Source organism: Alnus glutinosa, chromosome 4 (genome assembly GCF_958979055.1).
Source record: "Alnus glutinosa chromosome 4, dhAlnGlut1.1, whole genome shotgun sequence".
NCBI lineage: Eukaryota > Viridiplantae > Streptophyta > Magnoliopsida > Fagales > Betulaceae > Alnus > Alnus glutinosa.
The window spans coordinates 14,342,949-14,415,037 of NC_084889.1; the positions used below are offsets into that span (position 1 = coordinate 14,342,949).

A 72,089-nucleotide genomic window follows, 5' to 3' on the forward strand; every position below is an offset into this window, starting at 1 on the left:
TTATTTTCTGTGATTTGGTTTAAAATCGCATTTTTTCTCTATGAAATCGCAATCCCAAACGCACCATAAATATTCTTTAATATGGTCTTCTGAAATTACGGTGTCCCTGATAAGACAATATTTTTATCTACAAAATACAACCAATAAAATAAACCAACATTAACGATTTTTTTTTTCTAACCACTTTCAAAAACGATCATGGGATTAATAACCGTTTGCTTATGCATCACTGACGCAAATGACATAAAGAAGAAGAGAAATGATCCCTACACTCATTTCTCACAACAGCCCCACAACAAGTTGACGTGGCTGGTAATATTTTATTATTTTTTTACAAAAAGAAAAGAAAAAAAAAAACAATAAAAATAATAAAATATTACTAGCCACGTCAGCTTGTTGTGAGGCTGTTATGAGAAATGAGTGTAGGGATCATTTCTCAAAGAAGAAAGAGGGACTCAACAATCACGAGCGCAGACGTGTCCAAGTGAAGCCTGAATGTGCGGTATCTGCCTTTAAGTAATAGAAAACGTCTCTTCTGTCCCCCTGAACTCGCCAAAAAAAATCACAAATAGAAAAAGGTTGTTCTTGCTAGGAGAGTGAGTAGGCTCGGAGGCACTTTTATCCAAGGGCGTACACTTTGAGAGCACGGCATTCACAGACAATCCATCACTACTTTCTCCCAAGTTTAAAATGTATATATGTTTCTTCTACCCTCTAGTAGCTCATTTTGGGGATTTGCCTACCAAATCAATTTTAAACTTTACACAAATCAAGTCCCAAAGGTCTTAACTCGGTGGTATCCTCGTCACATTTCATGTTCATTTTTTTGTTTATTTTTTATGCAAACAATTCTTTAAGATCATATCGGTCGACAAAGTCGAAGTTTTATTCGATTTGTGCGAAGGACTTGAAGTTTACCTATTAAAAAAATTGAGAACTTCACTTATAATTCCTGATCTTTCATCATTTGTTTTTAAAAAAAATGTATTCAAACTTTAAAAAATGTCAACTTAAGGTATCCATTTTTCAATTTTTTTCAATTACAACCCTCTATTAGAATTTTCCGTTAAATCCTGTCAAAATTTCCAAAATATCCATGTGTTTATTTTTCTTAAAAAAAATTATAAAATTTTTTCAAAATTGAGGCATGAGTATTTTTGTAAATTTCGTTAAATTCTTACCAATACCTAAATCCTAGCAATTATTATTTTTTTCTTAAAAAAAATAAAGGGTATTTTGGAAATTTTGACAAACGAAAAATTCTAATAGATGCTTGACATTGAAAAATATTGAAACAAGGATACTCTAAATTGACATTTTTTAAAGTTTGAGTACATTTTTTCAAAGGTGATAAAAGAGCATGGGTCATAAGTGAGGTTCTCTCTTAAAAAAAAAAAAAAAAAAAAAAAAAATGAAAAGAAAAGAAAAAAAGAATGCCCTCCTGATTATTTGTTAAAGAAGCTTATATATATATATATACACACAGTTGACTCTAATCTTAGACCGTAGTGGAGCACTAGTTTAAGAAAAGCAAGAGGAAGGTAATTTAATTGTAGAATATTCAATAAGAATTCTTTGAAGAATCTGGTCAATAACCTAACTCCTAGTTGAATGGAGATAGGACTCTTAGAATAAATCAAACTCCAGACACTCATAGTTCAAGTGGGAGTAGTAAACCCAATTTAGGTTTAACTCCACCTCTTTGTCTATAAATAGGCTCATACCTAAGTATAAACAACAGACTGAATATTTTATGCATAGAGCATATGTTTCTCTCAGAAGCTAATTTAAGCATCGGAGCGAGATCCTGGAAATGTCTCTATTTTAGTTATTTTGTAGTATTCTTGGTGAGTGTGAAGAGCATCGAAGAACGCGCAATTCACACCGTAACAGAAACTGCAATCTTCCCCAGCTGCTGTTGAAGTTGTGTGGTGGATGATAAGGCTGACAATTTTTGACACGATCCACGAACCCGACCAGCATCCGCCCCTGGACCCGGATACCCACGTTCTGAGTACCTCAGGAGCTAGGCCTTCCAATGCTCCCGGTACATTTGACTTCTTGGGCGCCCTGGATTCCGTCCTTCCTCCCGGGCTCTTCGAAGATATCGGAAGGTCTACACCTTTCAAATTTGCCCAAGATATCATTGAATCCTAGATTGCGGTATATTTTTTGAACTCTATTGATAATCGTTCTCTTCTCCTTTGGTTACTTCTCATCACTTTCTGTGTTCCAGGAATCTCTCTGATCTGTCGCTGCCTGGTGCAATTTTTTAGAGCATTCACGCGCCAACCCCGATATCGAAACCATTCTCCGTCCCCAGATCAGCCGGCTCGAGCACACCGTGGTGTCCTAAGACAGGGTCATCGCCAGTCTGACTCGAGAGCTGTCCGACTTAAAGGAGAGGTATAAGGTCCTTGAGACTAGGGTCAGGGTCCCCGAGGCTTCGCTCGGCCAAGTCCCAAATGTCGGAGGTGAGGGGGTACTCCCCAATGCCGAGCGGGCACGCTTACCCACTGATTCAGCCAGCGCCCGTCAGGAAGCAGAACGCCTTTCTAGGGAACTGGATTCCTTAAAAGACGAGAAATTGACCCTCGTCACGGATCTCAATTCAGCGATTTTAGCCAAAGAAGCGTTGGTCACCGAAAAAGGCCGTCTGATTTCTGAGAGGGACGCAGCTTTTACTGAGAGAGACAATGCTCTTGTTGCGAAGGACTCAGCTCTTGCCGAGAGGGTTGCAGCTCTTGCCGAGAGGTTTGCAGCTCTTGCCGCAAAGGACTCAGCTCTTTCCGAGAGGGACACTGCCTTTACTGAAAAGGAACGAGCCCTGAGTGACATGGGGCGGATATCGGTTGAAAAAGATGAAATATCGTTAGCACTAGGGAAGGCTGTGTCCGAGAAGGGTCTTGCCGAGGATGATAAGGATCAAGCCGCAACCGAAAGGGAGTCCGCTCTTGAGAAGTTGGAGGGGATAGAAGGTCGGTATCAGAGAATTCGAAAGAAATATCGTCATTGCAAGGCCAAAGTTAGGAGACTTTCCGAGCAACTATCCTTTGTTCCATGGCTTCGGACCAAAGTTTGGGCTTTCGGGTTCCATGTCAGGTTTGAGAACTTTCGAGCTTTAGTTCTTCGCTCGGATAGGCTGCCAGTATCTTTTGAAAACGTGAGTTCCAACTTCTTGCCGCTTCCGAGTTCATGTTACTCGGCCTTGTTGGATCTTGGGATCGAGTATTTCCCCGATATCTTCGACTAGAGTAACGACGCTCCCAATCCCGAGGATGTATCGGCCGGAGAATATAAAGAGATGATGAGCCCGAAGACGGCTAGCCTGGCGGCGAGTAGACTTCTTTCGGCTTGGCGTTGTATCATTTCCTTTTTCTTAAGCAGATTAAATTAAATATATTAATGGATTCAATCGCTGGCTTAGCATTGTTATTCTTTTGAGATTGCTGAGAACAAAGAAGATTATAAACATTGTCGGATTTTGAAATTGCTGTGTAACCCTATTATCTGAGTCTATCTGAGTCTTCCCCCCTAAACAACTAAGGTAATTGTTGCCGCATTACGTAAGTTGTTTTGTTTAACTGTCGCGGTAGTCCGCCTTTTTATTTTTTTATTTTTTTTTGCCGAGTTACCCCCCTATCCGAGTGAGGGTAACCGAAAATGCTTTAACTTACCCCCTTAGCTGAAGGAGGATAAGAAAAATTTATGTCGAGTTACCCCCTATCCGAGTGAGGGTAACCGAAAATGCTTTAACTTACCCCCCTTAGCCGAAGGAGGATAAGAAAAATTTATGCCGAGTTACCCCCTTATCCGAGTGAGGGTAACCGAGAAAAGCTTTTAACTTACCTTCCTATCCGAGGGAGGATAAGAAAATTTTTTTCCCGAGTTACCCCCTATCCAAGTGAGGGTAACCGAGAAAAGCTTTTAACTTACCCCTTATCCGAGGGAGGATAAGAATAATTTTATGCCGAGTTACCCTTTATCCAAGTGAGGGTAACCGAAAATGCTTTAACTTACCCCCTTAGCCAAATCAGGATAAGAAAAATTTATGCCGAGTTACCCCCCTATCCGAGTGAGGGTAACCGAGAAAAGCTTTTAACTTACCCCCCTATCCGAGGGAGGATAAGAAAAAAAATTTGCCGAGTTACCCCCCTATCCGAGTGAGGGTAACCGAGAAAAGCTTTTAACTTACCCCCTATCCGAGGGAGGATTAGAAAAAATTTTATGCCCAGTTATCCCCCTATCCGAGTGAGGGTAACCGAAAATGCTTTAACTTACCCCCTTAGCCGAAGGAGGATAAGAAAAATTTATGCCTAGTACCCCCTATCCGAGTGAGGGTAACCGAGAAAAGCTTTTAACTTACCCCCCTATCCGAGGGAGGGTAACCGAGAAAAGCTTTTAACTTACCCCCTATCCGAGGGAGGATAAGAAAAAAATTTATGCCGAGTTACCCCCCTATCCAAGTTAGGGTAATCGAGAAAAGCTTTTAACTTACCCCCCTATCCGAGGGAGGATAAGAAAAAATTTTATGCCGAGTTACTCCCTATCCGAGTGAGGGTAACCGAAAATGCTTTAACTTACCCCCATTAGCCGAAGGAGGATAAGAAAAATTTATGCCGAGTTACCCCCCTATCCGAGTGAGGGTAACCGAGAAAAACTTTTAACTTACCCCCCTATCCGAGGGAGGATAAGAAAAAAATTTTGCCGAGTTACCCCCCTATCCGAGTGAGGGTAACCGAGAAAAGCTTTTAACTTACCCCCTATCCGAGGGAGGATAAGAAAAAACTTTATGCCGAGTTACCCCCCTGTCCAAGTGAGGGTAACTGAAAATGCTTTAACTTACCCCCCTTAGCCGAAGGAGGATAAGAAAAATTTATATTTGCACTGATTTTTCCCGCAACTTCAGATATTCCATTCAAATCACACGGGCTTACAAAAAAAGGGAAACTTTTTTAGAATTACATGTACTATTTCTTAAGGTGTTCTGCATTCCACGCTCTTGGGACGGGCTTGCCTTCTCTGGACTCCAAGCGATAGGCTCATTTGCCGTGGCATTTGACCACTCGGTATGGTCGTTCCCATTTGGCATTGAACTTCCCTTCGGCTGGATCCCTTGTCATTACATTAAGCTTCCTTAGCACCCAATCTCCGACTCTAAATTTCCTGGGGTCAACCCTCTTGTTATAGTATCTAGCCACCCGAGCGCGGTAAGCTTCGTGCACTGCCTGCGCGTTGTTTCTCCGCTCCTGCAATAAATCCAGACACGTGCTGATTCCTTCATTGTTTTGGGCTGGATCGTAGTGCAAGACTCTGTGGCTTGGGGACCCAATTTCTACTGGTATCACTGCCTTGGTTCCATATGTCAACAAGAATGGGGTTTCTCCGGTCAGGGTTCTAGCTGTGGTCCGGTATGACCACAAAACTTCAGAGACATATTCGACCCATAGTCCCTTCTGTCGATCTAACTTCTTCTTCAATGTTGTCAGCAAGGTCTTGTTGGTCGCCTATTCCTGCCCATTTGACTTGGGGCACATCGGGGTCGAGTAATGGTTCCAGATGCCGAGTTCAGCACACCAGCTACGGAACGGTTTTCCGTCGAACTGGGCACCATTATCCGACACTAAGGCATAGGGAATTCCAAAGCAGCAAACGACCGACCTCCAGAGAAAATTTATGACGTTGTTGGCGGTGATGGTTGCTAGGGCTTCAGCTTCCGCCCACTTCGTGAGGTAGTCCACAGCTACCACCAAGAACCTCTTTTTTCCTTTCCCGAAAAGGCATCGGTCCGACCAAATCCACCCCCCATTTGGAGAATGGCCAGAGTGACAAAACCGACGTCAGTCTCTCGGGCGGGTTCTTCATAATTCGGGCAAACCGCTGACATTTATCGCAGCTCCGAACGAACTCCACCGAGTCTCGTGTCATCGTTGGCCAGTAATACCCGGCTCTCACCGCTTTGTGGGCTAGCATCCTTCCTCCCGAATGGTTGCCACAAACTCCTTCATGAATTTCCCTCAGGACATAGTGGGCTTCCGGAGCCGAGAGGCACTTTAACAGAGGATGTGAGTATCCCCTTTTGTATAACACGTCGTCAACCATCGTATAGCGTGCGGACTGTAGCCTTACCATATGCGATTGTTCTTTATGATCGGGTAACTCTCCGCTTCTCAGGTATTTAATCACATCTGAGGCCCATTCAGGTTCCGGCTCCTTCTCTCGGGCAACCTGCATCAAACCTTGAGCCCTGTCAATTGAGGGGTTGGGCTGAATCAGCACCTGCTGCTTCATTTTGGCAATTTCTTGTTCTGTGGCAGACCCTGCCCTAGCCAGCGCGTCAGCTTGGACATTCTTTTCGCGGGGGATTTTCGTGATAGCCATACTCCTGAAGCAAGACTGAAGGCCATGCACTTTCTCCAAGTACTTGGCCAGTCGGTCTCCTTGTGTTGCAAATTCGCCTGAGATCTGGCCTACAACAACTTGCGAGTCGCTCCAAATTTCGACATCGAAAGCTCTTACTTCCCGCGCAATTGCCAAACCCGCCAACACCGCTTCATATTCTACCTCATTATTTGTTGTGACGAAGTCCAATTTGATGGCGTACTGGAACTTCTGCTTTTGCAGACTTATCAGTACCACTCCAACACCGCTTCGCTGGCACTGAGAGGACCCGTCCACATAAAAAACCCACATTGGATGCTGGGTTAAGTCTCAGGACCCCGGGATATTGCAAAATTCCAGGACGAAGTCGACCAGAGCTTGACCCTTAGTCGCCGTTCGTGGGTGAAACTCTATGTCAAATTGCCCGAGTTCAACAGCCCAATTAACAAGCCTACCCGACAGGTCTGGTTTCTGGAGAACTTTCTTCAAGGGGTACTCGGTTAGCACCCGGATGGCATGCGCTTGGAAGTAAGGCCTTAGCTTCCGGGCCGATACTATTAGGGAAACACCAACTTCTCTATTCTCGGATACCGCTCTTCCACCTCGCGGAGCGCTCTGCTTGTGAAGTATACCGGCTTCTGAATGCCTTTGTCTTCCCGGATGAGAGCTGAGGAAATAGCCGAGGATGATACTGCCAAGTACATATAGAGAACCTCCCCCTCCACCGGTCGACTCAAAAGAGGAGGATTCACCAAATACTCTTTCTGCTTCCCGAAAGCCTCCTCACACTTCGAATCCCATACGAATGCTTTCTTCATAATTTTAAAGAAAGGGAGGCACTTGTCGGTGGACCTCGAAATGAATCGGTTCAAGGCCGCTATTCTTCCGGTCAGTTGCTGGAATTGTTTTGTGGTCCTCGGCGGTTGCATCTCTAGTACCACCCGAACCTTCTCGGGGTTCGCCTCTATGCCCTTCTGGGATACCAAGTAGCCCAAGAATTTCCCGGACGAGACCCCGTAGGTGCACTTAGCCGGGTTTAACCTCATCTGATAATGCCATATCGTATCGAACGTCTCCTTCAGATCGGAGACGTGATCTGGGGCCTCCGCACTTTTCACAAGCATGTCATCAACGTACACCTCCACATTCCGTCCCATTTGTTTTTCGAACATCCTATTCACCAATCTCTGATACGTAGCACCCGCGTTCTTCAGTCCGAACGGCATCACCTTGTAACAATATAGGCCCCGATCGGTAATGAACGAGGTCTTCTCCTGATCCACCTTCGCCATCCGTATTTGATTGTAACCTGAGAACGCGTCCATGAAACTTAGGAGTTGGTGTCCGGAAGTTGAATCGACAAGGAGATCTATGCGGGGCAATGGAAAGCTATCTTTTGGGTAGGCCTTGTTCAAGTCGGTAAAGTCCACGCACATTCTCCATTTATTATTGGACTTCTTCACCAATACGACATTGGCAAGCCATTCGGGATAGTCAACTTCTCAGATAAACCTTGCTACCAACAACTTTGAGACTTCTTCGGCCACCGCCTGGTTTCTTTCGGGCGCAAAAGTTCTTCTCTTCTGCCTGATTAGTCTAAAATCGGGGTCTACATTTAGCCTGTGCACGATTACCGAGGGGTCGATGCCGGGCATGTCCTCATGATTCCACGCAAATACGTCACTGTTACTCTTGAGGAACGAGACTATCTCCTGTTTTAGCTTCTCAGGAAGTTGGGAGCCAATCTTTATTCTTCTTCCTGGACCTCCAATTTCCAACTCTTCTAAGTCCTCGATTGGCTCCAGGGACTATAATTGCTATTTCTCTCCCTTCTCGACATCTTCTGCAGATCCGGCCTTCAAGGTAGTGATATAACACATGCTGGCAGCCTTCTGGTCCCCTCTGACTACTCCGACTCCAGAGCTAGTCGGGAATTTCATGCACAAATGCGGGGTTGAGGTTATGGCCCCCAAGTCATTCAGGGCTGGCCTCCCCAGGATGATGTTGTAAGCTGACCGCCCTTCCACAACTAAGAATTTTACCATAATCGTTTTTTCCTGAGGGCTGGTCCCCGCCATGACCGGAAGTTCAATAGACCCGATCGAGAGGACTTACTCTCCGGAAAAGCTGATCAGAGGACCCCTTGTCGGGACCAGCTTCCCTTGATCTATGCTCATCAACTCGAATGCCGACTTATATATTATGTCGGCGGAACTCCCAGTGTCAACAAGAACTCTGTGTATCTTATGATTGGCAATTGCTAAAGTCACCACTAAAGCATCCGAGTGGGGGAGTGAGACCCCAACAAAATCTTCATTTGAGAAGCCGATAAGTAAGTCCTCGTACTTCCTCATTTTCGGCGGTCTCTGGATCGAGTATATTTCAAACTCTTTTAGGTGCCTCGCATACGCTTTCCGAGCCGCATTCGAATCACCACCTCCCCCAAAACTGCCGGATATTGTATGAATTTCGAGAAGGTTTTCCCGACCAGGTAGTCGCGCTTGACTCCTGCTTCTCTCTCGTTTGTCCCGGTCGATTGGTCTGTTGTTAGGCTCCCTATCACGATCTCGAGGTCGCTCCATCCTTTCCCTAGGTTCTTCCCGATACCTCTGGGGTTGGTTCCTTCGCTCTTCAGGCTGGGGGTTTTGGTTAAAACCAGGTGGGCCCCACTGACTTGCCAGGAAACGGACTAGCTTCCCATTCCGGATGAATTTCTCGATTAAGGCTCGCAAGGATCTACAAGTCTCTGTGCTATGCCCCTTTGACTCATGGAAAGCGCAATAGCGTTCGGCGGATCTCGGATGGGGAGTTCCCACTATCTCCGCTGGCTTTTCATACATCTAATCCGTTTTGATCGCCGCTAGGACCTCCTCGATAGGCGCATTGAGGGGGGTCCAGTTGTAATCCTGGAACTTCTTTTTGATCCCTGGCTCCACTGCATCTTGTCTCTTGTGGAATTCCTTCTTCTTCTTCGAATTCTCTCCCTGATTAGAGGTTTGGGCAACTCCTTTCCCGAGCAATGCCCTAAGTGTTTCTTCTTGGTTGATAAACTCATCTGCCCTTTCCATGAATTCATGAAGGTAGCGTGTTGGCTTCCGGGCCAAGTTAGCCATCAGCGGTCCATCCTTTTTGATCCCTTGATAAAGGGCCGAATGAACAAACTCTTCAGTGGGGCTCTCTATAGTGAGTTTTGCTTGATTGAAACGCTGGAGGAATTCCTTAAGTGACTCGTCTCGCCTCTGTTGTACTGACATCAAAGTGCCTGCCGGCTTCCTCCTCACAATTCCTGTCATGAATTGGGTTATGAACATTTTTCCGAATTCATCGAAGTTTTGGATAGACTTCGGGGGAAGCCTTCTATACCAATCTCTAGCATTTCCCTACAAGGTCAGCGGGAAGGCGCGACACGCCACCTCATCCGGGGTTCCCTGCAATTCGAGGTGAGCGCAATAGTTGTACAAGTGCTCAACCGGGTCCTCCTGCCAGGTGTAGGTTTTGATGTCGGGGACTTTAAACTTCTCGGGAAGGCGAAACGAGGCTACTCGGTTAGCAAATGGAGAAGCTGACTTCTGGAGCAGGTCTCCGGCTCTAGACGTGCTCCCGTTATGCTGATGCTGTGCCGCTTCCGTCAACAGGTCACACCTCTGCTCCAGCTTCTCAATGATCTCCTTGAGCTTCTTATCCACCTTTTTCAACGTCCTGCGCCTTTGGGGCCTTTGATCCAATGCATCTTGGTTCTTCTTTCTTTCTCCCCGTCCTCCTTGGCTTTCCGGTTGTGCTTCTTCATCCTGCTCTTCTCCTTCATTAGGCTGCAGGGTCGCCATGTGCGAATCTTCTGCGCGGTGCGGCTGCAGTTCGACATTCTTCTTCTCCAACTCATACATTTCCTTTTCCATCTGAGCTATTCTCTCATTGAGGATTTCCAATGTGGCAGATGGTCTTGAGGAGGATTCTCCCTTCTCAGGGTGCTCCCTCGCCCGATCTCCCCACGGGCCCCTCAATGCTTCCGATCTCGTCGTCACCATACCGGTGTACAGATAAATTTCGCAAGAACAACGAGTAGTTCCCACAGACGGCGCCAAACTGTTGATGAAAATTCTGACCAGTGACGTGGAAGCTGATGTTGGGGGATACCTCCAAGTGGCCTACAAAATCAAAGAACACACTGTGGGCTTCCCCAGCGGTCCTCCTCCGACGCCCAAGTTAGACAAAATGTTTGTGAGAGAGAGAGAGAGAGAGAGAGAGAGAGAGAGAGAGAGAGAGAGAGAGAGAGAGAGAGAGAGAGAGAGAGAGAGAGAGAGAGAGAGAGAGAGAGAGAGAGAGAGTGTGTTTTTCCAATAAAGATAGATTGTCCTTTACCTAATGCCGGGGTCTTGCTATTTATAGGCCATTGTAATTATGGCTAAGTAGGACTATTCCTGTTTTTAAGGGACATCCCTTCTTCTGGCACGAACAGTGTTTAGGTACACTCATGACAGTGACTGACGGGCTGACTTATTGCAGGTAAGGTGTGGGCTTTCAATGAATCTCGGATTTCCTGGGGTTTGGTCACCTAACTGCACCTCTTTGTCAGTCCTATGACCATTGCCTAGTGTCGGTCAATAGGACATCCGACACTCGGCCTCACTCGGATTTTCCATGGTCGGTGAATATCCTTGCTCGGGAACAGTGGACTTCCCAACAAACCTGACACGAATTCAATACAAAATTAGTGAGTTAGGGTTGAGAAGTCTGACCGATTTAAATAAATAGATTAGGTTAAAGTTTACTTATATTATTATATACTCATATTTCAAAACAAGCCGAAGCCAAATGCAAACAGCAATAGCCACCACCGCTCCATGGTCCAACAGTTAATAATACTTGTTTAACTATGGGCTTCGGCTAAAGCACTGGATTAAGTAACCAATTGAATTAATTAAAGATTATTGCTAGTATTATATCCGCTTACAATTTACAATACACAGCGATAAGATTCTTCCAATGTTCGCCTCTGCTTCCTTCAACTCTAGACTGTCTAGTGCATGCATTCTCAAAGCAACGAGAAAAGAGTCCGGAACTCGGGATCTATCTATCTATTGGGTATTGCATAATTACGTGTCGATGTCAAACTCAGTCCCCTCCTTCCGCGCGTCGCAACACTCGCCTTCCCACCACGTCACCTTGGAAATGGCGGGGAACAACAGAAACTGCGTCCCCAATTTAAAATTCAGAAAATAAAATAAATAAACACAAACCTTTTAATTTGTTTCTGCCTCTGTCTCCATAGTTTGTGATTCCTTGAATCATTGTCCAGAGAGAGAGAGAGAGAGAGAGAGAGAGAGGCAGCTAAAAGCACTGAAAAAGGAACATAAATACTAGGATGATTTGTGGGAGGCTTTTGCAGAAGGAGCTCTGAATGTAACGTCAATAAACAAGCGGAGAGAAAGAGAGAGAGAGAATTAAAATAAAGTATCAAAGGAAGTCCAAGAATTGTCTAATATTTTTTACCTCCGATTTCACATGGCGTCTTGGGCTTCTCTTCTCTCCCACATTTTTTGGTGTTTCTTTTCCCTCACATTCTCTCTCCTCGGTAGTTAGCTCTCTTTCTTTTTCAATGCCATTGAAGGCTGTTGACTGAACAGTTAACGGAGATTCCTCAGATCTACAGTGAAAGCCTTTCGCTATTCTCACTCCCAATTCTTCTTCTTCTTCGGAGGGTGGCCTTTTATTCATCCACAAAAGGTTTGCCTCTTGATGGGCCTCTCTTTAAACTCAATTCTATATTTTGGTATGTTTTCTTTCTACAAATGCACGCTTCAATCCAGTTCGGCTTTTCTTTGTGTTTTGACTTGTTTCGTTAATGGATCTCGGCTTCATTTTCTCAAATTCAATTCCCATTTCACCGCTTCTCTGTAATGGATCCCAGAATCCATTTTGGTTAATCGTAATTTAATCTCAGTGCGAGATTTTATTTTCGTTTTGAAAATGACAGAATTAACTTATTTTTGCATGTAAAATGTTTGAGAATTTGTTAGTTAACGCCTTTTGCTAGTTCAATTTTCTGCTGAATGTTGTTTATGTATCACAACTTTTAACTTTTCTTTAAAAATAAAGAATGTAGAAAATTGTTGTTTCTGCTAATTTCTTTTTGCGTCACAACTTTCATTACACAATCAAGGCCTTTTCTCAGCGTTTTAGTTGGTTGATTTTACATGTAACCAATCTGTTATCTTCCGCTCCCCCTTTTCCCTTGTTGTTATCCAGAAAAAGAAAAAACCAATCTGTTATCTCTGTTTGTTTATAATCTTGGGTAATCTGCCAAAATTCGGCTTATACTCAATTGTGAAGTAGCACGGCCAGAGACGGGTTTAGAAGCTCTATGCTATCACCTTTGATATTGCCAATACTTTAAATATGCTTTCATTTTACTATTGCCTTTTCCATTTGTTTAGCTATTTGATTGTTGATGTGGGATGTGGGGTGGGTTCACTGACAATGGCTTTGTAAAGCTTGTGCTATTTATGATATCATGTTCCTCCTTCACAGTGGAAGAACTTGTTCAAGTTGGCCAAGAACGTGCTATTTTTCTTCTCAAATTTATTTTGCTGCGTTTCTTTGGGGGATTCAAAATTGTACGTTATTCATCAAAAGGCAAAAAAAAATAAAAAATTGTAGTCTGTACATCAAGGATTCTGGTCTTCACTTTGGAGAAGTAGGGGTCATAGGGGCTTGCATTTTAGCTAGGAAACTGGCATTCATCAAATTGAATATCTGAAACAAAAGAGTTGTTTAGCAAATGAGATTATAGATAATGTCAGACCTATCTTATATTTGCCAACGGCATCAGAAGAGAATAAATTTATAAATCTCAAAATCCATGTTTTACTTCTAATTTCTCGGTAAAGTCATCTTATCTTTAATTTACTCCTGAAATTAAGCCATTACTTGTTAGTTCTAGGCATCTTTGTTGCTTTCATAATATTATGACCAAATGTGCATGGCTCATCCAAAAGAAATCGCCTACTCATATACTTACTCAGGTTTAATTTGCTTTTGCTTTACCAACAAACAAAAATTCACTCCGAATTATATTGTTTCTTATGCAGTTGGTGACCTGATTGGGAACTTCTGGCCAAATAAAGCTGCAGCATACTTTCTGCATTGGATTTTCTCCGGTTCTATTAACTCTATCTCCTGGATTTGAAATGTTGCACAAGATATAATGCAGCATACTCATAATTTCTTGCATTTTGTACTTCAAAATGCCCCCGTTGTCATTGGCCATCAGGTAAATTTGGCATATATAATGTAAATGCTCTGTTTGCAACAACTTTTCAAGATTATCTTCCGTTGTGGTACTAGGATCTTCCATACTCAGTTATTGATTGCTTGCAGGGATTTTAAGCACTATAACATCTGAAATTGTAGATATATATTGTTGTGGCTCACAGTCACAGGCTTAGCCCAGCTGATTGCAAAAATCAAGAATCAATTTTTTACTTGAGTTGATAACTGAAGATAATTTTTTTCTGTAAACAATTTTTTTTTTTTCCAGGCTTTAGGAATTTATCGTTTTTCTAATAGCTTGGCATCATGTTCTTACAAGAATAAAAAGCAAGATGTACCTGTTGATATTTATTTTCTTTTACAACATCCTTTTTTGAACTCTTCCTTCAAGGAGGAACAAGAAGGAGGAACCCCATGAAACATTCAATAGTAATAGCTACACTAATGTATTGGTAATAGGTAACTGCTATGATACTACTCTAGTCATCATGGTAAGATCTTATTTGGGTTCAAAAAGATCTTTTGTAATCTTTCTGCTCATATGAGGCTGTGTCATTTGTTGTTCACAGCTATATTATTGTTTCTCACAGAACTTACCCACTTCCTTTTAGGTTCTCCTTCAATCTGAATTATGCTACTCTTGAAATTAGATTACAGGCATTCTTCTATATGCATAAATGCATTTATTAGAGATCTAGGGAGTGGATCTTCCTTTTCTTAATTTTTTGGGTAAACGGTGGAACTTCTATGAGAATGAGGGTAATTAATGAGCAGTTTGAATAAATTCCTTCTTTCACTCTTGTGATGCCGGTGACTGCCAGTGAAGGTGGAAATATTGCTTCAGGAACCTGTAGTTTTTGAATAATGAGCTTTCACTTGGCGATAAATGATAAGATAACTTTTCATGTTGTAACTTTGATCTACTGTATAACTTCTCCATAAATTTCTTTTATATATTTATTTAGATATATATACATATACATATAACATATAAAAGTATATATATATTGTATACACAAGTCCTTTATGCTTTTATTTCCACTACCATAGATTTCTTTCAATCTTTTAGCCATTATGGGAATGATTCTTTGATGACAATTTCTTTCAGGATACAGAGTTGCGCTATCGCTTTATCTATAATCACTTTCCAAGTTTGCATGAGGACGTAAGTAATTGGAACTGATGTTCTTATTCAAGGTTTGATGAGATTGCTTTATAGTTTTATTCCTTTTTACAAGTTACATCTTTTATTCGAGTTTCCACTTGAAACCTGAGCAGGTACTTCATCTTTTGATAGAGTTTTTCCTTTATATAATTTCTTTGTTTCTCTGTCAAATGCCACTAAAGTACCTGAAGTCTAAGTTTTTTTTTTTTTTTTTTTCTTCCCAGGACATTATTGGAAGAACAGATGTTGAAATTTTTACTGGAGCTGGTGTTAAAGAATCTCAAGATTTCAAGAGAGAAGTACTGGAAAAAGGATTACCAGCAAAGAGGGAAATTACATTTGAGACGGAATTATTTGGGTCAAAGACATTTCTGATATACGTGGAACCCGTCTTTAGCAAGGCAGGGGAGACAATTGGTATAAATTTTATGGGAATGGATGTAACTGATCAGGTAACTTTCTTCGTTTTTAGTTGTCACTCTTTAAGTCTCTCTAGTTAACATAACTAATGCTACTTATGTTCCTGATGCACAACAGGTAAGCAAACGAGAGAGGATGGCAAAACTTCGAGAGGAAATAGCAGTACAAAAGGCCAATGAAACAGAACTGAACAAAACAATTCATATAACAGGTTCAATTGCCTGGTGAAGTATATGTAGTTGTGAATTTCACTTCGGTGTGCTTCTGGAGAAGCAAAGTTTACTCTGAAATTTATTTATTTTTAATTCTCTTTCAGAGGAGACAATGCGAGCAAAACAAATGCTAGCTACAATGTCCCATGAGATAAGATCTCCTCTATCTGGAGTTGTTAGCATGGCTGAGATTCTTTCCACCACAAGAGTTGATCAGGAGCAACGGCAACTGTTGGATTGCATGCTATCTTCTGGAGATTTAGTTCTTCAACTTATAAATGACATCCTTGACCTTTCGAAAGTTGAGTCAGGTTTGAAGTCCGTCCCTTCTCATTTTCCAGTGCATGTTCGTATTGTATACACGTTATACGTTTTAAAATCTATACTCTTACTTCAGATTCTTTAACAATAACTTCATACTGATATATATCTCATTAGATAATCAGCCTTTGTGTGCTAGTCAGGTTGTCAATTTTATCTATTTAAAACATATAATTTTCAACTGCTTGTTTTGGTTTAAAGCTAGATTCTCTATGAAAGATATTCTGGTTTTTGGTATCATTCCAACAGAGATTGCGAAATGACTAGTTACAGATAATGAAAAAGATCTTAACCGTCTAGGACCAACTTGTGGGGTATATGTTTTATCACTAATAAAGGGGCTTAAAAATTCATTTCCTAAGCCTAAATTCATCAGTTAGCAAACACAACAAATGTATTTCAAGTGGAAATTGACTACCTTTAACTAATTAGGTTCTGTAAAAAGAGGATCTGTTCAAACTGCATTGGCGTGTGCACACACACACGCAAACACATATATAGGTTTAGATTTAAGGTATACCTAGTTTGACTTTTTGTTAGTTTTACACCACTCAATAACTTTTAGTCAACTTTCATGTCAATAAATGTAATTTAGTTTTAAATACATCAATTCATCTGTTTTTGCATATTTTTCAACCCTAGGGTGTGATGGGTCGACATTGACTTAAAATGAAAAAAATAAAATTGTGAACATTTTATAGTTGAAATAATTCTTAATCTCTAATTCTCTTAATATTTGGCAAGCAAAAATATTCTACGGAGAGCATCTAATCCAACACTAGGTATGTTAATAAAATACTCGTCCAATGGAAAGTTTTTGAATGGTGCAATATTGAAAACAAATAACATGTAACTTGAATTCGATCCATATATCTAAATTTATTGATATGTTTGTAATATGTGTTTGCGAAGATGTACATACATATTATGGGCACTGGATGGTGCCAAAACACATGCATATTTTTGCTTTCCATGCAGAGAAGTTCTTTCTCCTTGATGGATGCACTCCCCCAATATGCTGATTTTATTCCTATCTGTTTTCCTTTTTCTTTAGGAGTAATGAAGTTGGAAGCTACAAAATTTCGGCCTAGACAGGTAGTAAAGCATGTGCTTCAGACTGCTGCAGCATCATTGCAGAAAATTTTGACCTTGGAAGGACATGTAGCAGATGATGTTCCTATAGAGGTGAGAACTTAGATGAGCTTTCCTGCCGTATTGTCAAAGAGTTCCACATTTTCTATATTGTTCTTTTTTCAAAAAGCTACAAATTTACTGCAGGCAATCTTGTCAGTAACCTATATTACGTAATAAGGTGCACCTACATGTTTTTCCCCCCTCTATTTTTTGTAAAACTTTTAAAATAATTCACGTTATAGCAGTAAGTACTAAGTACCTTTGCGCGGACTGGACTTTACATGTCTTTGTCTGAACTTCAAGTGGGGCAACTTAATTATTCTGCAGGGGATACACAATTTGTTAGAACAGTTTCCGGTACAGCTTCACTTTGAGGACTTCCACGTTGCCTTCTCCACGAGATCTATCACTCGATAGGACATGATCCACACCAAACCAAAGAAACTAAAGATAGAGTTCCATAAGGCACTAGCTGTCTCACAATGAATTAAAATGTAGTCAACGATTTTCCCTCTCTTCTTGCACTTGCAATACCTATCTATCGCAATAACCTGCCACTTTCTCAAGTTGTTCAAAGTGAGGATTTTACCAAAAGCGGCCGACCTAGTAAAAAAAGTCACTCTCAAGGGGGCCTTACTCTGCCAATACTCCTCCAAGGGAAATGATTGTAAACAAGGGGAATTAAGACACTATAAAACGATCTAACATCAAACAACCTTTCTTGGAGGGGACCCAACAAAGCTTGTCCTCACCACCTTGTCTCAATTGATGTAATCCAACTGATTGAACAATGAAGTAAAGAGTTCCATCTCCCAATCATGTGTCTCTCTTATAAAAGTAACATTCCTCGGAGGAGAGCCATTGGATAACTGGAGATGAACCACGATGGAGGCATCTCTAGAGCAGGCAATGCTAAACTACTCCGGAAACGCTGCCTTAAGGGGCTGCTCCCCACACTAAACGTTATGCCAAAACCTAATCTTTGAACTGTCACCTACCTCAAATCTTGTATACTTCAAAAACTCTTCTCAACCCCTCCTAATGAATTTCCAAAGACAATCTTGTATCCTTGTCATTGGACAAAAAGCGACAACTTGATTTTTCTTCTCTTCTTTTGAGGCAAAAATGATGATAATGACAAGATCAATATTTTAAACAGTTAGTGTAGACAATATGGCCTTCTCTTGATGTGCAGTATAATTTAGGGAATGAGATTCATCTTTGTTCCTTATATTATTTAATTTCGCCTTTCATCTTTTTAACTCAATTTGTTCAAGTTCAAGTTCAACTGAATGCTACATCTGAAGTAGGACAGCAGCACAGATGTTTCTAGGCTTATTTGATAGCAAATGTTTGGCGAAAGATTAGGCTTTGAAGTTCTAAAGCATCTGGAAAGGAAGTAGAGAGCTTATGACTTAGATTGGGTTTGAAAAGGTTGAATTTTTAAGAGTTTTAAGGACTGGAAACAAAAACTTTTGTTTGCAGGATTTTCCTTGACAGCAGAATTTGAGGAGAAACTAGGGTTGTTTGGTTAGGGTTTTGTCATGGAAAAGGCTGGAAAAATATTAGGGATTAAGGGTTTCAATTAGTGTAAGGAAAGGGATTTAGTTTGAAGGCAAAATGAGGACGAGATCTCAATTTCTTGAGTTGCTGTTCTGGACAATGAACAATAACCCCAGAATGAAACTTTGATACTTCGGGATTTTTTGGGAGATATTTGACGGATGGATGGTTTATGGTTCTCTAGGATCGGATTTCAGGGAGCTAAAAGTTGCAAAATTAGATTTACTCTTAACTTAAATTTGATATAAAATTGCTGAAAAAGTTACAAAGGAAAATGGGAAGAAGAAAGAGAAGACACTTAGGCATTGCACATAAGGTTTCCTTGCCATTTCTTTTTTTTTTTTTTTTTTTTTTTGATGAATGAGCTTTTTCATTAACAAATACACACAAAACTGCTAAACAGCTGAAGCAAAGATACTACAACCAGTATCTAAACCACAAACAACTAAACCAACAATAAAGCAGACAAGAACAAAACCACAAACACCCAACATCTCAAGAAAAAGAACCAATACACTCAAAGACCAAGCTGCTAAACCATCAACATTATAAAATTCTACAGAATCTAACAAAACTGCAGAATCCTACTCAATCATTTTAAACCAAAAAACCTTCTTCTGTCTTCCAATTGAAGCACATCTACACATTCTCAGAACTCTTCGAAAATCTACCTTTCTCCAAAACTCTGGTCCTCACCTCCTAGAAAATATGCTGCAAGATTTGTTCCCCTGTTTTGGGGCGGCTGCCATGCTTAATCTCATTTCAGTTCCTCCTCAGATTATAAATCGTAGAACTTAGCGCCAACCGACAAATATTAGCAGCCATTGATTTCTTCCTCCATTCCTTCACACCAAATCTTCGCACATCATCCCAGACAACAGAAAAAGAAGTAATATTGCATCTACACATCACTTCTTTCCATATTCTTGAACTGAACCTGCAACTGAAGAAGAGATGCTCACGGCTTTCCATTCCATTCCGACAAAACACACAGCTAACCTCCCCCTTGCACCCCCAGTTCGCCAACCTATCCCCTGTAGTTAAAGCATTTTTCATTGTTAGCTAAAGAACAAAACACTGCCTTGGAATAGCAAGAGGAAACCAAACAAGTTGCCACCATTCATTGACTCAATTTTTCATTGTAATTGCCTCCCATGTATCAGAACTGGAGTATTTCTTCTTCTTAGATATGATCCATATCAGTTTATCACAAGCTCCAATACTAATCTCCAAAAGGCTTCCTTGAATCTCCGCCAAGTCCTCAGATCTAGTAGGCTTCCACACCCTATTTCCATTGATAAGAACAGTAGATAACCTTGCATCCAGATTACTTTGAGCAATGTATATGACTCTAAATCCATAGTTCTCATTCAGAATTCCAACAGGATGCCACCGGTCCATCCACAAGTGAATGTCTTTCCCATCCCCTACCTCAAATTTAATAAAATTTCGAGCACTTTCACGCAACTTGAGGATCTTTCTCTGACTCCATGTACTGCCTTGAGGAATTCCAATCCTCCACAAGCTTTCCCCTTTTAATCATCCACAAGGATTGCATCTCACAAACCTGAAGCATATTTGCTGCAAAGTTTTCATAATACTTGTTCTCCTCTAGTTGAAAGTTAGGACTTGGACTCTGTGGGGTTTGACTACTAAACCCACATTAAATAACTAATAGAGTCCATAATTAAAATTCCAAAAACATAATAAAACCAAAATTAGACCTAATAGACTAAAAGTACAACTCATGTCCAGAGGTATAAAATTACAAAAGTATCCTTCACTCCAAAAATTGAATAAATCTATAATAAAATAAATCCAGCTTCTTGCTGGTTGCTTCATGCACAATTCTTTTTTATTCTTTTATTCAATATTCCTTTTGCATCTTATTTAGTTTAAACAATATACTCAATTTTCAGGTCATTGGGGATGTTCTAAGGATTCGACAAATTCTCACCAACTTGATCAGGTACCAAACTTTGTAGGATTCATGTTTCTTCTTTTTGAGGATTCATTAAATGATCTATCCATATTCTAAAAAAATTAAAATTGTTTGCATCTAGCTTGCAATATATTTACCAGGACCCCATTTTATTTTATCAATTTTTATATCAGCATATCTAGTTGTGCCTCTAGATCCATTCACTTTGTTTGTTAATGCTTTTTATAGGGAGCCTTTTGTTTTGTTTAAAAAAGTGTTCTGATGTGACATGACATAGAGGTGAAAGTAGTTTTGAGTGTTTTGTGTTTTTGGTTGTTTGTTAATTTTTTTTGTTTTTCTTTTTGAAAAGATAAAACAAAAGGGAGAAAAAAAGAGTGTTTTGTGAGTATTTTCTTCTTTTTGCAGCAATGCTATCAAGTTTACTCATGAAGGAAAAGTTGGGATAAACCTTTATGTGGTACCAGATCCATCTTCTGTAAAGGGAGAAGGATGTCATCAGAAGTTGACTGCAGATGAGTCCACATTTTCAGAAAATGGGCGTAAAGAAGAGAAATGCCTATCAACATCTCAAACTACTGGTGATTGGAAAGGTACCCATGGTCAAAGACACATTGAAGGTCCTTGCCGAAATCAATCATCAAGTGATGAACCTAGAACCCCATATAAGAGTAAAGTCTCAGTAGATAGAGATAATGAGGAGCAACCTCATTCTCCTGAAACAAAAGTGTGGATACGCTGTGATGTGTATGCCACAGGAATTGGAATACCAGGTAATGCTCCTCTCTGTCTGGAATCAATAAGTTGAAACATAGAATTCACTAATTCAGTATCTTTTTTGCTTTTATCCTCTGGCTCTTCCCTACATCTAGTTGATTCCTGTCATTGTAAGCAGTAACAACATTTTTCTTATAACATGTGACAGAAAATGCTTTACCTACACTTTTCAAGAAGTACATGCAAGTTAGTGCGGATCATGCTAGAAAGTATGGTGGGACTGGACTAGGACTAGCAATATGCAAACAACTGGTAAACTTTTCTTGCCATCACTCCCCCCCCACCCCCCGCCCCCTCCAGTTTGTGGCCTCTGAGGCAGTATAGGCCTTGGAGGTCAGGAGCCTTTATGCTCCACTTGTGCTTATGCTTATAACGTACTTTTTATGTATACCTTTCTGTATGTCTCCTATCTTATGAGTAGATCTTTTTATTTGATTAGTTGTCAAGCACGTACAGCTCATCAAATTTTCTTATTAATTGTTATCCTGTGAATAACTGAAATCAATAGAATATATGAATACCGGTGTAGAGATTTTATACACGAGCTCTGCTAAATATTGCAGATCACTGAAACATGCAACCACGTTGTCATCGTAGCATGAAAGATAAGAAGTCAAGGGCAAGTTCTTTATTTTTCCTTTTCAATTTCTTTTGGGAAAAAACAAATTAATTGTGCAATATTGTGCAACTCATGCTTCTTAGGTTTTTGGTTCAACTGCATTGTACGAAGACCAAATATTGAGGTGAATTCGTCAGATTATTGCTTTAAAACACCAAAAATATGACTGCTTGAATGATGCTCTCAGAACTGCTGAGAGATCCGTTGGTGCAGAACCTCTTGATCAATAACGAAAGCTTTTTAAGTTGCAATTAGCAATGAATGGTTGACTGCATATCGTAAGAATAGCATGCTAATGGTTGTTAAACACTGAGTCCATGTTGGAGGCCCATTTTTTTGGATCTATATATATTGGTCCAACTCTTTATGAAGACTTCACAAACTCTGTGAACTCTATTCTGATTCATGTCAAATTAATTGGATTTTGGCATTCTAGTTTTGCAATTAATGTAGAAATTCTCTCATACTGGAAAAATAGGGGATGCTGTTAGTTCTATTTTCAGATTTTGCAGCCCTTCCAAGTTCATTTTCACTGCAAGGCTAGCGTAATTGTTTCAGCATTTCTAGTTTAGAGCACATTTATGTCGAGCCTTGAACAAGCAAATATTCCAAATTGGATCATTGTGTATGGTATTCATGTTCAATTCCTTTTTCTGTGGTAAACTTTAACTCATCATTTTACTGTAGTGAAATAATTTGATTTCTTGATGAAACCAAGTTTTCTAGCTTCCTCCTTCCTAAAAATTTCAAGTATTTGAAATAGGTTGAGCTGATGGGAGGTCATCTCACGGTGTCAAGCCAAGAACACTGTGGATCTACTTTTACGTTTGTACTACCTTACAAGGTTTCAACCACATCTGATAATTCTGATGAGCTCTCAGATATGGCTGATCATAATGCGGCAACTGAAGAAGCTACTGAGAGATTTTTTCAATTTCAGCCTCGCACTTTGGGTTCACTATTCTCTTCTAATGGGCCCAGCAGGACTAATATGGGGTATACTAGTAAACTCAATGGGTTCTCAGACAATTCTTATTCATTTCCTTCTAATAGTATCAGATCAAAGGAGACAGCTTCAGTTGAGGAGGCCTGTTCTGTGGTTGATGATGCAGAGACACTACGTCAACCAGAGAGTTCATCAAGCCATAGCCCAGACCCTGGTAACCAAGATACAGTTTGTAGAGGCAAACTATGTCAAGATGACACAAATTCTCAGTTCCAAAATCCTATTATAGATTCCACTCATTACAAAGAAGCAAACAGAGAAGTCATTGTAGCAGCAAAGACAAGAGAACCCCAAGGAACATGTCAGAGGCTGGAGAAATCTGACATAAGTTCCCAGTGCGTTTCTAGCAGCAGTACGGGAGTACCCAAATCAACAATAAAACCTAAGATCCTTCTCGTTGAAGATAACAAGACCATCGTAATGGTGACACAGTCAATGATGAAGCTGTTAGGCCATAGCATAGATGTTGTGAATAATGGAGTTGAAGCTGTGTGCGCAGTTCAGCATCATAATTATGATCTCATTTTCATGGTACTTTCTTGAGACCCAATTTTCTTGTTACAGTTGCATTCATTTGACTTGGTGTTAGTCATGTTTCAGGACACAAACAGACACACACACATCCATCCTTGCCACTCTCTATCTGTAGCCTTTGAAAAATATAAGTTGCCTACAAGTTGTTTGGTAACTGAAAGGTGCTTTGTTGATTTTGTAAAAGAACAGTTTTTTTAGGTAGCTTTGAGAAGAAGCCAAAGTTCGTTTCCAACATACTTGCAGCTTCTCAGCAAGGTCGTTGCTCTTAAAAAGGCTCAAGTCCTCCCAAACTGGCCCTATGAATCTCTTGCTTCCCCTCTTTATCCTGATTCTAGAAACTCAAATCTTTAGTATGGTATCAAAATAGAAACTAGCGAAATAGGTGTACAAATATGAGTATATTTCTTTCAAGGCTTTCCATTCTATAACTTTAAAAGATACAGTGAGAACTACACATTTGAATGGAAAACATGTGATGGGTCCAAACAATAGCCAAGTGTGCTGGCCACACGAAATGCCCTAGTTACTACCTATTATAGAACTACTGCCACTTCTTTGTGCCTAATTTTAACTTTTGCAGATATTTTAAAACATATGACATGGGACTCCAAAAATTTTCCTTAATCACACGGGGTTAGATTGGTAGATTCTCTATATATTTTGAGTGCCTCAAAGCAACTGTAAACATGGTTCTGACTATGCTAGAAGGGTGGGGCTTTTTCTAGAAGACATGCATCTTTGCTGTTATATACAATGGAATGACAACTAAGCACCATCATAAACATAGACGGTACAGCTCAACTGAAATACAGGAAACTGAAAATTAGTTGTAATGCTACAGGCCTTGTTGGTTTTGTATTGGGCACAAGAATTTTTAATTTTTGCAAATTGTGTAATATATGAATTTTTTCAGGATGTCTGCATGCCAGTTATGGATGGCCTTCAAGCTACAAGACTAATTCGTTCTTTTGAGGAAACTGGTAATTGGGATGCTGCAGTGAAGGCAGGAATCGAACAAGCTGTGTTTTCGGATTCATTACAAAATGGTCTGGGTTCTACACCATCTGCAAAGCGGATGCCAATCATAGCGGTGAGCACCTCAAATCTTATTTGCCCGGAAAATTGGTACTACAGTATTTTATCTTTTCTAGGTCTTCTAATCTTTGGTAATATATATATATATATATAACAAAAACTCACCTACATGGTTTGCGTACTAGCTGAGTTTTGCCGATACTGTCGATGTTATCCTCTTTGCATCTGCTTATATAGTGGCATTGATCGGCTTGAATTGATCAACTGTTGTTTACAAATTTGATGATTAAAATTTCTGCAGTGAGTGATCCTTTCTAAGCATAGTTCTACACCACACCAAATAATAAAGAAGTTATAATTTTTACATTTGCCAAACGGATTGACTTCTCAAAGGAATTATCTTTCTATTCAATGATCTTCACGATATAGATGTTAGATTTTTTAATAACCATCACCATCAGCGTTTTCATTGTTTAAATTACGTACATAGCATGCATATATATATATATATACACACGTGTGTGTGTGTGTGTGAAGCATCCACTAACTCATCAATTGGTAGAAATGCAGATGACAGCAAATGCATTGGCAGAGAGTGCAGATGAGTGTTTGGCAAATGGTATGGACTCATTCGTGTCAAAGCCTGTAACTTTGCAAAAATTGAAAGAGTGTCTTGCAGAATATCTACCATGATATCTCTTGTAAATTAATGCTTGTGTATAAAAATTAAAGCGTGTTAGGAAAGTTTTGTAACCAATATGCATCATCATGTTCTTCTCAACCGCTAGTATCTCCTCAGAAGCTGTACAGGTCTATGTCTTTCTTTTTTGCCTCTCTCCAAGAGCCTTTAACACTGTTCTTCTAAGGATGGGAGGCATCTGCGAACTTTAGTTAGGAAATAGGAAGTGAAAGCACAGGCAGAAAGTGTTTTATGAAAATATGCTGGCATGAAATATGATTGGATATGTTGACAGTAAAGTCTTCCTTTTATATTCTCATTGCTAATACCCAGGCCAGATAAGGTTCGTTCTAATCCGCCTATACAAGAAACAATAGAGTGATTTAATTTTTATGTGGTATTCAAATGTCCTTTTACAAAACCTTTGGGTAAGGATCGGTTTCATTATCTCATCAGCAAGCAAAACGTGAATGCTTACTTAAAGGGTAAATTGCTATATGATTTTCACTGCCACATCATCAAGTTGTATATCAGTCGTATGTCTACGAAATAGCATTATTCTTTGTAAAAATGTCACCGACTTGTTGAGTGGATTGAATGTAACAAGGAGAAATCAATTTGGAGTAAATTTTCTCGGGATTGAAATGACAATCAAGCTGAATGTGTTTTGTGTGCTCATGAAACATCGGATTCTCGGCATTGTGAATGGCCACTTGGTTATCACAGTCTGATTTGTTGAGTGGATTGAATGTAACAAGGAGAAATCAATTTGGAGTAAATTTTCTAGGGATTGAAATGACAATCAAGCTCAACGTGTTTTGTGTGCTCATAAAACATCGGATTCTTGGCATTGTGAATGGTGAAGAGATGTGTAGAAGGGGATTGAAGGTATAGAGGCTGCCATATGTAACGCCTCGAGAAATTAATTAACTGGTAATTAACCTTTCGGTTATCCTCCTAGACAAAATCTATAAGGAATAAGATCAAGTGATATTTACTTCTCAGAAAACAGAATACTAAGTAGCGAAAACATATGATTTTCTATCATTTTATTAACGTTAATTATTACAACCACAGCATCTATTAAGAATCACCACATTGACTGAAATTATACTACACATACCATCGTTATAAAAGATCCAAACTAAACCTTAATACACAAATTTGTCATAAACACCAAGTTTGAAACGTCACCCAAAATTACTAATTACCATGAGCAGCCTTCAATATTCTGCAATAAGTCATCAAGCATTGACAAGATCATTATCATTACTCCAAACGGCCATAACTACCTCAAGGTTCTTCTTGAATACGACATCTAAAAGTAGTCCAACAATAAATCAATACATGTTTTCCTGAGACCTTTGGGATTTCAACATCCGACGTCACCAACGGTCAGTTTTCCAAAGGATCCATCTATCAGATATTGTGTTGGGAACTGCAGGACGACATATTCCTGAAAAGATTTAAACAGAAATATTTCCAAAAATAACACCACAAAGAAATATTATATCTTGTTAGGCCCAAAAAGAAAGTGGTATTATGACAGCTGTCAATTGGATGCCCAAGTATTAGAAAAGCAAAGATCGCAATCCAAATAACGCAGATATATCAATATCAACCCAACACAGACAGAATAGGATTTTCATGCACACTATCTCAAGATAATATCTCAACAAATATTCCAATATTCTAAAAGCACAAAAACTTAAAAGAATAACGGAAGACACAATGAAGATCATGGGATGAGAAGAGATGTGCAAAGAATGCCAAAATCTCGGGAGAAATCCGTGAGAAAAACACACAACATGACATGATAAGTCAATAAAAATGCAAAGATGTGTGTATGCCAGAGAAAGGGACGCAAGTCTTAAACCTGTAGAGATCCTGTCCGGACAAGTCACTTAACCATCCGGATGGTAACTGCTAGAACAACGTATGGTAAGACCACGCTCGTCCAGACATAAGAATAGGTCCGTCCGGACTCTTCACACTGAAAATCTGAAGCTGGAGAAAAATTTGCGGAAAAATATTTTTCCCTAAAGTTAGCTTCAGAACACGCATGTATAATCAACTGATAAAATAGTCAAGTAGCATTGCAAAGATTTGCAAAGATATAAATGAGAGTTAAGTATTCAATAAGCACAAATTTCCCTACAGATAGAAATTTTAAATAGATTACTCAACTTATGCAATGCGTGTGTGTGTGTGTGAAGACTTTTCCAATAAGGTATGACTTTCACTGATATGACAAAAAGCAACCAGATTTTCTACACAAGAGAGAAAATCAGTGAAAGATTAGTCAAAAGTCAAACCTTATTCAGTACTTGGGCCTAGCCACCCTCATCTGATACACTTCCCCTAAGATGCAGCATCCAATTGTTTTACTTGTACCATGAAGGACAAGGTAAATATTTTACTTGTACCATGAAGGACAAGGCATATTTTAGCACATAAGCAGAAAATATACATATATCACGCAGAATTCATAAAAGTAACTGCTTGATTCTTTTGATGCTGCAACCTAGAGACAATGCCAGAATTTTTAGGTTTTAGGTTCAACTAGCATTTGGTCAATTTGGCCATCTTATCAAAAACCTCTTCTCTTATCTAGAATTTCTAGAAGCAAAAAGTCAGAGAAGGAAAATATGTACCTTAGGGGAGTCTTAGATAGTGCACATTTTCATTGCATGAGGAAAGTAACTATCTGTCATTAAGATGCAACAGGAAAACTTAGCAGATATCATGCATAAACTCTCAATCATATATAAGCATATTTAATCAATGCACAATGAACTGAGATGTCAGGCAAAATTACATGCAATATCTGAAAAGCTATCAAAAGAAAAAAAAATAAAATTCTGCATCTTCTTCCCCCATTTTTTTTTTTGTTGAAAAAAAAAACAACAAAGACATGCTTATGGAAAAGGAAATGACATCTATTCCCTAGCATGTAAGGTAAAACCAAACCTGTACTCATGGAGAGATGTTTAGAAATACCAAGACAGAAAAGCAGCTGCCCAACGTGCTTTAACTGTCATCCCCAAAAAAAATATCTGCAGATGTTTCTCAAGATAACAAGAGAAAATATAGGGGATAAAATAAACAGTTCCTCAAACAGAATGCAAGGCATGAATAAGATATGACAAGATAAACAATGCACTGCAAACATACCTGACATGCACTAGGATTTAAGAACCAAAATCCTAGGCATGGGAGACATCACTTACTAGGTGAGTCAACCCTCAAGGGGTGAATGGTCTCATCCTTTCTAACCCATACCTTCTTTACCTGTGAGGCAGGGGCTTTGATGTGGCTATACTTACCACAGTGATGGCATGAGGGAGAATCCCTTTGAGGGTAATACTGTTGTTGCCGAAAAGCATGATGAGACTTGGAAGGTTTAAAGCTACACTTACCTGTCTTTTGCTCTGTTTTCTTGATCCGAGGCTACTGATGTCGGATCTGAGGGTAGTGTGGCCTGATGTGTCCAAAGACACCACAATGATAGCAGGTAGGCTGACTTTGTTTGCTGAAATGCTTCTTGAATAGCTTTGCAACTTTAAGATTAGCATTTTTACAAACCACAAAGTCCTTACCTCTTTGAGATATATGCTTTCTATGGGGCGGGACATATTTTTCTGAAGAGGTTTTCTCAATAACGCCCTTTTTTGAAATCCTCCTGCTTCTTTCAAGGTATGCGGGATTTTAACAAATAACAATTTGGTCTAATATGACCAATTTTCCCACAATTATGACAAATAGGAACAAACTTACCTTGTGTTCCTGAATCCTTGGAGTTAGGCATCACACAGTTATCTAAGCAAGAATTTTCAGAACAAGCTGCATCTATTATCATAGGCTTAATATCAACAGAAGCTAATTCAGAATCAGAAGCATGTGAAGTAGAAGTACTTAAATCATCAACAGTTATATCAGGCTTGTTAGAAACATCTGAGTGAATACAAAGCATGCTCTTCAAATTATTACAAGAGAATTTTTTCAATTTATTCTCAAGTGCATCAATAATATTAAGCAGCATGGTATTCTCAGGTTTCAAAGAGTCAATCAAAGCATGTGATTCAGATAACTGAACAGTCAAAGACTTTTTTTCTTGCTTCACCTTTTTAAGCTCTTTATGAGAAACTTTAGAATGTTTAGTATTCTTCAATTTATTAAAAACCTTAAAGAACTTAATATCAGAATCCTCAATAGATAACTAAGAAGAATTCATGATAAAAGGTGTAATAAAAAAATAGAAGTCACAAGAGATGAGGATTGAACTCAGGAAATAAATCCTTAACAGAGTGTACCTGCTCTAATACCAATTGAAAAAAATGAAATTTAACTTCTAAAATAAAGCAAATGTGTGTGTGCACAATGTGTTAACAAAACAGTGCGAAAATTAAATAACACAAGAATTTTTGTTAACAAAGTGGAAAACTCAATATGAGAAAAACCACTACGGGGCAGCCAAACCCAGGATATCCACTATTCAGAAGACAAGACTAGTTACAAGATAGTAGCACTCACATACCTCTGATGCAGTGGTCGTACCTTGCATTCTAGCGTGTAGCCTAACATGAATGCCTCCCAACCAGGTCTCCTACCTGAAGGGGTCTTCAATGGAATCCTTTACCTTAGGGCCAACCCCTAAGATAGACTTCAAGTAAAGCGCAGCAATAGCACACACAACAACGGCTTTAGAGAGATCAACTCAGCTCAATATCCTCATAATATGGCTCTCTAAGCACTAATGGAATTCAATACCGAATTCTTACAGTTCTCAAGCACAGGGGCCTCTATTTATAGGCTCAAGGGCTCAAATGAGCGTTTGGCTTGATAAAGTTGGGCGCCATCCGGACGGTGGTCATAGGCCGTCCGGACGGACAACTGTGCGACTGAAATTCCAAAAATTTCGTTGAAGATCTTTCCTGTTTGAGAGCCGCGTCCGAACGGTGTTGCCTTGATGTCCGGACGGTCGTACGTCCGCTGCAAGTAATTTTCATATAGAGTCTTCACACGTTCGGACCAGGAGGATGGTCGTCCAGACGGTCGATCTGATGCACGCAATTTCCATATTTGATGTACGCGCGTCCGGACAATGCTGACTGGCGTTCGAATCAAAAACTAACATGTTTCTTGCTTTGATTTTATTTTTCATTTTGTTTTACTAAGGGACTAGCAAAATGTAAGTTTATGGATATTTGATGAGTGCCAAATATTGTATATTTGGACCCCTTAATTCACATTTTTTAAACCTTTAGCTTTGTTATTTTTTAATGTTTTTGGTTATTTTTTTTTGTATTTTGGTATTTTGCAGATCATGGAGAGAAAACAGTAGTTTTAAAGTGAAAAATGCAAAGTTTGGAAGTCAAAACAGGATTGGATTAAATTTCAGGTTTTGTACAAGTCATAGTATTTTGACCAAAACTTTTAGTTCAAGTATTGGATTAAGGTGAAATCAACGGTATTGGAAAGCTAATTCAAAATCCTACAAATCATTGTGAATTAAAATTTTTCTAATTCGAATGTATGTTATGTTATAAGTGCCCCATAATATAAGAACTGAAATTTCCTTGCTCCTAGCAGCTGTAGACACTCCAAACCCTAACATTCTTTTCTGTTTTTAAGGTTTTTGAGGGGTAGAGGTGCCATTTTGAAAATATGGCCTAAACCCTAACGTTCGTTTCTCCTATTAGGGTTTAGAGGGGTAGAGGTGTCATTTTGTAAAAGTTGGGTTTAACTTAACGTTCTGCTATAAATACCCCATGCTAAGTACCACTTAGAGTATCCTGTAAATTGTACATATCACTTTTTCTTCGATACACTTGTCTTAAATCTTGTATTTTCTTTTGTAAGTTGTTACTTCATTTATATTGCTTTTAATTTAAAGTTATTCAATTTTCCTTTCTTCTTTCTTTTCTTTGCTATTTTAATTCATTGCTTTAATATAAAGTTATTTAATTTTTCATTCTTCTTCTTTCTTTTCAATTTAATTTATTGCTTACTTTTTGTTTATTGTTATTTAGTTTCGTTCTTCCTTTCTTTCTCATTATTTTAATTTGTCGTTTTCTTTTTACTTTTATTAAATTTCTATTCTTCTTTCTCTTCTTCGCTTTTACCATTTTATGTTTTCATTTCTAGAGTTTTTGGTATTTTTAGTCATGAGAAGCTAAAATCCTCAACTAAGTTTGAGGATGAAACCTCATCAATGATAATACCTATACTCTTGTCATGATATTCATAGATTCAATGTTCTTATGTATATTCAAGTTCCATGTCAATTTATTAAATTATATTCTTTAGATTGATAATATTATTGGATGTTTGTTGTAATTTAATCGATGGATGCATCGATTGATTTCTTTGAGATTGGGGTATTTATTGTGATTACCAGATACAATAGATGATTTTGACTTGTTAGTTTTTGTGTTGGCTGCATTCTGTTGGACAAAATCACTTTTATGTAATGTTGCTGCTCTCACAGGGATGCTGCTTTATCCAGAGTCTACACTTCAACTATGTTCTTCGAGAAGATTTTGTGAAGTTTTCAAGGATTTATTTCGGTTCCCTGTCAGCCGTCCGGACGACGTGGTATTCTGTCCGGACGCTCATCAGTCAGCAACATCCGTCTGGACGACGAGAACTTTCCGTCCGGACTCCCATCAATGTCTAGAAGCTTCGAACAGTTCAAGATTGCATCCGTCCGGACGTAACGGCAAATCGTCCTGACGCTCTTCAAAGTTCGAGAAGATCCCTGTGTTCCAGCGCATCCTTCCGGACGACGTGGTTATACCGTCCGGACGCCATTCAGTGTTTGACAAGTATTAGGGTTTCGCCTCAAGACACAGTTATGGGAAGACAACTACTACTGTCCGGACGATGTGTGAACCCGTCCGGACGATGTTCTCTATAAGGCAAGAACGTGCATACAAATTTCAACTGTCCGGACGTCAGCCTTCATGGTCTGGACGATCAAGCTTCATATATGGAACTTGCGTGCACCAGTTCAACCGTCCGGACGCTCCAAAGCCTTATTATGGTAATTACGTGCAGCCAAAGTGCAACCGTCCGGACGTGGCCTTGTTATGGGAGCTTTTAGTACTATTTTGGAAAGGCAGTTGCAGTTGACCGTTTGGACGCTCGGTCAAGCCGTCTGGACGCCCTCCGGTATTTTGATCATAACTTCTTACTCAAATATCGGATTGGGACAAAATCGGCGTCGTTGGAAAGCTGACAAAAAATGATGTCAACTGACTATCCAGACGGCCACTATAAGAGTCCAGACAGAACCCATCCGGACGGACCTGCAGAAAATTCCATAATTACTTTCCGGACAAGAAAAACTTGGCCCGTCCGGATGGCCCTGGCTCCCGTCCGGACGCGCATGTTTCAGACTCCGTTTTGGACGTGTTTTTGGGTTTCCTAAGCCTATAAATAAGAGGCTTGAGGCATGCTTTCAACATAGAATTCGGTGGTGAATTCTCTACAGCTTAGAGAGGGTGTTTAGGGAGATATTGAAGATCTGCTAGGAGACCTGGTTGAGAGGCGTTCGTGTTGGGTTACACGTTAGAGAGCAGGTACGACCACTGCATCAGGGGTATGTGAGTATTACTGCTTTGTATCTAGCTTTGTCTTCTGAATAGTGGATATCCTTGGTTTGGCTGCTCCGGAGTGGTTTTTCTCTTAATTGAGTTTCTATTTTGTCAACAAAATATTTTTCTCCTTTAATTTCTGCATTTAATATTTTGTTGCACACTGTTCACACACACTTGTTAAAATTAGAAGTCCTTTTATTTTTCACGAACCTAAAGGGATAGTCGTTGTAATTTTTTGAGTTGAATTCTTCAAATGTTTTCATGCTTTGTTACTTAAGAATTTGAATATTGAGCTTCTTCAATTGAATTTATGAATAAAATGCAAGAGTAGGGTTTTTGATTTGATTTGGTGAATTTCGATACCTTAGTATTTTTTCATTTTGCATTATTTACTCTATTTTTTTTAACCCATAAAAGAAATCAAAAATCTTGGCTCTAGGTTAAAACAAAAGTGATTTAAATAGAAATTGATTTTCTTTTCTTTACACACTTCTCTGCGGATTCAAAAATCATTTCTTTCCATAATATCAGCACTGTAGGAGACACGTGACCTGCTTGTGTGTGTCCAATTTCGCAAACGTTGCTTGTGTGGTGTGGCGCCATGCAATACCTAATTCACAGAAGGAAAGATGTTCTAGCACCAAACTCATGCACAAAGCAACCCGTCACACAACAAGGCAACACGTGATTCCCTCCAAAACCTGCAGCACATGACTCTTTCCATACTTGGGCACACGACTCTCCAATCTCTCCAAGACCTGCATGACTCAACAAAAAAACACATGGAAAGAGAAGCATCGAATATTGGACAGAAATGATTATTTCCATAATAATAGCAGCACCTATTTTTATCCTCTTTGCATAGCCTGGCGACACCAACTTGGAGCCTTAGAAGCACCGAATCCATGCAAAGTTAGGCCGAACCTGTATACAGGTTTCTCTCTAATTGTTGGCAGCAACACATGTTTTTTTTTTTTTTTTTTTTTTTTTTTTTTTTTTTTTATGATCTGGAAGTTTATTTTCTCTTGAAATCACCTAGGCAGCATTGTTCCCATGCTGCAATATCGAACCCCCATTTCGTAAATGGCCATGGCGAAGTGATTGGGCTAAGCCTCTCGGGAGGATTCTTCATTACTTGAGCAAATCTCAGGCACTTATCGCATTTCTGGACCATCTTAACTGAGTCTTTGTTCATGGTGGGCCAATAAGAACCTGCCCGCATTGCCTTGTGCGCCAGCATCCGAGATCTCGAATGGTTTCCGCGAACCCCTTCGTGTATCTCCCTTAGCCCGTATTCAGCCTCAGAATTTTTGAGACATTTCAAGAGGGGCTCAGTGTGCCCTCTTTGATATAGTTGTCCTCCTATTAGCGTATACCACGCCGAGTGTATGTTCACCCTTCGAGATTCCATCTTGTTCTTCGGAAGTGATTAGTTTCTGAGATATTGAATAAATCCCGTCGCCCACTCGAGATTGGTGGATTCTTCTTCAATCTCCATCATTTCTTGCCTTGGGAGGATAAATGGTTCCTTTTGTGACATTACCTCATAGGAGGAGGTTTTTATCTAGGGTCCGGTTCCGGAACCCATTTTAGAAAGGGCATCGACTTGGATATTGTCCTCCCGAGGGATCTTCATCAGCACAACCCTGTCAAAGTTAGATTGAATTTCATGTACCTTGTTTAGGTATTGGATAGGAGTTGCCTTTGACTTCTAGGTTTCTAGCCCCCATCACCGAGCTATAGTAAGCCTCGCTAGAACTGCCTCATATTCGGCTTCGTTGTTCGTAGTGACGAAATAGAGCTTGATTGCATACTGGAATTTTTCTCCTTCCAAGCTGGTAAGCACGACACTGACACCGCTTTTTCGATTGGCCGAAGATCCATCTACATAGGGCACCCATGTAGCTTCTTTAGGTAGCTCTTCACTCTCGGGAGTGTCACTAAGCTCTATGAGGAAGTCGGCCAGGGCCTGGCCTTTGATTGTGGTCCGAGAATGAAGCTCTATGTCAAATTGTCCTAGCTCGATTGCCCAATTTACTAACCTGCCCGAGAGGTCCGGCTTCTGTAATATTTTCTTCATAGGGTACTTGGTTAATACCCTTATTGCATGAGCTTGGAAATAGGATCATAGCCTTCGCGTCAAGGTGATCAAGGCAAAGGCCAACTTTTCGATCTGAGGATATTTCTCCTTGGCTCCATGGAGTGCTCTGCTTGTGAAAATACACTGGTTTATGGATTCCCGACTCCTCTCCGACTAAGGCCGAACTAACAGCTGAAGGGGATACCGCCAAGTAAATGTAGAGTATTTCACCTTCTTCTAGGCGGCTCAGGAGTGGCAGATTGGTCAGATATTCTTTTAGCTTCCCGAAAGCGTCCTCACATTCATCAGTTCATGTGAATGCTTTCCTCAAAATCTAGAAGAAAGGTAGGCATTTGTCGGTAGACCGAGAGATGAACCGGTTTAAAGTCACTATCTTTTCGGTTAGTTGCTGCAACTATTTGATGGTCCAAGGCGACTGCATTTCTAAGACGGCTTTTACCTTCTTGGGGTTTGCCTTGATAGCTCTCTGTGAGACCATGAATCCTAGAAACTTCCCGGAGGAGATTCCCAAGGTGCACTTGGCAAGATTCAGCTTCATTTTATGGTCCCTCCGTGTCTTGAAGGTTTCCCTTAAGTCTGTAATGTTGCTCAGGGCTCGAGCACTTTTTACCTACATGTCGTCAACATATACTTCCATATTTTAACCGATTTGGTCTCGGAACATCTTGTTGGCAAGCCTCTGGTAAGTGGCCCGAGCATTCTTCAAGCTAAAAGGCATTATTTTATAGTAGTATAAGCCTCGGTCAGTGATAAAGGATGTCTTCTCCTAGTATGCATCATCCATGTGTATCTGATTGTATTTCGAGAAGGCATCCATGAAGCTGAGGAGTTCGTGCCCGGACGTGGAATCTACAAGAAGGTCCATCCGAGGCAATGGAAAGCTATCCTTGGGACATGCTTTGTTGAGGTCGGTAAAGTCGACACACATTCTCCATTTTTCATTTGACTTTTTAACCAGAACAACATTAGACAACAACTCCAGATAGTCTACTTCTCGGATAAATCCGACTTGCAGCAACTTCTGCACCTCTTCAGTTATGGCCTGGTTTCATTCTGGGGCAAAACTCTGTCTTCGCTGTTTGACCGATCGGTGGCTCAGTTTGTGGACTATCACCAAGGGCAATATTCCTAGCATATCCTCCTGATTCCAGGCAAACACATCTTTATTTCGCTTCATAAATGCGACAAGCATTTCCTTCACTTCCTGGAGGAGTTGAGAGCCTACTTGAATTTTGTTCTTCGGATCCCCAACCTCAAAATCCTCCAGGTCCTCGACTGGCTCCCCCAGCTATGATTGCTACTTTCCATCTTCCTTCGTTTTCTTACTGAGGCCTACATCATCGGGTAACTTCTTTAAACTCATGTTGTTGCACTCCCGAGCCATTCTTTGGTCACCTTTCTCGACACCGACTCCTTCTTCAGTAGGGAACTTCATGCTCAAATGAGGTGTTGATGTTACATCTTTGAGTTCGTTCAAGGCCATCCTTCTAAGAATGGCATTGTAAGCAGAGGCCCGGCCTATTATCAGTAATTTCTCCATGATTGTTCTCTACCACGGGTATGTTCCTGCCATTACCGGGAGCTTAATAGACCTAAGCAGGAGCACTTGTTCTCCTGAGAAACCCACTAGGGAGTGTCTAGCTGGGGTGACTTTGCTTCAATCTATCTTCATAAGTTCAAAGGTTGATTTATAAAGGATATCAGCCGAGCTTCCTGTGTCTATCAAGATCCGGTGTATCTTGTGATTGGCAATGGCCAAGCTTTACACCAAAGCATTAGTATGTAGGAGAGACACTCATGCATAATCATAATCTGATAACCCGACAAACTGGGTCTCGCACTTCCTCAACTTCAGAGGTTTCTGCACTGAGTATACCTAGAAATCCCTTATTTGCCTAGCATAGGCTTTCCAAGCTGAGCTGGACTCCCTTCCTCTTCCAAAACCTGCAGAGATTGTGTGGATTTTCCGGAGTTTTTCTTGTGGTGCTTGATGTGCCCGGCTTCTCTTCTCTCTATCACCCAGTTGATTTGGCTCCCTAGCCTCATCATGGTGCCTTTCTCTTTCATCCCAAGGATTATTTTGATTCTAATGGGCTCAGTGTCGATCCTCTCTAGGACTATTGTCTCGCTAGAGATTCGTCTGGCTCCTTTGATCGGCAAGGAATCGAAAGAGTTTATCGTTCTCAATAAATTGTGCAGTACTGGTCCGTAAATTGAGAATTTGGTTGCCCCAGTATTGGCATGGGCTTTCAGTATGTTGGTTTTTGATTGGCTGCATTTTGTTGACAAAATCACTATTATGTAATGTTGCTGCTTTCACAGGGATGCCGTATATTTCAGAGTCTTCAGATATTCAGAGTTTATTTCTCTGATGTGGAAAGAGCGGTATTCTGACAAGCTAAAAGAGTCACAAGCTTCATAGAGGCTATTTCAGTGTTCAAGGAAGATTCTGTGCAAATTCCAACTCAGAGAAGTCGGATCCCAAGCAACCGTCTGGACGATGTGGTGTTCCCGTCCAGACGCTCATCAGTTAGCAACATCTGTCCGGACGACGAGAACTTTCTGTTCGGACGCCAATCAGTGTCTAGAAACTTCGAACTGTTCAAGATTGCATTCGTCCGGACGTAATGGCAAATCATCCGGACGCTATTAAAAGTTCGAGAAGAATCCAGTGTTCAAGTTCATCCGTCCGGACGACGTGGCAATACCGTCCGGACGCCATTCAGTGTTCAAGTAGAAATTGGGTTTCTGTCCAAGACACGGATATGGGAAGACATCTGCAAACCGTCCGGACGATGTGGTGTTCCTGTCCGGATGCTATTCTTGGTAAGGCAAGTCGTACATCAGAAGTGCAACCGTCCGAATGCTAGGGCAACACCGTCCAGATGAGGCCTTGATATGGAATCTTTTAGCGTTATTTTTGAAAGGTAGTTGCAATTGATCGTCCGGACGCTCAGTCAAGCCATCCGGACGCCCTCTAGTATTTCGATCATAACTTTCTAGTCAAATATCGGATTGGGATGAAATTGGTGTCATTGGAAATCTAACAAAAGATATACAACCTGACTCTCTAGACGGCCAAGAGAAACGTACGGTAGCAAGCCCAAAACCGTTCAGACGCATTTCGGGCTTCTAGGAAAATTTATGTGCACGTCTTAGTGTTTTTATCATAACTCTCTGCTCAAGTATCGGATTGAGACGAAATTGATGTCGTTGGAAAGCTAAGGAAACATCCTACAAATTGTATGTCCAGAAGTTATTCGGACAACCCACCATCCGGACAGAAAGAGAGTAGCGTCCAGATGGCCTCTAGATATGCGCTGTTTCTGAAGGATATCTTATAAATCCGTCCGGACGAGGCTATCTTCCGTCCAGAAGCTCGATAGGCAGAGTCCAAATCTCAGTAGTTTTGAGGTCTCTTGAAGCCTATAAATAGGGGGCTCAAGGTCTGTGTTTTAAACAGAATTCGGTAGAGAATTCCTTATAGCTTAGAGAGGGTGTTTAGGAAGATATTGAAGATCTGCTAGCTCTCTAGCTTTTGTCAGTGTGTGATTTGATTGAGTGAAGTCTATCTTAGGGGTTCACCCTTAGGTAAAGGAATCCATCAAAAACCCCTTCAGGTGGAAGATCTAGTTTGGAAGCGTTCGTGTTGGGCTACACGTCAGAGTTAAATGTATGACTACTGCATAGGGTTATGTGAGTATGAGTGTCTTGTAACTAGCTTTGTTTTGGATAGTGGATTTCCTGGGTTTGGCTGCCCTGGAGTGGTTTTTCTCTTCATAGAGTTTCCACTTTGTAACAAATATCTTGTCTTATTTAAATTCCGTATTTAAGATATTTGTTTGCGCACAAACGCACACACGTGGTTTAAGTTAGATGTCAATATTTATTTTCAATTGGTATCAGAGCAGGTTACACTTGTGTTTAGATTTATTTCTTGAGTGTGATCCATGACTTCTTCTAACATTAATCTTCCTGAGTTCTCTGAAGATGATTTTTATGATTTCTCTAAAGATACCCTTTTGATAGGTAAACTCTTTAAGAAATCCAATAGAGAACTCAAGAAAATTAAGCAAGAAAAAGAGTCTTTGTTTTTACAATTATCTGAATCACATGTTTTGAATGACTCTTCGAAATTTGAGAATACCATACTTTTTAATACTGTCAATGCTCTAGAGAATAAATTAAAAGAATAAGAGGATCTTCTGAAACATTTCTCTAATAATAATTTGAAAAGCATGCTTTGTATTCATACAGATATTTCTAACAAGCTTGATTTAATTGTTAATGATTTAAGTACTTCTACTTCACATGCTTCTGGTTCTAAATTAGATTCTGTTGATATTAAGCCTTTGATTGTAGATGCAGCTTGTTCTGAAAATTCTTGCTTAAATAACTGTGTGAAGCCTAACTCTAAGGATTCGGGAACAAAAGGTAAGTTTGTTCCTATTTTTCATCATTGTGGGAAGGTTGGTCATATTAGACCAAAGTGTTTTCTGTTAAAATCCCACAGACCTTGGAAGAAGCAGGAGGATTCCAGAAATGGCATTATTGAGAAAACCTCTTCAGATAAATATGTTCCACCCCATAGGAGGCATAAATCTCAAGAGGTAAGGACTTTGTTATTTGTGAAAATGGTAATCTTAAATTTGCAGAGCCCATCAAGAAACATTTCAGTGAACAAAGTCAGCCTACCTGCTTTCAGTGTGGTGTCTTTGGACACATCAGGCCACACTGTCCTCAGATCCGACATCAGCAGCCTCAGATCAGGAAACCAGAGCAAAAGACAGGTAAGTCTTGCTCTAAGCCTTCCAAGTATGGCCATACCAAGGCCGAATGCTTCAGAATGAAGCCTCACAAGCCCAAAAAAAATCAGACCAATGAAGGGCTTGTCAACATGATGAAAAGTGTCCTAATCAAACTGATCAATTTGGACATGGCTCACACCCCTGCCTCACAGGTAGAGAAGGTATGGGTAAGGAAGGATGAGACCATTCACCCCTTGAGAGGAAGTGGACTCACCTAGTAGGTGAGGTCTCCCATGCCTAGGATTTTAGTTCCTAAATCCTAGTGCATGTCAGGTATGTTTGCATTGCATCTTTATATAATCTTATCTCATGAATGCTTTGCATGTTGTTGTGGAACCACTTTTTCTATCCCTATATTCCCTCTTGTTTGTCTTGAGGAAATTTTGCAAGTATTAAATAGGGATGATAATAAAAGCACGTCGAGCGGTTGCTTTTCTATCTTGGTACTATCAAACCTCTCTCCCTGAGGTCTGGTTTTTTTTACCTTACATGCTTGGTCTATATTATCCTCTTTATTGTGAAGCATGTTTGTTTTTTTTTTAATAAAAAATTGGGGGAGATGATGCAGAATTTTATTTTTTTTAAATATAGCTTTTCAGATATTGTATGTATTTTTGCCTGATATCTCAGTTCATTGCCCATTAATTGAGTATGCTTATATATGATTGAGAGTTTATGTTTGATATCTGCTAAGTTTTCTTGTGCATCTTAATACTAGATAGTTGCTTTTCTCATGTGATGAAAAATAGTGCACTATCCAAAGCTCCCCTAAGGTACATTTTTCGCTCTTTGACTTTTAGCTTCTGGAAATTCTAATGAGAGAGATTTTTTTGCTAAGATGGTCAAATTGACCAACTCGCTAGTTGAACCTAGAACCCATAAATTCTGGCATTCTTTCTAGGTTGCGGCACCAACTGATAAAAAGCATTCAAAACTGTATAAATATGGATAAATAAAAAGATCCATTGCTTTTGTGCTATAAATCTGTTCTTGAACTTATCCTTATAGAAACAGTCAGTGACCAAATTATTGCGGAAATAAACGGTCACTAAAGGACGAAGTAAAAGAAAAGTGCTACAGCTTAGGGGGAGTGTATCAGATAAGGGTGGCTAGGCCCTAGTAAAATAAGGTTTGACTTTTGACTGATCTAACATTGATTTTCTCTCTTGTTTAGAAAATTCGGTTGCTTTAAGTCATATCAGTAAACTTCATACCTTATTGAGAAAGCTTTCACACACACACACACACGCATTGCATGAGTTAAGTTTACTATTGAAAAATTTCTATCTGCAGGGAACTTTTTGTGCTTATTGACTCTTAACTCTCAATTATATCTTGGTATATTTTTGAAATGCTATTTGACAGTTTTATCAGTTATTTATACATGCGTGTTCTGAAGCTAAAGTTAGGAAATTTTTTCTGCATATTTCCCTCTGTTTTTCAGCTTCTAGTGTGAAGCGTCCAGATGGACATGTTCTTGCGTCCAGAGGCGCTCGACTTTGTCAATCTCATATCTGACAGCATGCCGTCCGGACAAGTATGTACCTCGTCCGGACACGAGCTTTTTGCTTTCTCTACCAAACACACACACTTCTTTGTCTGTTCTATCATGTTGTGTTGTGTGTGTTTTCTCTCGGACTGATCCCGAGATTTTGGCATTCTCTGCACATTTTTTCTCATTCCCAGGTATTTCTTTTGACTTTTCTTTTTCTATTAAGCTTTGGTTCTTTTTAGAGTATTGGAATCTTTAATTGAATATGATTTGAGAGATTGTGCATGCATATCTTTTTTTGTCTTTATGCCGGATGTATATTACTAATCTATGTCTTTTGGATTGCTATATCTACTTCTGTAATTCTTTATGCATCCAATTGATAGCCGTTATAATACCACATTCTTTTAGAAACTAACAGGATCTAATATTTCCTTGTGGTGTTATTTTTGGATAGATATATGTTTAAATATTTTCTGGAATATGTTGTCCAGCAGCTTCCAGTATAGTGTCAGACAAAGGGTTCTTTGGAAAACAGACCAGTGTTGAAATCATATGTTACAGAGATCTCAAATTTTAGATGAGCTCATTCCTCTGCTCATACAGAGTCTTTCGTAACCTTTTCCTCTAGATCTGCACTAGCTAAAGATTTAGGGGTGAATCTTCTTTATCATCTTGCAGACCACTTGTCTAGAGGATTTCTGCCTGCGATGATCAGTTTCGAGCAAGAAGACTCAAGTGACTGAAACTTTTAAGTCTATGGTTTCCCGGTTTCAGGAACTAGAAGCCGAAGTAGTTCAAATCCAGCTTTTTTACGGTTTTCTCTCCGTTCCTCACTTTCAGTGCATCAACAGGATTTGGTACTTGAACGATTTTTGTTTCTCTCTTTTGGGCCACTTGCAGACTCTTCTCTTTTTTCCTTTTGTTTTGGATTTTAGAATGTTTGTCTGTAGATTCTATATACTCTATTTACCCTTGTCCTGTTGTGACATAAAGGGGGAGTATTTTATTACTGTGGTCCTTCGCATACTCTGTTTTGCCCTTTGTAACAAAAAGGGGGAGTATTTGTTAGTTTTGGACCGGGAATGTATTTTTAACCGGTCTAGTGATTTTTGTCCTAGAATGGCCAAAATGGGAGTTTGTTAGTTTTGATTGGCTGCATTCTGTTGACAAAATCACTATTATGTAATGTTGCTGCTTTCATAGGGATGCCGTATATTTCAGAGTCTTCAGATATTTAGAGTTTATTTCTCTGATGTGGAAAGAGCCGTATTATGACAAGTTGCAAGAGTCACAAGCTTCATAAAGGCTATTTCAGTGTTCAAGGAAGATTTTGTGCAGATTCTAACTCAGAGAAGTCAGATCCCAAGCAACCGTCCGGACGATGTGGTGTTCCCGTCCGGACGCTCATCAGTTAGCAACATCCGTCTGGAAGACGAGAACTTTCCGTCCAGACGCCCATCAATGTCTAGAAGCTTCGAACTGTTCAAGATTGCATCCGTTAGGAAGTAATGGCAAATCGTCCGGACGCTATTAAAAGTTCAAGAAGAATCCAGTTTTCGAGTGCATCCGTCCGGAAGACGTGGCAATACCGTCCGGATGCCATTCAGTGTTCAAGTAGAAATTGGGTTTCTGTCTCAAACACGGATATGGGAAGACAGCTGTAAACTGTCCGGACGATGTGGAGTTCCTGTCCGGACACTTTTCTTGGTAAGGCAAGTCGTACAACAGAAATGCAACTGTCTGGATGCTAGGGAAACACCGTCCGGACGTGGCCTTGATATGGAATCTTTCAGGGCTATTTTGGAAAGGCGGTTACAGTTGATCGTCTAGAAGCTCGGTCAAGCTGTCCGGACGCTCGGTCAAGCCGTTCGGACACCCTCTAGTGTTTCGATCATAACTTTCTGGTCAAATATTGGATTGGGATGCAATTGGTGTCATTGGAAAGTTAACGAAAAGACATACAATCTGACTATCCAGACAGCTAAGATAAATGTCCGGAAGCGAGCCCAAAACCGTCTGGACGCATTTCAGGCTTTCAGGAAAATTTATGTGCATGTCTCAGTGTTTTTATCATAACTCTCTGCTCAAGTATCGGATTGAGACAAAATTCATGTCGTTGGAAAGCTAAGGAAAAATCCTACAACTTGTATATCCACACGTTGTCTGAACAACCCACCGTCCAGACGAAAAGAGAGTAGCGTCCGGACGGCCTCCAGATATGCGCTGTTTCTGAAGGATATCGCAGAAATCCGTCCGCACGAGGCTATCTTCTGTCCGGACTCTCGACAGATAGAGTCCGAATCTCAGTATTTTTTGAGGTATCTTGAAGCCTATAAATAGGGGGCTCTAGGTCTGTGTTTTAAACAAAATTCGGTAGAGAATTCCTTATAGCTTAGAGAGGGTGTTTAGGGAGATATTGAAGATCTGGTAGCTCTCTAGCTTTTGCCAGTGTGTGATTTGATCGTGTGAAGTCTATCTGAGGGGTTGACCATAAGGTAAAGGAAAACCCCTTCAGGTGGAAGATCTGGTTGGGAAGCGTTCGTGTTGGGCTACACGTCAGAGTTAAAGGTATGACTATTGCATAGGGTTATGTGAGTACGAGTGTTTTGTAACTAGCTTTGTTTTTGGATAGTGGATTTCCTGGATTTGGCTGCCCCGGAGTAGTTTTTCTCTTCATAGAGTTTCCACTTCGTAACAAATATCTTGTCTTATTTAAATTTCACATTTAAGATATTTTTTTCCACACAAACACACACACACACGTGGTTTAAATTAGAAGTCAATATTTATTTTCACGATACATTGGATCCCTTTTTATCTCTTTCAGAACGTCCATAATAGAAGCATTGAGAGTGGTCCAGTTGTGATCTTTTAGCGACTTTCTGTCTCACTTGGACCTAGATCCCTCTCCCTCTTAATGATCCCTTCATTCTTCCTTTCGAGAGTCCTTCTTCTTACAAGGCTCGGACGCCAAGGTACGGCTTGGGTCGGATCCCAGGAGAGCTCGGTGCGTCTCCTCCTGGTTGATATACTTCTCGACTTTGCTCATGAAGCCATCGAGATTTTGTGGTTGTTTCCAAGCTATGTCCACCATGAGGGCCCCGTCCTTCCTGATTCCTTGGAAGAGAGCGCCGTAGATGAAATCGTCAGTAGCGCTCTCTGCGTCTAGCCTTGCCTGATTGAACTTCATGAAGAAAATCTTTAAAGACTCCTCGAGGCCTTGATGTAATGACATCCAGGGTCCAGATGGCTTCCTCCTTACCTTTCCGACCATGAATTGCATCAGGAACATTTTGCTGAGTTCATCAAAGTTGCTAATTGAATTCGGGGGGAGCTTTTTGAACCAATCTCGGGCATAACACGAGAGGGTCAGAGGAAAAGCTCGACAAGCTACTTTCTCCAGCTTCCTATGGAGGTCTATGTGAGCGCGAAAATTCTCTAGGTGCTCAAGGGGATCTTCAAGAACTGTATAGAAAGAAACATCTGGGACTTTGAACTTCTCGGACAGACCAAAATCGGCCACCTCCTTGGTAAAAGGAGATGCGGTCCGCTGCAAAAGATTTTCGACTAAGAAAGCTTTCCCTTTGTCATTAGATTGGATGGCCGTGGTTAAAACATTGCACCTCTGTTCCAATCGGTTGATCATACCATGCATTGCGCGCTTTGCATCGGTTTGTGGGGGGGTAGATTCCCGAGATTCTTGGTTGGAAGTTAAAGGACTTCTAATTTTAACATGTGTGTGCAATAGTGTGCAACAAAATACCATAATGCGGAAAATAAAGAGACATATTTTGTTGATGAAGTGGAAACTCAATTAAGAGAAAAACCACTCCGGAGCAACCAAACCCAGGATATCCACTATTTAGAAGACAAAGCTAGTACATAGATAGTAACACTCACATATCGATGTAGTGATCGTATCTAGTACTCTGACGTGTAACCCAACACGAATGCCTTCCAACCAAGTTTCCTACTTAAAGGGGTCTTCAATGGAATCCTTTACCTTAGGGCCAACCCCTAAGATAAACTTAAGTTCAGCACAGCAACAACACTTGGCAACGGCTTTAGAGAGAACACTTCAGCACAATAACTCTTACAATAAACTCTCGAAGCTTCTACGGAATTCACTACCAAATTCTTACAATCAACATGCCTAGGGGCCTCTATTTATAGGATATAGAAGACCTAAATCACCTCTGATTAGATTTTCCAAGGCGTCGTCCGGACAGTAGACATAAGGTGTCCAGACGGACAACAATGCAACCGGCTTTCCAAATTCACACAATTTTCTTTCCTGAATATAGCCGCATCCGGACGGTGTTGCCTTAGCGTTTAGACGGTTGCACTTTAGCTACACGCAACTTCTGTATCAAGGTTTGGAGCGTCTGGACCATGAAGGCTATCGTCTGAACAGTTGAACTTGTATGCATGACTTTCCTTATGAAGGAGAGCGTTTGGACGGGAACACACATTGTCCAGACTGTTGCAGTTGTCTTCCCATATTTGTGTTTTGGAAAGAAATCCTGTAGCTGATCGAACACTAAACGACATCTGGACGTGTTGCTGAGACGTTCGGACAGATGCAACTTGGAACAGTTCGAAGCTTTCTAGATGGAAAGTTCTCGTCATCTGGACGGATGATGCTTGGATAGTCGAGCGTCCGGACGGATGCAAAAGATCCAATTTTTCAGTCTTGGAATTGTTAGTATTTTGGTCTCATTCTGTGTTTGGACAAAATCAGAAGACTCTGCACTGCGAAAAAGATAGAAGATTTCAGATTCCCTGTCAGCAGTCCGGACGACGTGTCATCCCGTCCGGACGTCCATCTGTCCATTGTTCTATACGCCCGGACGACGTGTTCATCCCAACCGAATGCCAGATAGACCAGCATTATCCGTCTGGACGACGTATCTTTCTGTCCAGACCCTCCACTGTATCGAGAAGCTTCCGTTCCAGCTTGCATCCGTCCGGACATCTCAATAGCCCGTCCGGACGTCCATCAGTGATTGATAACCTTCAGATTATTTCCAAGTTTTGAATATGGGAAGATTGATACACCGTCCGAACGATGTGGTTTCCCCTCTGGACGCTCTAATAAATAAGGCAAGAATCGTAATTCAAATATCACCGTCTGGACATCAGTCAGCCTTGGTCCGGACGCGCGTGCAACTAATATGGAAATTACCGATTCAACTTCAACCGTCCGGACGTATGCCTCTCATGGTCCGGATGCACGCATAGCAGATATGGAAATTACGTGTTGAAGAATTGACGTCCGAACGTTCATCCTCCTTGGTCCGGACACGCTAAGCCTTATATGGAAATTACTTGCAGCGGACGTGCGACCGTCCTGACGTCGGTGTCTCACCGTCCAGACGCGGCTCTTAAACAGGAAAGATTTGCAGCGAAATTTTTGGAAAATCCTGTCGCACCATTGTCCATTTGGACAGCGTCTGTACATATTATAGCAGTCGCCCATTCTGCACCTCAGCCTATAAATAGAGGCCCTTGGGCATTGAGAACTGGAAGAATTCAGTATTGAATTCCTCAAGAGCTCAGAGAAGTTCAAGATCTCTCTGAAGCCATTACAAGTGTGTTGCGCTACATCTAAAGTCTATCTTAGGGGTTGGCCCTAAGGTAAAGGATTCCATTGAAGACCCCTTCAGGTAGGAGACATGGTTGGGAAGCGTTCGTATTGGGTTACACGTCAGAGAGCAAGGTACAACCAATGCATCGGTACATGTGAGTGTTACTATCTTGTATCTAGCTTCGTCTTCTGAATAGTGGAATTCCTTGGTTTGGCTGCCCCGGAGTGGTTTTTCTCTTGATTGAGTTCCCACTTCGTGAACAAAAATCTGTATGTCTTCTACGTTTCGCTGTGCTTAATTTTTGTTGACACTTGTGCACACACTTTATTTTTAGAAGTCAATTTCAATTTTCATTTGGTATCAAAGCTTGGTACACTCTGAGAAGATTAAATTCTTCAGTGTCATTTATTTTTGACTTCTATTTGCTACTATGTCTCAAACTCTTAATTCTGTTCCTACCTTCGATGGTACGAACTATGGCTATTCGAAAGCTCGGATGCGATTCTTTTTAAAATCTATTGACTATTGGAATATTGTTGAAACTGGTTGGACTAAACCAAAGGATACAACCCTCGAGACAGTCCCTCTGAAAAACGCCCGACTTTCCAATGATAAAGCCCTCCATGCTCTATGCCAAGCATTTTCTCCTTCTGAATTCACCAAAATTTCAAACTGCGAATCAGCCAAAGAAGCATGGTAAATCTTGGAAACAACATATGAAGGCACGAAACTTGTTAAACCTGCCAAACTTCAAATGTTGATTTCAAGATTTGAAGAAATTAAGATGTTGGAAGAAGAGACCTTTGGAGAGTTTTACTCCAAGATGAGTGACCTGAGGAACTACATGGTGAGTCTTGGGAAACCTATCTCGGATGTAAAACTCATCCGAAAAATTCTAAGATCTTTGCCTGAGCGTTTCAGAATCAAGGTGACCAGCATTGAAGAAAGCAAGGATCTTGAGGAGATGAAGATTGAAGAGCTGGTGGGATCTCTTCAAACATATGAGCTGTCTCTGCCCCTGGTCAAGAAGTTGAAGACCATTGCTCTAAAGGCTTCCAAGAAGAAGGTAGAAGCATCATCTGAAGATGACTCTGAGGATGAAGAAAAGGTTGTGGCTATGTTTGACGTAGCGGAAGACTAAGGTAACTAATCAAAGAACAGCGTCTTCGATTCTGCAAGGAGAAGCATCTTCGTCTTCTACCCCAAAAGATAAAACAAGCCCGCAGGCTAAAAGAAAGATAAAACTCCGCAGTGTATTTGAGAGAGAATTCTCTGATTTTATAACAATTCAATTGATTCTTTTACATAATAAGCAAGCCTATTTATAGAAGAGAAATACTTGTAGAAAAAGTAAACCTATCCCTAGTAGTAAAAGTAAACCTTTCCTAATACCAATAGTAAACCTTATTCTAGTAGTAAAAGTAAAACTTATTCTAAAAGGAAAAGAAATACATAAAGCAAATCTAGTCCTAATGAGTAAAGGAAATAAAGTCTTAATTCTAATAAGGAAATAAAATAAAGTAAACTCTTGGTTTGAATATCAAGTCTTTCCTTTTGTACTTCCATTGTCTGCAAACAGGTAAACTTCTAATCAAACGGCTCTGCTTCAATATTATTTTTGGCAACTTTTCTATTTTTGTTTGCACCGAAAATATTATTAAATTCCGTCCTACATGAATGTTAGCCAAAAATTTCAGAAGACTGATGAAAGATGATCGGTTCAAGAAAAAGTTTTCTGAAAGAGTAAAGAAATCTCCCAGAGAAGCTGAACCTGAGGAAGAAGATAAGAAAGATCCCAGAGGATCCCGATGTTTTGAATGCTCAGGCTTTGGGCATATCCAGGCCGATTGCGGGAATCTTAAAAAGGGCAAGGGGAAAGCATACAATGTGACTCTCAGTGATGAGTCAGAAGAAGAAGCTCCAAAGTCTGAAAAATTTCTGGCCTTTATAGCCCCACCTGTTGAAGAAGAAGACTCGTATTACTCGGATCATAGGGATAATGAGGAAGAGCTCAAGGAGGCCTACAAGACACTCTACATAGAGTATGAGAAGCTGAGGGAAGGCTGAAAGCAGCACCTTAATGATCTGAATAGTTTGCAGACCGAGAAGAGTTCATTGCTGCTCAAAGTACAAGAGCTCGAGGAAAAGCTACTAGAGAAGCAGCTCCAGCTAGAAAGAGTCACTGATGAGAAGCTGACTCGTATGTTGTCTATCCAGAAGAGCACAAATGACAAGACTGATCTCGAGTATGTAGCTCCCTCTTCTGATGTTCCTTCTTCCTCAAAGACTGTGTTTGTGAAACCTACAGTCCTAAAGCCTCCTCCCATTATTGAAGATAAAAAGAAAGAAAAGGTCAATGATGATGTTCCAGGCATTCAGGAGCCTCATTCCATCAGAAGACCTCCCATTTGCCATCACTGCGGTCTCAGTGGGCATGTTCGCCCTCAGTGCTCTCTCTTGAAAGCACAAAAGGCCAAAGAAAAGAAAGAAGTGCCCAGACAAGCTCATTATGGCACTAGACTTGCGGCTCAGCATCATCAGCGGCCTCAGCAGCGGTTTGTACCAGCCAATCACAGTGGCACCTACAAGAGCAAACCCAAGTAGTCTAGAAGGCCTCAGAAGATGAAAGAAGAGCAGTACTCCAGTGAGCCTCCTATATGGATGCAGAACATGATGGAGTGGATGATGTAGTCCTACCAGTAACCACCCACTGGAAGACAGGCTTAGGTCGAGAAGGACAGCTACCCCTAGGATTTGGTTCTTAATCCTATGGCATCAGGTTTGATTGCTCATTTTACTTGACATATTGTTGTATGCAATCTAGGAACCAGTTTTGGTTGCCCCCTATGTTTCTTGAGAGAACTGTGCAGGTACTTTTTGGGGAAGACAGCAAAAGCAGGTCAAGCGACTGTTTTTCTATAGTGGCATCATTGAACATACACAGGTTTGATCTTGGCTTTGCATATGATGTCATTTCTATATTGCTTGTTGTTGTTTTTTTTTTAAAAAAAAAAAAAAATGGGGAGAATTTGCAGGATATTTTTTTCTCTTGGCATATTAGATAATTGCATGTATTTTCTCCTGATATCTCAATTCTTGGGTATTAATTTACTTTGCTTAGATATAATTGAGAGTTTCTGACTATAATTTGCCAAGTGTTTTCCTGTATATGCAAAAATTGGATAGCTTCTTTTCTCATGCGATGAAAAATGTGCACTATCCACGACTCCCCTAAAGGTACATCTTTCCTTCTCTGGCTTTCTGTTTCTAGAAATTCTGGATAAGAGAAGAGGTTTTTGATAAGATGCCCAAATTGACCACATGCTAGTTGAACCTAGAACCTAAAAACTCTGGCATTCCCTTTAGATTGCAGCACCATAAGAATCAAGCAGTAAATCATATGAATTATGTACTTTAAATTGTATATTCACTGCTTATGTGCTGAATTTGCTATATGCCTTGCCCTCTACATGGAAGTAAAAAATTTTACTTTGTCCTTCATGGTACAAGTAAAACAATTAGGTGCTGCATCTCAGGGGGAGTGTATCAGATGAGGGTGGCTAGGCCCTAGCAAGTTATAAGGTTTGACTTTTGGCTAATCTATCACTGATTTTCTCTCCTGTCTAGAAAATCCAGTTACTCTATGTCATGTCATCGAAAGTCATACCTTGTAGGAAAAGAGTCTTCACACACACACATGCATTGAGTGAGTTGAGTTTTCTATTTGAACTTTCTATGACCAGGACAAATATTTGTGCTAATTGAAATCTCTACTCCCTTTTATATCTCTGTTTAATTTTGAGATGCTCTCTGATTGTGTTATCAGTTGATTATACATGGATGTTCTGACACTGACTTGAGAAAATTGATCTCTGTAAAATTTTCCTCAGTTTTTTTGGTGTTTCAGTGTGGAGCGTCCGGACGGTCCCTCTTGGCGTCCAGACAGGTGGAGTTTAGCAGTTTGGACAGTGCCTTTTTTGGAGTCCGAACGGACGGCATTTTGCTATCCGGACGGGATCTGTTCCACTTCCGGACGTGAGCTGTCATCTTCGGGCGGACGCGTAATTTAATTCGTCCGGACGAGCGTAACCGTGTTTCTCCTATCCGAGGCAGCGGGCGTCCGGACGGGTACCCCACAGAGGCTATAAATAGCCCAAATCTCCGCTCTCTCTCCACCATGCCCCACAAAATCCCTTCTCTTGACATTTTGTGAGTGAGTGCTTTTGGTGCTTTTTGGAGTAATCTCTTCCATATTTTTTTTGTGTTTGCATTCACACTCCATTCCAGGTATTTTTATTCTGTCTTATTCTTTTCAGTTTATTTTGCAACTGTTAGAATTTTTTTTTGGAATGTTTTTGGGATGCATATGTCTGCCATGCTGAAATTCTTTGGACTTAATTGTGATATTCTCTTTATTTTTACAAAAGTCCTTTTTACTGCTGTTATTCTGCCAAATTTTTGTTACTAACAAGAATATTTTTTTTGTGGATTATTTTTGGCAAAAATTCTTGTTGGTTCTTTTGCAGAATCATGTCTAGCATCAGCTCCCAAAGCCGGGTCCGCCAGAGGACAGAGGAAGAGCAGAGTGCGTTCCAAGCCAAAATTATGGATTGCAATGTCCTCGCTGAGCGGAACGTGGTCCGTCCCGACATCATGGTGCCTCCATTGGATAGCATTTATGAGACTATCAAGACATATCATTGGGGGTATCTCTACACATGTGCCTGCATCGTCCTCACCAGGCTAGTCAGGCTTTTCTATGCCAACCTTGATGTGGCTCAGGATGACGAGCGTGGGATGGTACTACAGTCCACTGTTGATGGACACATCATCACTGTTGATCCCCAGATCATCAGTCAGTTCATCAGGGTACCAGTCCTTGATCTGCCTGCCAGTCCTTACAATGAGGTGGTGCTTCCTCCATCTATGGATGATCTCTGAGAGTTCTTCCATGCCGTTCCACAGAGTGAAGGGAGTCCGACTAACATCAGGATTGGTGCACTAGCTCCGGCCCATCGTATGTGGGCCAAAATTGTTCAGTACAATCTCTGGCCAGTTGCCAGGCGCAGTGATCTGATACTGAAGAGGGCACAGTTTGTTTATGCTGTTCATCTTCGCTTGCCTTTCTATCTTTGCAAGCATATTCTGGGCGTCATGCTCAAGGCTTGTGATGAGAGCAATACCGATCTCCCCTTCGGCTGCCTAATCACTCAGATCATCCTTCAGTGGAGTATCAATGTTAATGGAGAGCCTAGGATGAAGATCCAGCAGCCTCTCAGCAAACAGACATTGATGAAGTCGAATGATAAGTCTTGAATTGTTTGATTCAAGACCCCTTTATTTGCATTTGTTAGACTTAGTTCGTATTGTATATATAACGTTTTGTTGTAGTTTTTGTGTTTTATCTTATTTTCAGGTCTTAGTTGAAATCTAATTCTAAACTCTTGAATTAGACCTGGAAATACATCAAGGGCATTTTGGTCACTTCCAGAGTTCGAGACTGACCTTGAGAAGATGGAAAATCGTCCAAGGCATTTCGATCGATCGACTATTTGTACAGCCAATAATTCGATCGATCGACATATTTTCGATCGATCGACTTCGCGTCTTCCAGAAGGTCAAGATATTTCCAAATCTTTGTGTGATCCAAATCAAAAGTTGAGATTAATGGACAGAAATGGACGCCGACCAACTCTGTTTGTGTGGCTAGGATTAACTCTTGATGGTCTTTTGTAAATCCAATTCTCTATATATATGAGATTAGGGATTTAGGTTAGAACATGCATCTTTTGGGGTTTATTCGGATTTGCTCAGGTGTATCACTTCAATTTCTTGTATTTTCATTTACTTAGATGCTACTCTCTGGACCGAAATCCAAAGAGTTTGTTTCCTTGTTGTTCTTCCTTTGTTCTTCATATTCTAGTTAGTTTTCTTCTTCCTTTTCTTGTATCCGAATTGTAGAAGTTTTAATTTATTGTTTTAGTTCATTTTCTTCTTGATTTCTTTACTGTTTTCATTTATTTCCATGCCTAGATTAGTTTAAATTCATGTCTAGCTAATTTAGTTCTTAGGGTTTGATCCTAATCCTATCCAAAACCATGTAGTGTTCTTGAGGTTCTTAGGATTTTCTTTAGATGTTTGATGATTGTTGAGGGCTAGAGGATGTCAAAACTCATGCTAAAAGGTTTTGATATCAATATTCCAATCCAATTATTCATGAAAAATAGATTAACTTGTCTATGAGTTTTTCTTGAAGTCTTGAGTAAAACCAACATTCTTGGAAACAAGAATGATGTCTTTTGCAATGGTTCTATATGACTTGATGTATGACTACCTATTAGAGTCACCTTATAGGGTATGCTAGGGAACACCGATCATTTCATACCTTTGGTAGTATAGAATGTCTTTCTATTGTAGTTTAATCTTTACATCGAATAGATTGGTGTGAAACTAGATACCTTATCATTGTGGCCTAGTTAGGGTTTTCATATATCTTGTATGCTTATTGGGATGTGTTTTAGAGTAGTAAGCTAGGGAGCATTAGTCACTCCACACCTTTGGTAGAGTAAATGTTTTTCAATTATAGTTTAATCTTTACGTGGAGTAGATTAATGTAAAACTAGGTGCTTTATAACTACGTCTTAACGAAAGTATTTTCGTGTCGAGGTCGTCGTAATGATTGACGCCCATTACGTGCTCATATCAAGCATGTTAGGAAGGTCCATATAGACTTTAAGCATTGCATTGGTGGAGGATTGGATAAGATCAACACCCTAAGTTTTTCTTTTAAGTTAATTTCATTTCCGCTTTCAATTCTTTACTCATTTGTTGTAGCTTCAATTCTACAACCTTTACTTTTATTTTTATCTTTAAGTTAAGTTAAATACATTTCTTTCCATATTCCATTACACAAAACAACCAATAATCTCTGTGGTTCGATTACCCTTACTATAGTACAATCGATACGTATTATTGCGAGTGGTAAACTTATAAATTTAAAATCCACGTGTAGCCGGCGAGTCCCGAGCTATACCAATTTTTGGCGCCGTTGCCGGGGATTAACGGTTGTTTATGGGATATTTAGGATTGTATTTAGTTTGATTTAGTACATAGTGTTAATTCTGTCCATAAGCTATTTTTGGTTCTGTATAAAAACTGTTTTTAGTGTTTTTTGGGTTTTACTTCGGTTCTGTCTGTTTTCTGCAGAATTCTGTTTCTGCAGAAATATCGATCGATCGACTTTTTGGACCTGTAATTTCGATCGATCAACTTTCAATCGATCGACATAAAAATAGATCGATCGATTTTTGTTTTGAGCAGCACTGTTTTTCTGCTGACTCCAAACTGAACTTCCATTTAATTTCTTACCTTCATGTGCATAGTTAGACTTTAATTCTGTCTTAGATTTATTTTCTATATTTGCTTGCATTTTTCTTTTCTGCAGAGAATCGATCGATCGACTATAAAAGTTATCGATCGAAATTTAGATCAATCGAATTTTAGTTCGATCGAGCGAATTTTCTTGCGTTAGCACTTCAGCTGCTACTGCACTGTCTTACTACAGAATCGGTTAGTTTTTCTTCCTTTTTCATTTTGTTTCTTTTCTGTACCTTGTATATATAGATTAAATTTTGTTGGTGCATGTTTGGTCGTCGTTCATTATCATTGCCTATTTTTCCATACGACCCAAACTTAAAGCGGATTTCTAGACGAAGTAGATCCAAACGGAACTCACGTCTAAGAGCCCATTCTAATTCACCAATGGCTAAAGAACCAAAGCATGTGCTGTTAAGGGACCACTATGTTCCCTCAACATACACACCTACTTCTAGCCTTCAGTTGCCGGACATTATGGCAGCTCATTTTGAAATTAAGTCCGGATTCATTCAAATGCTTCCATTATTTTACAGACTTAATACTGAGGATCCTTATAAGTATTTAGATGAATTCATAGAAATCTGCTCCACCATTAGGTTGCAGAATTTTACAGAGGATGCTTTAAGGATGCGTTTGTTTCCGTTCTCCTTAAAAGAAAAAGCTAAGTATTGGTTAAATTCCCTAGAGACTAATTCCATTACTTCTTGGGCTCAGATGCAACACGAGTTCCTTAAGAAGTACTTTACCATAGGGAAAACAAACCAAATACGAAAAGCCATAACTGGTTTTTCGCAGATAGAGGGAGAACCATTTCATGAGACTTGGGAGAGGATGAAGGACCTTTTACGAAAGTGTCCACATCATGTTGTTCCCAAGTGGCAGCTTGTACAGTGCTTCTATGATGGCTTGACTGAGCCACATAGACAGATGGTAGATGCCTCATGTGGGGGTACTTTTATGTTGAAGAGTGAGGATGATGCATGGACACTTTTTGAAAACTTGTCTGAAAATTCTTTACACCATTCATCATTCGGTCGTAGGACAAACACTAAGAGCCAAACTCTTTATGAGGTATCCCAACCTTCGGACTTGAGTGCCAAGGTGGATGCCTTATCTAGAAAATTAGATCAATTGTTACCATCTGGTTTTGTTCCTGCAACTGCATCTCATATACACACACCACATGATGCATGTTCATTTTGTTCCGATCCATAACATCAGGCCGGAAATTGTCCTAACGTTGGACAGTCTTCTGAGCCTCCTTTTGAGCAGATGAACGCAATTTACTCTAGACCGGTTAGTGATCAGTTTAACAATTCTTATAACCCGGTCTTGAGAAACAACAGTAGTGTGTGGCGGCCTAATGTTCCACAATACAATGAACTGCAAAACCAAGCTTATCAGCAGTCCAACAATCAATTTTATCAGCCGCCACCTAATAGTCGTCCTCCCAACCCACAATAGCTATCAACCCTTCCACATCCTAGAAATTCTACATTTGAGGAAAAGGTGTTGACTAGTCTTAGTAAATTTGAGTCTCAGACTCAGATTCTGAATTCCCATTCTCAGTCTATAGCAAAGCTAGAAGTCCAAATTGGACAACTAGCTAAGTCATTTAACGAGAGAGAGATAGGGAAGTGCTCTAGTCCACCTATTATTAATCCTAGGAGTGGAGGGGTAGTCATTGATCCAAAGGTGGGAGAGACAAAGACTGAACCAATAGGGCAATTAGAAAAGACCAAACTTGCCAAGGGTAAAGGAGTGTTTACCAAAACACCACACTCCAACACACAATTCCTTGAGGCACATTTTAAACCTGAAGTGCCTTATCCTCTAAGTCTCAAGGATCCAAATGGGCACGAAACGATAAATTTTACCCAACCACTGCCAGACACAAATCCATTCATTAGCAGTGAATTTTGAAGGGTCTGGCTGAAGACGTTAAACTTAGCGCTCCTGGGAGGCACCCCATTCATTTTGTTTGATTGTATATATTTTATGTTTAATTTTTATGCTTTGTAGTAATCTGTTTTTATTTTATTTTATTTTTTATTCCAACGCATTTCGATCGATCCATTTTTGTTTCGATCGATCGGAATGTGACAGTTTCATTTTTGATATTTCTGTTCATGATCTTGTATATTACTCTTTCTTTTTAGTTTTCTCTTTCAGGTTAAGTGTTCCTACCTCTAAGTTTGGGGGTATGCTTTGAGCAATATCTCCTCATCCAGGTTTCTCTTTATCCTTTAACCATGCTTTCGTTTTATACACATTGGGGACAATGTGTTATTTTAAGTTTAGGGGTATAGAAGTACACTTAGTCTAAATTTTGTACAAATTTTTTGAAATTTTTTGCGAATATCTATGTTGTTTGTAGAGATTAGTTGATTTATAATTGTGATTTGCTTTTCATTGACAATTTTAAAATTTTGAACACATGATCACATAATTAGAGAGTCTAAGTCTGCTTAAATTACTTTTGGCTATGAGATTCACATGTAGAAATTTGAAAAATCATGACATACATTGGCATATTGTTTGTGGGGTATGTACTTAAGTTAATACCTTGCATATGGTTTTTAGTGTCTCGGAAAACCAAGATTACTTATTAGATGGATGACGTGGGCATAATATAATATTAAAAAAAAAAAAAAAACTTCATTGAGTAACCGGACCTCTTGCCTCATTAAGCATTGAGTGTTCGCGTCAAAAGATGTAAGTAAATAAAAAAACGGTTGGCTTGACTTCGTAGTTCTTCTTGACTTGAGTTATTAAGCCCTTAGGGATGTTTTACATCTAGTGCCCTAAAGCCATCTGGTTTGGGAGTCACTGGCCTAACACTTGTACATAGGTCATTTAGAAGCTTAAAGGAGTTGAACATTGCACAACCATAATAAATAATGTAAATAAAGTATGCCTATGCCTTTGTTATTCCATCTAGTAAGAGATATAAAAAATTTTGAGACACTGGAACATGTATGTAGGTTATATTCTTTTAAAGCTCCATAACTGTATGTTAATATCAAACTGCATCATTTCTAACATGTGAGGTCTTAGCCGGCCATTGGTAAATGAGTAGACTCTGATTTTCTGAACTGTGTGAAGATGGAGTTTATTAGTTTAAAGTTGTTCATGAATTATGAACCATCGTTGTGATGATACTTCTTTTTATTAGGTAACATGGATATTTTGTAAAGATAATGTTTGTAGGTAGCATTTCTGTTAAACCTTCACGAGACTTCACTCGTCCACTAGGGTAGCCTAGGGGTTTAAAAGGCTTGTTGCATGTGCTAAATGCAATTGCGTTTCCCACGAAAGAGGATATAGATTAGTTGTTTATATTTTAATTTCTAATTGTAATGCTAGGGACTAGCATTATGTAAGTTTAGGGGTGTGATAAGTGTTGAATTGTTTGATTCAAGACCCCTTTATTTGCATTTGTTAGACTTAGTTCGTATTGTATATATAACGTTTTGTTGAAGTTTTTGTGCTTTATCTTATTTTCAGGTCTTAGTTGAAATCTAATTCAAAACTCTTGAATTAGACCTAGAAATACATCAAGGGCATTTTGGTCACTTCCAGAGTTCGAGACTGACCCTGAGAAGATGGAAAATCGTCCAAGGCATTTTGATCGATCGACTATTTGTACAGCCAATAATTCGATCGATCGATCGACTTCGCGTCTTCCAGAAGGTCAAGATATTTCCAAATCTTTGTGCGATTCAAATCAAAAGTTGAGATTTATGGACAGAAATGGACGCCGACCAACTCTGTTTGTGTGGCTAGGATTAACTCTTGATGGTCTTTTGTAAATCCAATTCTCTATATATATGAGATTAGGGATTTAGGTTAGAACATGCATCTTTTGGGGTTTATTCGGATTTGCTCAGGTGTATCACTTCAATTTCTTGTATTTTCATTTACTTAGATGCTACTCTCTGGACCGAAATCCAAAGAGTTTGTTTCCTTGTTGTTCTTCCTTTGTTCTTCATATTCTAGTTAGTTTTCTTCTTCCTTTTCTTGTATCCGAATTGTATAAGTTTTAATTTATTGTTTTAGTTCATTTTCTTCTTGATTTCTTTACTGTTTTCATTTATTTCCATGCCTAGATTAGTTTAAATTCATGTCTAGCTAATTTAGTTCTTAGGGTTTGATCCTAATCCTATCCAAAACCATGTAGTGTTTTTGAGGTTCTTAGGATTTTCTTTAGATGTTTGATGATTGTTGAGGGCTAGAGGATCTCAAAACTCATGCTAAAAGGTTTTGATATCAATATTCCAATCCAATTATTCATGAAAAATAGATTAACTTGTCTATGAGTTTTTCTTGAAGTCTTGAGTAGAACCAACATTCTTGGAAACAAGAATGATGTCTTTTGCAATGGTTCAATATGACTTGATGTATGACTACCTATTAGAGTCACCTTATAGGGTATGCTAGGGAACACCGATCATTTCATACCTTTGGTAGTATAGAATGTCTTTCTATTGTAGTTTAATCTTTACATCGAATAGATTGGTGTGAAACTAGATACCTTATCATTGTGGCCTAGTTAGGGTTTTCATATATCTTGTATGCTTATTGGGATGTGTTTTAGAGTAATAAGCTAGGCAGCATTAGTCACTCCACACCTTTGGTAGAGTAAATGTTTTTCAATTATAGTTTAATCTTTACGTGGAGTAGATTAATGTAAAACTAGGTGCTTTATAACTACGTCTTAACGAAAGTATTTTCGCATCGAGGTCGTCGTAATGATTGACGCCCATTACGCGCTCATATCAAGCATGTTAGGAAGGTTCATATAGACTTTAAGCATTGCATTGGTGGAGGATTGGATAAGATCAATACCCTAAGTTTTTCTTTTAAGTTAATTTCATTTCCGCTTTCAATTCTTTACTCATTTGTTGTAGCTTCAATTCTACAACCTTTACTTTTATTTTTATCTTTAAGTTACGTTAAATACATTTCTTTCCATATTCCATTACGCAAAACAACCAATAATCTCTATGGTTCGATCACCCTTACCATAGTACAATCGATACGTACTATTGCGAGTGGTAAACTTATAAATTTAAAATCCACGTGTAGCCGGCGAGTCCCGAGCTATACCATCGAATGCGCAGCTGCGACGAGAGGATTCTAATGATGACATGCCTGCTGCTATGCATGTTGCTTTTCCAGACGTGGCTTCATCCTCTCATACCATCCCGCCACCTGAGCTAGAGGCTAATTATTCTCAGATCATGGAGGCCTTAGCTGCCATTCAGGGAGGCATGACCACCATGCAGCAGTCCATCTCCTCCTTGCAGCTCGAAGTGCGGTCTATCAACAAGCGGGTGGAGCAGACCCATTTGGACCTTCAGGAGTGCCTTTGAGTCCATCATCCGGACAGCAGTGATGATGAGGATGCTGCAGCTCAGACTATACACATGCCAAAGGATATTTGATTTTATTTCCCTCTGCTTTATTGTCTCTTTTTGTGTTATTTTGAGACTTTTTGTTATTTTCTGTTATTTTGTTAAACACTTAAACTAATATTACTCTTTTTACTCGGGTCCTTTTGAGACCGTTAGGAGGAGTATTTTCTATGACAGTTGGTTTTTATTACTCAGTTTTACCCTATTCCCTTAGTGACAAAAAGGGGGAGTAATTTTTATTTTTTGACCTGGAATGTATTTCCAAATCGGTCAAGTGATTTTTGTCCCAGAATGGCCAAAGGGGGAGTTTGTTAGTATTTTGGCCTCATTCTGTGTTTGGACAAAATCACTTATGTGTAAAGATGCTGTAAACAGGGATTCCACTTGTCAGAGCATTTTCAGAAGACTCTGCACTGCGAAAAAGATAGAAGATTTCAGATTCCCTGTCAGCCGTCCAGACGACGTGTCATCCCGTCCGGAAGTCCATCTGTCCACTGTTCCATACTTCCGGACGACGTGTTCATCCCGACCGGAGGCCAGATAGACCAGCATCATCCGTCCGGACCCTCCACTGTATCGAGAAGCTTCTGTTCCAGCTTGCATCCGTCCGGACATCTCAGTAGCCCGTCCGGACGTACATCAGTGATCAATCAGCTTTAGATTCTTTCCAAGTTCAGAATATGGGAAGATTGATACACCGTTCGGATGACGTGGTTTCGCGTCCGAACGCGCTCATAAATAAGGCAAGAATCGCAATTCAAATACCACCGTCCGGACGTCAGTCAGCCTTGGTCCGGACGCGCATGCAACTAATATGGAAATTGCTGATTCAACTTCAACCGTTCAGATGTCTGCCTCTCATGGTTCGGACGCACTTATAGAAGATATGGAAATCGCGTGTTGAAGAATTGCCGTCTGGACGTTCATCCTCCTTGGTCCGGATGCGCTAAGCCTTATGTGGAAATTACTTGCAAAGGACATGCGACCGTCCGGAGGTTAGTGTCTCACCGTCCAGACGCGGCTCTTAAACAGGAAAGATTTTCATTAAAATTTTTGAAAAATCCTGTCGCACAGTTGTTCGTCCGGACGGCCCAGGTTCACGGTCCGGACGGCGTCCGTACATATTACAGCAGTCGCCCATTCTGCACCTCAGCCTATAAATAGAGGCCTCTGGGCATTGAGAACTGCAAGAATTAGGTATTGAATTCCTCAAGAGCTCAGAGAAGTTCAAGATCCCTCTGAAGCCGTTACAAGTGTGCTGAGCTACATCTGAAGTTTATCTTAGGGGTTGGCCCTAAGGTAAAGGATTCCATTGAAGACCCCTTCAGGTAGGAGACCTGGTTGGGAAGCGTTCGTGTTGGGTTACACGTCAGAGAGCAAGGTACGACCACTGCATCGATACATGTGAGTGTTGCTATCTTGTATCTAGCTTCGTCTTCTGAATAGTGGAATTCCTGGGTTTGCCTGCCCCGGAGTGGTTTTTCTCTTGATTGAGTTTCCACTTCGTCAACAAAAATCTGTTTCTTTTACTTTCCGCTGTGCTTAATTTTTGTTGACACTTGTGCACACACTATATTTTTAGAAGTCAATTTCAATTTTCAGGAATCTATGCAAAATATTATAGAACGTTTCTCTGAAGGAGAAGACTTCTGGAAAAGACTGAATCCCTATATAAAAGCATCATTACAAGGAAGGGATTTTGTCCAACAGAATGCAGCCAATTACAAACCAACAAACTCCCCCTTTGGCCATTCTAGGACAAAAACACTTGACCGGTTTAAAAATACATTCCCATTCCAAATAAAAAATTACACCCCATTTTTGTCACAAAATGACAAAGGGTAAAATAGAGTAATGAGAAAAACCACAAAACAATTACTCACCCTAAATGTCTCAGCAAGACAAGGGTAAACAGATTAATAAATATCGAAGAGTTTAAAATATTCAACAAATTATCCAAACAAATCAAATGTCTCAAAATCTTTCATAGGCACATCTACCTCATCATCATTGCTATTGCTGGATGGATGATGGTGCTTGAGGCACTCTCAGATGTCCAGTTGGCTCTGCTCCACACAGAGGTTGATCTAGTGAACCTCCTGCTGCATAGTAGAAATGGACTGCTGCATGGAAGAAACTGCCAGCTGCATGGAACACATACCACCTTGAAGTGCAACTAAAGCCTCTAGGATCCGAGCATATCCTGCATCCTGCTGTGGAGGTGGTGGAGCAGTCTGAGAAGAGGATCCTATATCAGGTACCACAACATGAATAGGAAGGGGCTGTGGAGCGTCATCCTAATGCTCTCGCCTCAACTTGGCATTTAACTTGATCAATGTATGCTTGTTGATGGGATCCTGTATCTTCATCTTCAACTCTCCATCTACAGAAATGCCTGACTGCAGAATGATCTGAGTGAGCAGGCAATCGAACGGGAGGCTAGTATTATTCTCATCTCTGGCCTCCAAGATAATACCCATAATATGCTTGCACAGACAAAAAGGCAAGCATAGACAAATGGCGTAACCAAACTGTGCCTTCTTCAGAATTAGATTGCTCCGACTAAAAATAGGCTAGAGATTGTGCTGGCGATCTTTGCTAGCATGTGATGCGGGGGAGACAAAGCACCGATCTTGATGGCAGCAGATCGTTCCTCACCCTGGGGGCAACATGAAAGAATTCCTGGAGCTCATCTAGAGAAGGGGCCAATACTACTTCATTGAAGGGACTGGCAGAAATCTGAAGCACCGGTACCCCGATGACCTGACTGATGATCTAAGGATTAACAGTAAAGGTTGACTGAAGAAAAATGCCAACCCTGCAAAGGTTGACTGAAGAATAATGCCATTGTCATCATTTTGTACCACCTCAAGATTGGCTTAAAATAGTCGGACTAGTCTGGTGAGAACTACATAGGCGCAATTGTGAGATAGCCCCAATGATATGTCTGGATGATCTCATTAATGCTATCCAGTGGAGCAACTAAGAGATCAATGCGAATGACATTCCTCTCTGGAATGACGGCCCTGTTCATAATTTTGGCTCTAAAGGAAACCACATCCTCCTCTATCCTCTATCGGACTCTCAGCTGTTGTAATACCCGGGAAAGACACCCCACTTAAGCTATTAAAATATGTGCATAAGTATAAGGCTTAAGAATTGCTCTTAGTCTAATTAAGTTATGCATGTAGAGAGTTGGATCAGTAAAGTTAAATCGATCGAGCGACTTTCTGGTCGATCGAGCGATTATAGGTCGAAGTCGATCGAGCGACTTTATTTTCGATCGAGCGACTTCGCCCAGTGCAGTGCAGTTTCCGCTAATTGCGAAAATTGATTTTTCCACCTAATGATTTGGGACCCACACGTGGTACTTGATGCCAAACGATCATGCCCATATTTAGTTAGCCTAGTTAGTCCATTTTGGTTGAAGCGCAACTAGATTTCCTTAGATATCATGCAATCATGGACTAAGATATGGAATAGTTACCTATGAGATTTGAGCTATGGATTTGAGGTGTTGGCTGGCTCAAATCTGGCCATTGAGATGATGATTTGTTGGTTAAATCTCAGCCCTTCAAGAGTTCTATATATAGGTTGCATGGGGAGTTGATTTTCATGAAGAAGAAACAAAACTCTAGCCAAAACTCTCTCTCACTCTAGTTCTGTAGAAGTAGCACGAAAATCCTCCATTTTCACCTCACTTTCCAGCACCAAGCAAGCCAAATTAAGCTCCAAAACCACCCTCATTCTCCCACAAAATCAGTAGTAGAGTGTGAGTGGAAACCTCCTTTGTTTTGAGACCAAGAAAGCAAGCTTTGCAAGTGGAATTCTCTTGGACAGCAACTCTCCTCCACTCTTTAAGTTATTGGGGAACTTTGGGTGAGTATTTTCTCCCTTAAACTTCTCATAAGATCAAGTAGTTCTATTGTTATTTGAAATCATGTCTTGCTCTTGCTTTTAACTATGCATGTTGTATGAAAAGTTGGCTAACTTACATGTGAGTATATGTGTAAGCATGTGGATGAGTATTTACTACATGAGATTAGTAATTTAGAATGGGTAAATTGTGTTTTAAAAATGGATCAAGAAATGTAAGTGTGAGAGTATATATGTTGAGGTTTTGATATATATATATATATATAAATTAAAAGAAAAGAAGTGAGCAATATTTAGGTGTGTGTTATAAGGATGTGTGAATTAAAGAAAAGTAAAATCATATGTGTGCTTGATTATATGACAATGTATCCTTATTTTAAGGTATGTTATGTGATGGATAATTCTAGTGGTGCTAATATAAGAGTTGGTGAGTAAGCACTAAAATAGATAAATAAGAGATCATGTTTAAATCTGTAGCCGTTGCAATTTTTAGGAAGAGATATAGTAATAATAATGATTTCATAAGAATGCTTTATTAATTCGCTATCATCATATGATGGTTGTTATGCAGTTGTAAAGGAAAATATTTGGAGCAAAAACTAGTAAGTATCTCTATACTTACTGAGGACGAAGCTGGTTGACTTTTCCTATAATATTATGTTTACTGCCTTATTTACTTGGTTGCGCATATGGTTTTGCATATTTTATCATTTTAATAATCTGTCTAATAACAAGCTGTTGGATCTAGATCCACAGTGGGTACGCGAGGCTTCACATGAGTTCCTAGGTTCTCAGTGAATGAGGAGGTACCTTAAAAGAGAATAATAAATACAAAAACTGGTGTACCTAGGTCACCAGGGATTCCGAGGTTTCCAAGAGCCTAGGCTCCCAAAGAAAATAATTAAAAGTTAAAGGGAGGAAGCCCAGGCTTCAAATAACACGTTAACCGTGCCTAGGCCAACAGAGGAGTGGAAAAAGGGAAATACCTAAAACTATACCCTTAAAACTGTCATTGCTTTATGATTACGTTTATGTTCATTTTATGTCTATGACTCGCGATCATGGATTATATTTTGTATATACATGTGATTATATGGCCATTGCATTGTATTGCATTAATTAAATAAATCATCACTCATATTATTATTGGAAACAGCGGACTCACTTTAGTGTTTATGTTGTTTTCTTCTCTTTGTATGGTATTTGTAATGGTTCAGGGTATGAAGAAGAAGAGGATTATCAGGACTATCCCGACACCTAGATGGTTCCTAGTTCAGCTTTTGTAAGGCTGGATAGCCTATATTTTGGGACTACCCTGTTGTAGTCCATTAGCCTAACTTAAGGCAGTTCTTATAATTCTCCAGTTATATGTAGATATTTGGCTTGTATGATTATCTAGCCCTGTGAGGCATGACTGGTATTACTGTTTGTATAATTATGCTAACTGGCTTATATATATTTTGAGATATTTCAGTAGTAGCTCTGAGGTGTCAACCTATTCCCAATTTACATTACATTTATTCCGTTGCCAATAATTACCTCTGATAAGTTAGTAATGTCTTGTGAAAATTCGAAAATTTTCACTTACGCTTTTTGTAAAAGCGGGGCGTTACATTTTGGTATCAGAGCGGTTTGCTCTGAGGACCTTAGGTTTGACCTTAGCATAAGATCTAGGCGCACAGAGCTATAGGGACATGAAAGTATTTTTGCTTGTATATATATATGTATATGCTAGATATTAATTTGAATTTCATGGATTTTGCGGTTTACGATCATTGTTTATTTGAGTAATTTTGAGTGTTACAATTATTTATAACATGATTTGTTATGTGATGTGTTTTAAAATAAGTACTCGCAAGTGCACGAATCGTTATGCAATATAGCGTATTGCAAGTGCGAGGTCGATCCCACAGGGAATTGTGTTGCGAAAATTAATCTTTATTCAAACTAATCCTACTTTAACCTAGTTCCAAATTTAGGGTTTTGTTCTAATGGAAAACATAAACAAAAATAATGAAGATAAAGGGGTCTAGGGTTTCGGAATCCACACTCCCCAAATTACAATAACCTAATCTCATGCTCATCACACATATTTTGAGGTTGTCACATACAAATCTTAGGTATGCTCTACATTGCTTCAAAAATCATTTGAAACATTCAATGATTCCGTTCATAGCACAAATCACAAAGAGTACCAATTGAAATCAAAAGATCCAATGTATCATTCAATCACAATGGATATCATCATTCAAACCGATAAAACAATGTATTAGTCGAACGACGCACAATGAATATCCAATGTTTTGATAGATCAAACACCAAGCAACCAATTTAAATGAGACTTATTCCACATCATCACTTGTATCCGGAAACCACAAGAGATATCAAAACATCATCTCATAAAAATCGAAGTAGAACAATGAGAAATCAAACCCATAAACTCAAATAGCATGAACAAGCAAGAAACTCGGTTTCTCTTCAATGGTGAGGTTTCATCCTCAACCCCAAACGAAAATATTAGCTACACATGATAAAATAACTACAACTTAAAACATTAAAAAGCATAAAAATCAAAGAGTTGCAAAATGAAAGAAATAAGCTACAAGAAGAAGAGAAACAAGAAGTTATGTACAAAGAGGCTCATGCCTCTTCTCCCCTCCCTTTGATTTTCAGCATTGGTCTCCTTTTATAGCCAAGTGGTTTGTGTGGAATGGGTGAGTGGGTGTATGAGTGGAGAGATGAGTGATGAGTGTTTTATGGAATGAGTGGTGAGTGTTTTATGGAATGATGTTGAGTGGAAAAAAAAGTGATTAAGTGGCTGAGAATGTGGAGAAAAACGTGTATTGGCTCTAGCTTTGGGGAGACAAGGGATGAAGCAAAAGAAAAATAATAAGAGAGATGGTTCCGGATTTTCGGGATGATCCGACGACTGAAATTCAAACAGCCATATCTTTTTCCACGCATCTCCAAATTGGCTGAAACTTGTTGCGTTGGAAAGATGACATCTTGAACTTCAATTTAGATTTAAGAAACTCCCAAAAAGGATATCTTTTGGTCCTGTTATGATCAGTCTAAATGTAGTGGTCTGCTGCATCCGAATTTCCTTAAATTTTGCTTGAATTGTATCATTTCTCTCTTATTGTCCTACAAAATATAAAAACACTAAAACTAACCAAAGCATTAGAAAATAACAAAGCTAAAGGTTTAACTAATGTAAATTAAGGGGTCCAAATACACAATATTTGGTACTCATCAAATACCCCCAAACTTACATTTTGCTAGTCCCTTAGCAAAACAAAATGAAAAACAAAATCAAAGCATGAAACATAAATCCTCTTTCGTGGGAGACACGATTGCATCTAGCATATGCAACAAGCCTTTTAAACCCCTAGGACTCCCTAGTGGACGAGTGAAGTCTCGTGAGGGTTTGCCAGAAATGATACCCACAAACATTGAAATGCCGTATTATCAATTGAGCGAAAATCATCATTCAAACACGTGGTTCACACATCATGAGCATGTTTAACAAAATGAATGTCGCATTGTCATATTATCAAAAATCGATCAACTCATGGATGGAAAAATTGAGACAACACATGTTCAAAAGTATAAAGTGTGAATAGCATAGAGTCATGGGGTTTCGATTTTCCTTAAAGCACATATATCCAAAAATTCGCAGGACTCCCGTCAAATAACCAAGGCTTTATTTTACATTCATTACTATTTACTATTATTTTTTGTGTCGGCTGTGCAATGTTTGACTCCTTTAAGCTTTCTAATTGACCCATGTAACGAGTGTTGGGCCAGTGGCTCCCAAACCAGATGGTCTTAGGGCACTAGATGTAAAACATCCCTAAGGGCTTAATTACTCAAGTCAAAAAGGCTACGAAGTCAGACTAGCCAAACAATCATCCAAGCTGAAATTCTCCTCTTTTTACGCGAACACCCAATGCTTAATGAGGCAAGGGGCCCGGTTACTCAATGAGAAGTCAAATTGGTGATATTATTATTATGATTTTTTTTTTTTTTTTTTTTTGATCATCTAGCCAAGGTTTCATCAACAAGTTATCCTGCAACTCTCAAGACATATAAATCTCAATTTAAACCTCATACCCCACAGAAACAATGTTAATGTGCTTGTGCTAAATAAATTAAACACGTCAAGTCTCTTTTAATCCAAAGATGAGTCAAAGGATCTCAGATTTTAATGATATGCAAAATTCAACATGTTAATCAAACCAATGAGGTGCAAACCATAGTAAAATGTAACCATGCTCAACTAACAATAATTTTTTTTTTTTTTTTAATAAGAACAAAAAGGTAACTAAAAATAACTTAAACAATTTAGAAAAATTAAACAAACACACAAATGGAAACTTAAACAAACAGAAAAATTAAACAAACAAATGAAATAAACAAACTAACAAATGGACAGAGTGCTTTTCCATACCCCCAAACTTGAATTACACATTGTCCGCAATGTGTAGTGTAGAAATACATTACCAGAAATACGGAAACATCGAGGTGTGAAAGGTCAAGGCGTCCCCCAAACTTAAACACCAAAACACCTGTCAACAAAAACTAACAGCAACATTTCTCATAGACATAAACATCAAAATGTTAGTTGCTGTAAGAAACGAAAATAAAATGAAAAGAAATAAAAATGAAAGAAATCAACTGTACAAAAAGGTAAGAGAAAATTTACAGCGCCTTCCCCGATCATGCGGATGTCCAACCAATCCCTTCCACCCTTTCTTCTTTAAGAATTTATGTCCCTCGGGAGGAATGTTTCGCCATCTTATGTAGCCAACTTGCTTGCTTCGAAGGATCTTCCTAGGACGATGGTTCCTAAATTTGCGCGGTTGTGTGCATAGATCCTTGACGGATTTGGCATAAGATGGCTCTTTGAGACATTTAAGAATTAAATCTTGGGGCTCATGAAATGTCTCAAGAGGGATGGTGATGAAGGAATGAGCTTCAGTACTCATTTCCTTGTCATTGGGACTATTTGGATTTGGCGGGGGCGCTGCTTGCTCCAGGTGCTCCTCCTTTTCTTCCTCATTGCTATCCACAATTTCCTCAGTCTCAAACATGGTGATGGTGGGGACATGCTCATGACAAGAATGACTAGCATCATCCTCATCAATCATGTAGTGCCCTGCAACCATCGACTGACTCTGAAGCTCTTCTTCCTCTATTCTGGTGACTTCAGCAACCAGATATTCAAGCTTTCCTTCTATCCTGGCAATCGCCTGAGTGTGTTCCATAGTAGCATTCTTCACGTCACTAATAGCCTGGATGTTTTCCAAGGTGGCATTCTTCATTTCATTAATTGTTTGGCTTGAAAACTGCATGAAGGCCTTGAGAGTGTCTTCTAAAGTGGACTGTGAAGAAGAGGCTGGATAAACGTAGGATGAAGGATGGGAAGATTGGTTATCAAACTGTGGATAATCAGGATAGTGCAGTTCCTGAAATTGGGGAGCACAATTTCCCATGGCTTGAGCTTGCCACGAGAAATCAGGATGGTCGCTCCAGTCCGGGTTGTAAAAATTGGGATTTGAATCGAATCCCGGGCTGGAGGAGTTTGTGTTCAATTGCTCAGGTGAAAAATTATAGAACTGTCCCCAGGAGGGACAATTACTATCACTATGATAAGGATCAGAGCAATAGGAACATGGTTCATGTGGGTTGAAACTGTAAGGGTAGTTGGTTGGAGCAAATGTCCTACCACTAGGTGAAACATGTTGTGCAGAAGAATCACAATAATTATCAAAATAAGAATACATGCTTCACTTACACCCTATAGCAAGAAAATATCCCACCAAAGATATGAACCAAATTTTTTTGCTGCAAGTGGGGCAAACAGAATTCTCTAAGAGCCCAGGTTCGTTCCCAGGAAAGTGAGGGGGGTCACACCGGACACACTTAAATCCCAAGACTTTCCTAGCCAGAACTTGCCTAGACACTTGGATAGCGCCGTAGACCACACTAGCAAAGTTTTTTTTTTTTTTTTTAGAACATTAAAAGAAAAAAAAAATAGCACAAACAAAATAAATAAATAAATAAAAAATTGAAGACTAACACGAATGCATAAAACAACCAAAGATACCAGAAAGGTAAGAATTAAAACTTACAAATTTGGACCAAAAAATAATTTTTTGGCAAGAATTTCTGCTACTGAACTATTCCAGGTAACACCTCCAGTGTTGGTTCGATCGATCGACTTCGCAAAATTCCGCACAACCTGAAATAACAATAAAACAGAAAACCTTGCTTTTTTTTTTTTTTTTTTTTTTTTTTTTTTGGGTTAGACAATAAAACAAAAACAAATAAAAATAAAAAGAAACAAAAATTGGAAGAAGAAAAAGAAAACGAAAATCTACCTAAACTAGTAGAAAAATAAAATCAATTCAAACAAAAATCAATTTCCACAAACAAACAATTCCCCGGCAACGGCGCCAAAAACTTGATGTGTTTTAAAATAAGTACTCGCAAGTGCACGAATCGTTATGCAATATAGCGTATTGCAAGTGCGAGGTCGATCCCACAGGGAATTGTGTTGCGAAAATTAATCTTTATTCAAACTAATCCTACTTTAACCTAGTTCCAAATTTAGGGTTTTGTTCTAATGGAAAACATAAACAAAAATAATGAAGATAAAGGGGTCTAGGGTTTCGGAATCCACACTCACCAAATTACAATAACCTAATCTCATGCTCATCACACATATTTTGAGGTTGTCACATACAAATCTTAGGTATGCTCTACATTGCTTCAAAAATCATTTGAAACATTCAATGATTCCGTTCATAGCACAAATCACAAAGAGTACCAATTGAAATCAAAAGATCCAATGTATCATTCAATCACAATGGATATCATCATTCAAACCGATAAAACAATGTATTAGTCGAACGACGCACAATGAATATCCAATGTTTTGATAGATCAAACACCAAGCAACCAATTTAAATGAGACTTATTCCACATCATCACTTGTATCCGGAAACCACAAGAGATATCAAAACATCATCTCATAAAAATCGAAGTAGAACAATGAGAAATCAAACCCATAAACTCAAATAGCATGAACAAGCAAGAAACTCGGTTTCTCTTCAATGGTGAGGTTTCATCCTCAACCCCAAACGAAAATATTAGCTACACATGATAAAATAACTACAACTTAAAACATTAAAAAGCATAAAAATCAAAGAGTTGCAAAATGAAAGAAATAAGCTACAAGAAGAAGAGAAACAAGAAGTTATGTACAAAGAGGCTCATGCCTCTTCTCCCCTCCCTTTGATTTTCAGCATTGGTCTCCTTTTATAGCCAAGTGGTTTGTGTGGAATGGGTGAGTGGGTGTATGAGTGGAGAGATGAGTGATGAGTGTTTTATGGAATGAGTGGTGAGTGTTTTATGGAATGAGTGGTGAGTGTTTTATGGAATGATGTTGAGTGGAAAAAAAAGTGATTAAGTGGCTGAGAATGTGGAGAAAAACGTGTATTGGCTCTAGCTTTGGGGAGACAAGGGATGAAGCAAAAGAAAAATAATAAGAGAGATGGTTCCGGATTTTCGGGATGATCCGATGACTGAAATTCAAACAGCCATATCTTTTTCCACGCATCTCCAAATTGGCTGAAACTTGTTGCTTTGGAAAGATGACATCTTGAACTTCAATTTAGACCTAAGAAACTCCCAAAAAGGATATCTTTTGGTCCTGTTATGATCAGTCTAAATGTAGTGGTCTGCTGCATCCGAATTTCCTTAAATTTTGCTTGAATTGTATCATTTCTCTCTTATTGTCCTACAAAATATAAAAACACTAAAACTAACCAAAGCATTAGAAAATAACAAAGCTAAAGGTTTAACTAATGTAAATTAAGGGGTCCAAATACACAATATTTGGTACTCATCATTATGAAATCTTTATCAGTGGCTGATTGTTAAATAGTTAGGTTGTTAGTTTATTGTTTGGTTTTAAACATTGTATAGTCGCTTAAAGGAATGTTAGTGTCCAACAAATGTGGAATAACTGTTCCTTTAAAACACAGAATCATGCCTCCTAGACGCCGTCCCCTTTATGACTCTAATCGTGTTCCCCGTCCTGAGAAAATGGTGAGGAGGATCTGCCACCCCCACCTCCACCGCCACCATTCAATGATGGCATACACCCAGCTTTAGTACAACTTATAGCTGACACCACTAGGCAACTGGCCGAAGTGATATCACGAATTCCACGACCCAATGAACGAGCCGAACCCGTGGGTTGTTCATTACGCGATTTTGCTAGCTATCACTTCTGAACTTTTGAAGGAACGGAAGGGCCGAATGTTGCAGAGGCTTGGCTCACAGATATAGATGTACTGTACACCACCCTCGGTTGTACAGACGAGCAGAAGGTTCAGTACATTGTACTGCAGTTGACGGGTGAAGCTAAGAGATGGTGGATTGCAAGGAAGGTGCTGCTTGGGGGAGGAACAGTAATTACTTGGGAGATGTTTAAGGAGTAGTACAATCGACGGTTTTTCCCTCGATCTTAGAGGCAACTGCGAGCGATAGAATTCCAGAATCTAGTCCAAGGTGACATGACTGTAGAGCAATATTCCGCCAGATTCATGGAGTTAGCTCGGTTTGCAGCCAATCTTATCCCTGACGAAGAAACGAAAGCGGAACGATTCGATAATGGCCTCAACCCTCGCATCAGAGAAAGAGTGATCTGCCTGGAAATAAAGGAATACGCCAGATTGGTAGAAGTTGTGTCCCTAGCTGAAA

General features: G+C 39.7%; 3 protein-coding genes and 1 non-coding gene across 4 annotated transcripts; 1 reads left to right on the plus strand and 3 right to left on the minus strand.

The window, feature by feature from the left end:
• Positions 1-8,492: 8,492 nt before the first annotated feature.
• On the minus strand, positions 8,493-9,221 carry LOC133866148 (uncharacterized). The gene has a single exon (XM_062302699.1). The coding sequence runs from the start codon at positions 9,219-9,221 to the stop codon at positions 8,493-8,495; it is 729 nt and encodes a 242-aa protein (XP_062158683.1).
• A 2,586-nt stretch (positions 9,222-11,807) lies between these two features.
• On the plus strand, positions 11,808-25,373 carry LOC133865431 (histidine kinase 5-like). Its single transcript, XM_062301836.1, has 13 exons — positions 11,808-12,151; positions 13,470-13,651; positions 14,759-14,815; positions 15,040-15,267; positions 15,353-15,446; positions 15,552-15,758; positions 16,823-16,953; positions 20,385-20,434; positions 20,813-21,177; positions 21,330-21,433; positions 22,564-23,337; positions 24,254-24,430; positions 24,946-25,373. Exons 2-13 carry the CDS (start codon positions 13,586-13,588, stop codon positions 25,066-25,068), a joined length of 2,376 nt encoding a protein of 791 aa, XP_062157820.1. The 5' UTR covers positions 11,808-12,151; positions 13,470-13,585; the 3' UTR covers positions 25,069-25,373.
• Positions 25,374-43,985: 18,612 nt separating this feature from the next.
• Positions 43,986-44,714, minus strand: LOC133866150 (uncharacterized). The gene has a single exon (XM_062302700.1). The coding sequence runs from the start codon at positions 44,712-44,714 to the stop codon at positions 43,986-43,988; it is 729 nt and encodes a 242-aa protein (XP_062158684.1).
• Positions 44,715-54,787: 10,073 nt separating this feature from the next.
• On the minus strand, positions 54,788-54,893 carry LOC133867531 (small nucleolar RNA R71). Its single transcript, XR_009900088.1, has one exon. It is a non-coding gene; the product is annotated as a small nucleolar RNA R71 (small nucleolar RNA).
• Between the last annotated feature and the right edge of the window lie 17,196 nt (positions 54,894-72,089).

Excerpts from the sequence above, each read along its gene's own strand:
- LOC133866150 (XM_062302700.1), bottom strand. The coding sequence starts at position 44,714 with ATGCATGGTATGATCAACCGATTGGAACAGAGGTGCAATGTTTTAACC.
- LOC133865431 (XM_062301836.1), top strand. The coding sequence starts at position 13,586 with ATGCAGCATACTCATAATTTCTTGCATTTTGTACTTCAAAATGCCCCC. Across the intron at positions 16,954-20,384 it reads CAGATGATGTTCCTATAGAG|GTCATTGGGGATGTTCTAAG; the intron begins GTGAGAACTTAG and ends CTCAATTTTCAG. Across the intron at positions 21,178-21,329 it reads CACAGGAATTGGAATACCAG|AAAATGCTTTACCTACACTT; the intron begins GTAATGCTCCTC and ends AACATGTGACAG.
- LOC133866148 (XM_062302699.1), bottom strand. The coding sequence starts at position 9,221 with ATGTATGAAAAGCCAGCGGAGATAGTGGGAACTCCCCATCCGAGATCC.